The sequence below is a fragment of the Cupressus sempervirens genome, chromosome 5 (assembly GCF_028749045.1).
Source record: "Cupressus sempervirens isolate cs-2001-9-10 chromosome 5, ASM2874904v1, whole genome shotgun sequence".
Taxonomy (NCBI): domain Eukaryota; kingdom Viridiplantae; phylum Streptophyta; class Pinopsida; order Cupressales; family Cupressaceae; genus Cupressus; species Cupressus sempervirens.
Window position 1 is genome coordinate 850,579,272 of NC_143122.1, and position 72,089 is coordinate 850,651,360.

Sequence of the window (72,089 nt, forward strand, 5' to 3'; positions counted from 1 at the left end):
TAATTATAAAGATATCATAATAATTCCTTATTAAATTAAATCATTAATTAGTCTTTTTAATTAGACTTAATTAATAGAAAATACACCAAGGACTCATAAAGCAACATATGAAAACCCATCATAGAAAAATACATACCAAATCAAACACAAGGGTTATAATCACCAAATTACATCATTTGATGCATTCGGAGAGTACTTAACTCAGATACTTGTCCTAATTATCAATTAGGACAATTGGCTAAAGGGTTTAGGATTTGGACTTAAGAGTTTATCTCCCCTCTCTTACCATTGAGACAGTGCGATAGGGTACACTCATCCTGACAATTCAGGGAAGTCGATACCCAGTACCTGCAACCTGCATAAAATCCACGCATGTACAAACACAATATTCTAAGCTAAACAGGCAATGGCAGGAAGTGGTGCATCGTGTAGATCCCGACTAGCAGGTGACTACGACTCCCTTCCTTAACCATATCAGAAACACCATACATAAATAAAACAGCACGCACACCATACACATGCAGTATGGGGTAAGTATCCATAAGAGGCACATGAAATAATAAGCCATCTAACTAATCATCATCGATAACTAAAACCATTGAATAATCATCATACATGCATGAAATATAGAGTACCAAGTAATCTCATCATATAATAAACTGAGTGTAAACATCATCTGATAATCTCTAAAATAATAATACTACTTATCAAACATAAATTGGCCTAAAAGAGTTTTGCAATCATATCATAAATGTAGCTCGAAAAATGTAAACTAGGGGCAGGCACTGCAAAGGGTGGAATACTATCAAACCCTTATTGGGTCCTATTCAAAGAATGCAATTAGGCAAAAGGTGGTGTGGGAGAGGCTCCATCTGGTGGAATCTAAAAAAAGATGGTAAAACTTTGGCTCTTGTGCATGGATGTTCTATTAAGAAATGAGCACAAGTTGGCATTTGTAAGTTTTAGGATATCCTTTTGGATGGAAAGCTTATTCCTTGGGATGATCTTCAGAATAGATTTAACCTCCCTAAGCCCCATTAGAGGACCTATTTCTCTATTAAACTAGAAATTGGGAGATCTTTGGCCTCCTTCAACTATTGTTCCTCTTCTACACATTCTTATTAGCTGAGATGGATTGACCCTACCCCTCTCCTCCTAGTTAAGTCCAAACAGATTTACTCTTCCCTTACTACCAATCATTCCATCTTTGAGCATCTTAACTCCTGTTGGAACCTGTCTCTTGATCCCTTGAATTGGAAAACATACTTGAGAAACTTTGGCCTAACTTGATTAAACCTAAAACCTCTTATTTTATTTGGAAACTGTGGTTGCACAAACTACCTTTCAAGAAACTGGGAGGAGATCCTAACATATGTTTTGTTTGTCAGCAATATGAATTAGTCCTTCATGTTTTTTTTTTCCTTGTTTGGGATCTTTTTGGCTTCTCTTGTGATGGAAACTTCATCATTCATAATATACTTTCTGGGAAGATTTGTAACAATTAATTATTCAATTTACTTTGGTCTATTTTATCTTCTCATATCCTCTAGTTGATTTGGAAAATTAGGAATAATGATGTATTTTAGGGAAAAGCTAGATTTCTTATTGAGTCTCAAAAGAAACTCATAATTCTTGATATATTTTTTATAGATAACAACAATCTTCAAATTGAAAGAAGCTAATTTCCTAAAAATCCTACAAGAAGGTAACTTAGGGACTGTGGGAAAAAAAAGATTTGGCTTATGGTTATACTTCATTGAAAAAGGTTAAAGAAGTAAATATCCCCCTGGCACAATTAGTAAATAAGTTGGAAAATTCAAAGGTAATTGGAAACCATAGAATTTGACTTCATCTTTGCTTGGCTCACCTCTCATCCCTTCTCCAATCAGATATGCCACTATAGATTTCAGCAGTGAGGAGGAGGATTGAATTCTACTTTACTATTGTTTTGATATATAGTTATAAATGTAGTAACCGATACTTTTCAATATCATTGTATCTCTTGTAATAGGTTTTTTGAAACACTTTTTTGGGGGTTGGGGAATGGATCTATCATTCTCATATTTATTGGGCTGTTAGGAAATTGATACTATTTTTGTTGTACTATTGTCTTTCTAATATGCAATAATAATACAATATTATAATCTATTTTTTATTTAAAGAATTATTATTATACAAAATATGATACTATAATATGATATAATATAATACTATATCATATAATATATTATTGATGATATATAATTTTCCAAATAATATTCATGATGCATATTAATAATCGTAGGATATAACATTAAAAATTTTAATATAATACAATATTATTATCTATTTTTTATTTAAAGAATTATTATTATATAAAATATGATACTATAATATGATATAATATAATACCATATCATATAATGTATTAATGATGATATATAATTAAAACAATATAACACTAAACTACATTTAAGATTATTCAATAATACAAGTAAAATATTTTTAATTAAAATTAGAAATATAGTTTAAAGGATCAATAACTACTTTTTAGGATTAATATTAGATTTTTGCACTTAAAATTTTAGCTATCTACTATAATTTTTTAAAATATCATAATAATTAATCAATTAATATATTTAAGTCTTACATTAATATCCACCAAATGATAAATTTATATATATAATTAAAACTATAATTAATTACAACAAAAGGCAAATACTTAGCTACTATGTAGCACTTGTTATAATCATACGACTTCTCCAATCTAAGAAGTGTGTAGCTATCTACACGGAGGATGAATTCACGAGTTATAAAAATTTGACATATTTATGTTATGCTAGGACTACTTATAATTGGGAAGTATCATTATTTTAATGTCCTTATGTTAGTTCTCGTTATAATTAATCTTTCCTTTAATTAGGAAGTATCATTTTTTTAAGATTACAATTGTTGATTAATAAAGTGTGTTTTTAATTCATTTATATAGTAAGTCTTTACTTATATTTTTTTAAAGTTTTTTTAAAATTATATAGATATTAAAACTTTTAAATATAATTTTTAATAATTTTGTTTGAAAATGTTGCAAGGTGATTTAACATTTTTAAGGAAAGGGTATATGTTTTTCCTAATCAATTCGATTTATTTGAATCAATTTCATGCAAAGATTTGTGAAGAATGGGGGATAATATTTTTTAGCTCCTTAGTTCATGAAGTTTTTCCTTCATAACAAGTAACCATTTGACTTCATATGAGTTAGATATGATCTTGTTTTCTATGATTTTAATTTTGGGATTTCATACCATGATACTTTAGCTATATTTATTTGAGTATATATGGGTGCACATATATATGCTTAGACAAATATGCACACTATTGCAATTGTGATGATTACATGTGGGTATATTCTTATGTAAAATAAAGTTATTCATGTTCACCTTAATGGAGTTTCCTACCTGATATCCATATATTTTTATATTGCTCATTGCTCTTCCAAATATCACTATATTTTCCTTGAAATATTTTGGATTATGAGTTATCTTACACATTTGCCTTCAATTTTACTATGTTGTGTTCATGTGCACATAGTTGCAGTTTTATGCTTTTATAGCATCTATTTATGCCCATGATGGAACTTTATGGTTTATACCATTGATTTATATGAAGTTTATTCTATATTTTTTGTAAGTTGCATAGTGAGCCAATTTTTTTAAGGTTAACTATAGATGACCCCTTAGTTATAACTTGACTCATATAATGAAGGACCCATCATTTATAACTAAATCATAGTTGCCTTATCCAACCCATGGAGTATCCCTCCATCCTATAATGGTGTGTACTTACTTTCTATGGAGTTTCTCTCCATTTGGTTCTATTTGTTCCACTTTGAAAGGATGATATTTCTATGGAGTTTCCCTCCATTTGGTTCTATTTGTTCTATTTTGAAAGATGATATTTATATAGAGTTTCCATCCATTTTGATCTATTTGTTCTACCTTGAAAGGATGATATTTATATGGAATTCCCCTCCATTTGTTCTTGATGAAGAGGATGTTATTTATGGAGTTTCCATCCATTTTCAATTGATTTGACCCATCTTGAAGGCAAATGGTTGTTACTATTTCTAGCAAACATGTTGGCAAATCAGAATCTCAAGTTGATCTGGTGCTTGAGTCACATGTTTATTGAGTTATCTTTGTCTCTCATCATATTTCTTTAATAACTATACTAAATGGATATTGTTCCACATACTTCATTTCTTAGATCGTGAGTTGTGCAGGTTATGAATTGATCAACCATTAACTTGTAGTAGGATGATTCATTAGTGGATTGTCTATATCCAAATGATTAACACAATGTTGATGTTGGTGGCTTTAGTTGGCCTTGTTTGTGGTCATTTGTCTATTAGTATATTACCTTCATGGGAACATTTATAAACACTTTTCATATCTAGTATTTTTTGATAGTTTGAGTATATGAGAGTTACTAAGTTAACTCCATTTCTTTGTGTTGACAGGTTACATTTACATTTATTGCTCTATCTTGATTCTCTCCATGTTTTCTTATATTTATAAAATTTCAAAAGGATCAAAAACTTGAATATAAGATGAAATTCTCCTTCTGGATAGTTACCTTATTTCTTGTTTCTATTTTTTCAGATAATCCACTAAGGCACATATAAGATATCATTATTTTTTCCTTATGTATTTTTTCCTCTTGTCCATGTGTGAGGACAAGTCATTTTTTGTAATTCATTTACTAAGGGAAATATTTTAGTCCTCCTTAAGAGTATTATGCCACTAGGGATTTTTTTAGTGGCGATTAGTCACCAGTTGGCGAATATGTCCCGATTGGGCTATAGAAATTGGCGAAAAAAACACCGTATACTAGTTGACCGATTCACCCAAATTTTATAAAGTACTCATATAGTGTTCAGAACGTTTGCCACTATTATTACATAATTTTAATTTGGTAGTCGGGTTCTTCGCCCATATTTCTCTTTAATTTTTACTCTTATTCGCCACAAAATTAATTGAGTGTCTCTTTCGACGATCATCATTCGCCAAATTCCCATTTTCCTATGTGAAATTTTTATTTGTCCTAGGACCCAATTCGCTATGCATCACACAAAATGGGGTCCCAAATTCTTACCCTATTCGCCCACTCGATTACTTGAAATTATGTAGGCTTTGCCAAATATTAGTTCTTATCATATGTAACAGTCGGCCCATTCGCCAAAATGAAAACGATTTATTTGTAGTTGTCTATTTAAGACATGAGTTTCATTATTGAAACATGTCGAAAGAAGGAGCCTTCTTCATAGTATTGTGATCAGTAGAGAACCAGAACGACTACAACTATGAGTCCACAGTATTTTATTGCAACCTTAATTTGATGGAGATGTCATAGTCAAATTTAAATAGGAAGAGGAGTAGGACTAATGAAGGTGGATATGTCCAAGAGAGGCCAAAGAAATGCAAAAATATATCTTCATACTTTGGCGGGGGTAGATGCAACAATGTTGGTCAAAGTAAGGAAGGTACATCATCAGAGGAGCCTGTATAATCTCAACCTACACAAGAGTCCATTCAACAAATTGGGGAGCCTAATAAATCTGGTGACAGAGTTGCAAAACCTGATATCTCTAATGAAGATGACCTTGAAGAAGAATATCTAGTAAATAACTAGTACTAGGATGAATCAATCGACTTCGGTGATGATGATGGTGCAATTAATAGTAACAGTGACACTAAAGGGAGAGGAAAATCAAAAGAAAAAATTGATCATCAGTGGGAGATGGCCAAGAGATTTAAATTTGATTGGGTAGAAAAGTATCCATTCATTGAGCCTGTGGACAATCCAATTGTAGGTGAGCCACCAATAGAATGCAGATGTGAAATTTGTAGTTGGAAGTATAAAAAGGAAAAGCGGTTGTAGCTTAAACTAGACACCATAGATAAACATGTTGGTAAGATTTACGAAACCTCAACTGTAGATGGTAAGGAAATAAAAGTGGTAAGATATAAAACAGAGGAGCAATGCCAACATAAAAGGAATGCTGAAGAATATTATAAATTTATATGTTTCAAAAATTTTAGACAAAGCCTGGTGAAGTTCAAGGTTCTATTAATGTTATTTTTGCAAAAGCAAGTGAAGTAGAAGAACGTGGAAAAGCTGTTCAATTAAGTAATGTTTTCTATATTTTGAGCAGAGGGTGTCCAATGACAGACTATCCAGAAATGAGTGGTTTTTTACACTTTCTTAAAGTTCCTAACTATCCTGTCAGTAATTGGTCGATAAGCAGTAGATGGGAATGGGCAAGTTGTATTGCGAAGGTTGAAATAGAGGATGTACAAAGAAAAATAAAAGAGTCAACCTTTATTGCATTGTCCTTAGATGAAGTTATGGCAATAGATAATATGTCATGGGTATGCATGCATGTTTATACTGTACAAAATAATTTCCGCCAACCACATCTACTATTTCTTGCTAAATTGAGAGACAATGCGACAACAGAAACTTTATTTCAGTTAGTAAAGAGCAATTTAATTGAATATGGAGCTATGGATGAATTGACAATAGCGAAGAAGTTGATTTGTGTTAAAGAAGATGGAGCTTCAGTAATGCAAGGTCAAAGGAATGGTCTTTGCACAAAGATGCAGTCTTCTTGTTCACCATATGTTGTTGCCATTCACTGTATGGCCCATAGGATGAATCTTGCTTTTAGAGTTGTGAAGAAGTTTCTTTCAGTAAAAAAGGTTGAAGATTTAGTAAGAGAGTTGTATGCATATTTTTGTTGAAGTCCCAAGCGTTTTAGGGAATTTCAACACTTTGCTGATGGAATTACCAATGGAAACAAGCTTCTAAAAGATGTTGATACCAAATGGATCTCTTTGGATGGACCACCGCATCGAGTATTTTTTGAATATCAATCTTTGATTGGACTGATGTACGAAAATTAGGACAATGTAGAAAATCAGAGATGTGGTGACCTGCTTCGGAGGTTAAGCAATATAGAGACACTTTTGACTTTGGCATATCTTCTTCCCATGCTAGAAGAAATGAGGTTAATTATGAAAAAGGCCTAGCAAAGAGCCATGTATATTGCAGAATATGCTCAGTTGCGTAAAATTTCATGCCGAGCCCTCGATAGTCTCTATCGTACTGACCTAAATTTATTTGATGATAGATTTAATCACTGGCAGAAACTAACAGATTTGGATGATCTTGATAATTATTTAAAGATCGTTAAAAATGGAGATTTATGTGTTTGTGTAAGGGGATTTCAGATATCAATGTACTAAAGTGCCCCAAAGAAGCGAGCTACAAGAGTTACAAGGGAAGAGTTTACCAAGATTGTCGAGTCTATAGCATCTACTACAAGGGACATAGCCTATAGAGTTTCCTCTAAAATAATATCACAATTCCCATATGATCAAGTGCTTGAGACCATGGCAATTGTGTTTCCTCAATATTGGTCCTTCAACAATAAGAAAGATTATCGTAGAAGGCTATTGATTTTGATAAAGGAATTTTGCAAATCTATAGAATTCAATGGAGTGACTATCAATGGAATATTAGATGAGGGTCTTCTTAGACAGTAATCAGGCACCTTTGCAAGGACCATGAAGCATCAATATCAATTAATGTGTAACCCACATGAAGAGGGCTTGGCAACAAAGCTTTGGATAGAACTAAAACAGAGCACATTGTTGTGTGAAGAAATTTCAGAGTACTTCAAGCTTGCTGATCTATGTCAAACCATGATATTGGGTTCAATGGAGGATGAGAGAGTTTTCAATGCTTTGGGCTTCCTAAAATCAAAGCTAAGAAACAAACTAGACAAGAATTTGGAATCATGCTTGAGGGTATACACATCTAGGTATAATGTCAATACTTTTCCTTTTCAAAAAGCAATGGAAATCTGGAAGAAAAGATGCAAAAGAAGAAGGGTGGGACTGGGCAACACCATTAACCAATCTCCTACAACGTCTCTAAGTGGGACAAGTACAGTTGGCAGTGGCACTGGCCATGGGATTGGGAGTCATAGAAGCGGAGGTTAGAGTGAACTTGAAGTTGAACAAGATACACATGAAAATGAAGAGAACAATGAAGCAACTGGACTACCAGAATTGGATGATGATGATGACATATAGATGAATTGGAAAATTTAGGAAATTTCTACTAAATTAGCAGTGGCAACCAATAGGTATTTTTTGAACTTATTAACTACTATATGATATCCTATCATTCAATGTTCATTTTAGAAAAGCAAGAAATTAGAATGTATTATGTTTCATCATTAAAATTTGAGAACAAAGAGTATTATTACTGTAGAGTGTAGTTTATATCATGTCATCAATGATCATTCATATTTGAATTTGAAATTCCTGAATGAAATTTTGTTTTCTATTTTATTCATTTATTCAACATAAATTGAATTGGAAAACATGAAAATTAGATAGAATCATAGATTCAATTCCACAATTAATAATTATTAATGGTTTTCATTTGCAATATTCAGCTAATATGGTACAATTCTTGTAAGCCAATGACCCTGAATTCCCTTTTATAGAAACAAGGGAGCAACAACAGCTTCAAGTCGATTTTCCTAATGTGAAGTCTCAAAATCTAAATTAGTAAGACATCTATAAGTCTACAACATCCCTACAACTTTAGTTGTACATTTCTGCATTTGACAGGCCGGTTTAGTAAATTAGCAATTTTAGCATAGGCAATAGCATCTGCAAGACTGCAACATTGATCCTGTTCAAAAAAAAAAGTTCAAACTTGTTACTTTAAACTCAATTCTAGAGTCTAGACTGTAGTATGTAGGATAATATGAAAGATATTCATATATAGTAAAGATATAGAGATGATTGAAACTGAAAGTACTTTTACATACAGACTATAAGTTTCTGTAGTATGCTCCATTCTTCTTCGATTGGAAGGGAATTTTTTTTGATGTTATGGTAAATGACCTGCATTCTAGTCAACATTCCATACTTGGAAGAGCGAGTTTCAAGCAATATTTGTTCAAATATTCGTGCATGCAAATTTGTGAATGTTTTGATGCACTTTGCAATGCCTTCATGAGTTCTGTCCTGAGGAAGGTTGCCTAAATCAGAGGTTATTTGGTCCTCCAACTTTTGTTTGTAAACTTCTCTTCCAACGAAACCCGTTGTTGAGAAATCAAGTCCAAGACTCGATAAACCAAGAGATATCAATTTTGTTGTTTTATTGTTCATCTTGGTGAGCTTTGGCCCAAATAAAGCAAGAACTTCTTCTACTTTTGTTAGTTTTTGACATTTATGAAATACAGAGGTTGCCTTTATTATTGAACCAATGTGGTCCTGAATTCCCTTGCTTGCCAAATGCCTGTCAGCAGTGCTATTGATTTCTTCCATAATCCGCTTTGCAGTTTTCTGTCTCTGACCAAAACTTTTGTTTTCCTCAAGTTGCTCTTTCAGCTTCCCAAAAACATCTGTAAGAGCTTTGTAGAGTTCGAACCAATCACACAACCTATCAACAGAAGTCTTTATTTGCCCCCAGAAGTAATTTTTTATTTTCTTTACTATATTATTTACATGGTCATTCAAGTCGTTTTCATATTTTTTAATAGTATCATTTGCCTTCTTTAGGTCTTCTTTCATTTCTAAGTACTAGTGTTCACTATGTTTTCTTATTTGCTCTACTTTATTTTCCCACCCTTTTGCTTTCTCTTCCCACTCTTTTGTTTTTACCCTCTCATTTTCCAATTCTTTATTTAACTTATTGTTTACATTTGCAGCATTCTCCAAGTTTCTATATAACTTTGTTGAAGAGTCTTTTTCATCCTGGAGTTTTTTTCCCATTTTTTCCAAATTTTCACTCAGAGTTTTCAGTTCTGCGTCCATTTGTTCTTGCTGTTCAATTGCTTCTTTAGAGCCAGAGGATGAATTTTTTATCCTTTTCTCTAATTCTTTGCACCTGTTTACTGTTGCTTTCTCACTTGCCTTTACATTTTCCAGGTCTGCCTTTAACTTATCTATTGTGCCCTGAAGCTTTCCTTTCTCTCTCTCCAACTTCATCACTGAACTGTAGACCACTTGGTTGGTCATTTTGGACACATTTATCTTGTCCACATTTTTAATTTTGGATAAATCCATTTGGAGGGTGCTAACTTGAAATTCAGATGGATCTAACTGACTCTCTGGTGGATTGTTATCTCTAGCTGGGGGCATAACAACCATGAATTCCATCATATCTTTATCTAGGTCATATGTGGGAAATAACCTGTTGGTTGCAGGTTCTGCATCACGAGCTGCAACAATTGCTTCCATCTTCATTGTCTTACTATTTTATCTATTCTTGTTTTTTGATTTTTCATAGTTAGTTACAAATTCATTGTAACAAAAATCAGGATTTTGTGAGACAATTGAATGTTTGAATGGTGAAATAGAAATAGCACTTGCTCTGATGTACGAGCTTCCACCAATACCATGAGGATAACCAACACCTAGACCCATTAGTGGGGTTTGTGGACCATTCTGAGGGTTTTGTCCTGAAGGATGGGCAATTGTTGGACTCACAGTCACCATTGGCGTTGTTGTACTAGTAGTACTACTAATACTTGTCATAACCTTCTGCTTCTTTACACTTTCTTGATCTCCAAGACCAAATTTTTTAGCATCTATATACAATGTCCTTTTCGGACCACTAGTTGTAGTTGTACCCATGATATCTACAGCTGTGGGAGTGACAAATGATTCGGATTGAATTTGAGTGCTTGGAAGTGGAACTGTAAATGAAGCAGGAACAAATTTAATTAACTGAGATGAATCCAATGTGGGTGGAATTAACTGAGTTGATGATTGATCTCCATGCCCAAGGCTTGGTTTCTGACCATGTTTTGGTGCTACAGCTGGTGGTTGAGGTGGTAACCAAACCCCTTCTCCATTGGGACCCAGACCACCAGAACCTTGGTAGCCCATTTTTTCTACAATTTCTACCCCTTTTCTATATAGAAGTTTGGTGGATGCATCAACTCCTCTCTGAATTTGTGTACTAGATGAGGGATTCAAAGAATCCTGGTCATCGTAATCATCATCAGTATCACTGTGATGTGCTTCAGGTGGATGCTCCTTATTCCACAATTCGTCAAATATTGTATCCTCTTCAAACTCATCACGATCTAAAGAGGTCTTTGGCTCACCGATATTCTTCCTCATTTCCCAAAATTGAGAAATTTTGCTTCAACTCCATCCAGCATCTATACAATCATTCATTAGCTCTTTTGGAATAGGTTTTGTAGATGGTTTATTAGCTTTCTTGTAGAAATTGGATGATGTCATGCCCTGCACTTTTCCTTTCTGTTTGTGCAATGCCATTATTTGTGATGACAATTCCTGTATTGACATATTATTTTCAGCAGCGTATTTCTTCTTCTATTTTTTGACCTCCTCCCAGGAGTCCATGTTTTTAAATTTTTCAATCAAAGGCATACTTTCATGTTGATATTTGCTTGTAGAAGTCCCAATGCCCTTAAGCCTTGCTCCAATTATGTTCAGTGGATCATACTGCCAGTGACTGTCAACATCAAATCGAAAAATTGAAAAAAAGGCTTCTACCACTTTGAATCCTCTTCTCTCAAATACGAACCCTCCAAAGGAGAGTGGCAAGGAGGGAAATATCATTTTCTTTTGCTGACTATGAAAGAGTACATCTGTGCTCTCCATTTGTCGTACATATTCCAATGCAAATACCCTCTCTGTTACATGTATTGGAAGTTTTTAGGGTTCTACCCATGAACCGTAAAACCTTAACATAGTGTACTCTTCCATTAAGTACCAGTCAGCCAATTGTAGTTCACTTCCGAGTTGAATGCAATTTCTACAAGTAACAGGCAATCTAGGCATTAGAGTGCCTGTAATTTTATGGTACATTGGTGCCAAAAGGAAGTCTACAAAATTGTTGTAGTTCCTTCTATTATCAATCATCCTTATCTAAGGTGTCCACTCATATATTGGATTTTGGCCTTGAGTTTGACTGCAAAGCTTGTTTGCCTCAAATAATGCACGATGCTTTACTAGGAGAAGATAGCACAAGTAGGTTGTGAATCTAAATGTCTTCTCTGAACCTCTTTGAATCATTAGTAATTGATCTTGCATGCAACGAACAATGTGCTCAATAAAATGATATCTTACTTGTTCTTTTTTTAAAATGAATATGATAAAGCATTTCAAGAATGCTGGCATCCACTTATTTGTTACTATCCAATCCCAAACAGAATGCTAGCAAGGAAATACTATCCTGTGCCCATGGCACAAAAAATTCAAAATCATAAGGAGGCATGTGATTTGGACTCAAGCTACAACCACTTGTTATTCCTCTGATATAAGAATCTCTCTATTTTGCATCTAATTTTTCATAATCATCTGCCAGCTTTCCCATGTCAATATATACGTTTGACTATTTTTGTTGAAACCCTAGGTTCAACAGACTAGCAAATTCACTCTCAATTATGGACAAAATTTCCTCCTGAGTAATTTTATTCACAATTGCTTTTCTATTTTCATCATAATTTTTGGCGCAGAGCATAACAATTTCTGGGCAAGGGAATACTTGAGGTAACGCCATGTGTGTCGACCCAGCTAGCCACGGTGCAATTTTATTTGTAGTTGCATTTACACTAGGGTTAAATGAACAAAATTTTGAAGCCTTATTTGGATTGTTCCACTTGTTTTCAAGTACAAATATTATCTCCATTATACCCTTATTTCCATGAATAACAGGATCATGTATATCATGGAATAAATCACTGAAACCTGGTGTTTTAAGCATATTGTGGAATTTTGTTATTTTGCCCATGTTATTCTTGGTATTTGTTTTTCCCATCATGGTAAATATTTAAACATAGCTACAAGCCTACAGGGGTGATTCAAAATTAAAACCTTACAGACTAATTTTTTTTATATAATATAAACAGTAAAGTTGTAAAATTTAAAATGTGGGACATAAATTTTCAGGATTTTAGTAGTTACACTTACCCATTCACGTTCATGTTTCCCTTAGTTTCGATTTTTGCAGAGAGCTGAGAGACTGTAGTTTGTTGCTTTCCTCAGACCACAATCCTCAACCTAGAAATTAAGAATCCATAACTTTGTTGCGCTATAACTTTGTAAATTGTAATTTGTAACCCCTTTCTAATTTCTAAATCTACAGACAACGTATAACTGCAAAATTAAAGAAACTTAACGCGCCAAAATTGTAGAATCTATACTCTATAGTCTATAGTCATCACACTTGTCACACAGTACACTTTCAGTTTAAATGTAAGTGGAATCGTGGACCACTAGTGTTACCTAACCCGTCATAATGTATTAATGTCATTCATAATGTCACTGTTAACTGCAAGTGGAATGTGATTATGTCAATGTGTTAACTGAGCAATGACACGTGTCATGATTCTGGGATGCATTTGAAATGACAGGGTTTCTTTTTCCTTTCATCCCAAAACTCAACTTCGGTCATTGATCTATAAACATCCAATGGCACCGGTGAATGGTGTGGTGGCCCCGCGGGTTGTGGGTCCCACTCCCATTAACTAAGCTAGTCACGTATCAGGATGACTCACATCACGAGTCAAACGTGTTAGTGTCACGTCATCACCAAATTGAAACTACATTGTTATTTGTTGGTGGACCGAGGAGTTTAGTGACACGTGTCATGTTTTCAAGACACGTTTGAAATGACGTGGTTTCTTTTTCCTTTCATCCCAAAACTCAACTTCGATCATTGATCTATAAACATCCAATGGCACCGGTGAATGGTGTGGTGGCCTCGTGGGTCGTGGGTCCCACTCCCATTAACTAAGCTAGTCAGGTATCAGGATGACTCACATCATGAGTCAGAGGTGTCAGTGTCACGTCATCACCAAATTGAAATGACATTGTTATTTGTTTGTCGACTGAGGAGTTTAGTAACACGTGTCATGATTTCGAGATGCATTTGAAATTACAGGGTTTCTTTTTCTTTTCATCTCGAAACTCAACTTTGGTCATTGATCTATAAACATCCAATGACACCGGTGAATGGTGTGGTGGCCCCATGGGTCGTGGGTCCCACTTCCATTAAATTACGAGTATAGTTAGTATATTATTAAATTATATAACTGCAATGATGTATATTAATTAAAATAGTAAAAGAATATATAAATAAAAATTATAGCATCATGCTAAATTAAAATTAGATGACATCCTAAAGAACATTTATCATACCAAAGATATTTATCAACTAATTATACATGAGATATAGATAAAATTGTATAATTTTTTTAAAAAAGAGTTAAATTGATTAATTTCAATTATTAAATTGTTTGATATATCTTGTTCAAGTGATAAATTTATCCAATTGCAGAAGCTGGACAATATTCTTAAGGTTAAATATAATGCATAAAAAAAAAACATAAATTAATTTTAAAATAACATTTATGCTTTAAAAAAACCAAACACACTTATAATAAATAAAGTTGATAATATACCAAACTAAATAATTTGAACTTTATTAAAATTGATACAAAATTAATATTATGTATTTTAAAGTATAAATTAAAAATATCAATATAGTAAAAATTATATATGTTAAATAAATGTATAATCTAATAAAATTATATATATAAATAAAAAATAAAAGAAAATTTATTAAAAGCATTGGTTTAGATATGTAAAAATAAAAATAATTAAATTCTAATTTAAACTTATATACAAATTAAAATTAAAATAAATATGAAATTAAACTATATAAAAAATAATTTTTTAAAATTGACAATTTAAAAGAGTTAAAATGTCTATATTTGAATAACATTTTACAAATTACAAAGATAAACATCAATTAAAACTAATTGTCTTTTTTTAATAAAGTTTATCCACTTGTCACAAATGTGGAAAAGATCAAATTGAAATTAATGCATTCATTAATAGAGGTGTTAGAAAAATAATTATTTAAAAAAAATGTTTATCCACTTGTCAAAAGAAAATATAAGGTTGCAATTAATGCTTGCATTAATAGAGGCGTTGAAAAAAATAGTTGTATTTTTATGAAGAAAATTGAATTTTTTCATTGCCTTTTTCATCATGAACCAATGAAGTTTTAAAAAAATTGTATTTTTCAATTTTTAAAAAAATACAAATTAATAAACCTTTTGCAAACATTGGTATATCAATGAAATTTTTAGATTATAGAACTAATATGGAACTAGGTGATTCCATTAGTTTCCTGCCAAAGGCAGGAACTAATAATATTTTATATTCACATAGGCTTTTATAAACAATTCAATAGAAAATTCAAAAATGCAAAATATTGCAATGTTGCATAAGTAAGCATAAGAAGTTAAAACAATGAAATACAATTTTATATGGAACTAAAACTCCAAAAATTTCATTGATATTTCTTCAAATTTATAAATTTACAAAATCAAAGGAAAACCCTAGACTCTAAAACTACGGTACTATTCGTCATAGAAACCACCAGAATTGACCATGGTTGCGAATTCTTGTAGCTAGTTGTTGCCATCTTCCACTTCATCCAGGAAAAACCATTTTCGAAAAAAAATCAACCCAATTCTTGTGCATTTCCTATGGTGCTACAACTGCCCAGCAGTTAAGCCCATTAAAAAATGTTGCAGGACCACATTCTGGCCAGGTTCCAGAAGCTTGTGGACTTCACCCCCCCAAGGGATCCCCACTCCTAAAACTGCATGAGCGACAATTTCAATGTCATTGCCCAAATATACTACTTTAAAAGTCTTCCTCAGGAGCAGCAGAATTTCGGCCCTTGCTTTTTTGAGGTCAAGCAGGGAGGCTAGAAATTGTGACATAATGTCACTGTTGACAGGATACTGATTCTCATTCTTCAAAAACTCACATCCCAGAACCATTTTGACAGCAGCAATAACAAACTTCACACGAGAGCATGGAACAACCTCATTGCAAATTGACAAGAGGTTTTCCTCAGGAATGCAACCTAAAAATGCCTTTTGCTCCTCTTCTAAAGTGTATCTCAGGCAAATAGGGTTGTCCATCTTTACTGCAAAGTTCAAACTCTAAGTTCTAGCAGACTAACACCAAACAAACCAGACCTATCGACTACCAAAAATGAGATGAGCAATGATGAAAGAAGTAGCTCAATCGCCTACAAATAAGCTTGGTGGGCAGGGTGCTAGGGATTATTTGTTTTTTTCTGTTCGACTGCCAATTCAATTACATTAAATTAGCAAATATTCTCAAATCTTGAACATAATTGCAAGTACGTGTCGAAAAGGCTAATTCTAATTAAACACTAATATCGTCCATTTTCCTGTAATGGTGTGAAGCCACTTAACCGATGGAAAAGGCCAATTGTAAATTTGTAATTAAGACTAATAGTACTATTGCTAGTGGACCGTGGCATGTCCTATAATGTGTGCAAAGCCGCTTAGCCGATGGAAAAGGCCAATTGTAAATTGTAATTAATAGTGACAAGACATCAATATACTATCTCCTGCAACTTAAGTGATACACGCTGGATAGAAATGTGTTACCATTCCAGACACTTGAAAAAGGTCAAGGCTTCATTCTAGACATTTGGTAGTGTATTAGCGAGAGAATGTTGCTATCACTGACATGGCATTTAATTCTTTCTAGGTGCATTGTACTCCGCATACAACTTACCTTGATACGTGTCAACATTCCGATGACTACCTCGACAATTCTTCTTCCTTCAAGAAATGTTGGCCGAAATTAAACTTCAGCCATTGATCTTGGATCATTAGACAGTCTGAGTTCTCAAATAATACATTTAACATAATTACAGTGGTAGTGGCAAAGATTATGCTTCCATAATGTACGGTCAAACAACCACATCTTTAATGCTAGTTGCCAATAATTTATGTAAGTTGGTATGTTAGGTTAGGCTACTTATTTCCCATCTTTTGAAAATAGCCATACCAACTATAACTTTCTAAAAACCATTCGCTATAACAAATAAATTAATTCAATTATTTGGAAAATAATTTCACCACCTTTTTATAAAAAAGGTATCGATAATTAAAATATTCGCCAACCAATATCCATATTTCAAAACATAATTCGCTATCAATATTAATAATTTTATTAAAAACAAAAATTATTATTGCCATTATTTTATAAAAATTGTCTAAACTATTAAAAAAATCGCCACCAAATATCCATCCATTGAGGCATAATTCGCCAACACTATTAATTTTTTTTTCACCCAAATGACATGTGATTCGCCACAATTTTATAAATTTTGGGAGGGGGGGGTTCCTTAAAGTTATCCTTGTATGCCACTTGTTATGCACACACTTATGAATGTGGCAATCATTCACATGAGAGTTACTGAATAACTCCTCTTCTCATCTCTATATAAGAGATGCTCCTCTCTCATTCTAATCTACACACACTAACTATGTAGATTTTTGTAATGAGCCAATGGGTCAATCTCTCTTGTTCTCTCTCTTTAATTCTTTAGGCTTTTGCCTCATTCATATTATTCACAAGGGATTTTCTTTTCTTTCCCCTATCAAAATATTTATCTCCTCTTGTTGATTCATTGGTGGTTGTTCCTTCTTGTTGCTTATTCCATGCTCTCTTTGGATTTTAGGTTATGATAACTATTTTTACATCATGCTCTCTTGGATTTATTTCATTTTATTTTCGTCTTAATCTTCTTACAATATCAACAGTGCATATATGTCCCTCTTACAAGGATCATAATTCAGTTGAAGTGGAATTGGTGGAAAGAGAAAGATATGCATATATTTGAAGGAATAATATTATACATTTTGATTTTACTTCTCCTTAAAAAATTCCAAGCACATCTCAAATGATTGTACCTTAAAAAAAATGAGAATGTATGTTTGGATCCATAGTCATTGTAATTATATAGAGGTTTCTCTATACAACTATATTTTACTATGGTTGTTTTGTACTTAATAGTCCTAACCAATGCTACTCATTGAACATATATGGTAGCTTATTACAAAATTGAATATTGATTTTATATCTTTATTCAATTGGTTGTCATCTTTTGCATATAGTCATTTCTAATGAAATTTTCTATTTTTCACATTAACTTTAACTATTACAAGAGCTCTGGGAGAGCTTGAGTCCCTACCTTATGCCTTATGGTATAGGTGATTCATATGTAGAAATTAAGATAAAGTATCATAATTTTTTTTTCTTTCTGGTAGTTTAAGCATATGCTACTTTACCATTGTCCTAGAATTGAGGTGGTTGTTAGGAAAAATTATCCCACCTCTTACCTAAATTTTGAAACACTCCTAAACTAAGCTTATTTCTTATATATCAAATGTAGGGTGAATGTACCAAGTTGTGGTGCCAAAAAGAAGACACCCAACTTCAATTTTAAAAATTTCCTATAGCGCACATGCACTATACTGTGCATGCGCTATGGCCTGGGCTCCACAAACCTTAGGCTTGTGGAGCCTAGGCCATAGTGTGCACATGCTTTGTGTTTTCACATAGTGTGTGCACGCTATAGCATGTACACACTATGTGAGCTTTTACATAGTGTGTGTATACTATGTGAAATCATATTTATGGACTGCAACTTGCAACCCATTCCATTTTTTTATTTTTCTTTTGTTGGTTGCCTTCCCTACCCCCAACTATGTACATGCAGTTTTTAGAAGGTGAAATCTTTGCTCACTCTCCTCCTCAAAATGCCTCCTCGCCACCAAAGATCAAGATCGGGTTCATCAAATATGTTTTCTAACATTTTTTTGAATGTTTTAGCATTGTTTTGTATATTTTTTAAAGTTTTGCTTCAAGTTTGTTTAGTTTTTTAAAATGCAATTGGTTTCTTATCAGGAAATGTGAATAATCAACCACCAAATCCCTAGCTTGATCAAAAAAATCCTCCACAAAATCAAAATGAAAACCCTCCATAAGATCAAAATGAAACCCTCGCGAGGAGGAGCAAGAACCTTCTGAACCTCCACTAATTAACATACCTCCTCCTGACACCCAAGACAATATGATGAATGAAATAGAAAGAAGGAAAACTCAATTATAATGAATCATTGGTAGGTTAAAATATTGTAGGAAAACTAATCCTATGAGAGCACAATTGGCATCCTCCCTTGAGTCCATTATGAGCCAGGTAGCTTTTTTTAGTGGTTAGTTGGATATTTGGCATGTTAAGAGAGAAGAAAAAGAAGATATTATGCAAACAAATTGTCCTATGAAGATGTTTAAAAAAATGACATAATGAAAGGTAACATATGTGCACTATTTGAAAATCCAAGAGAACAAGAAACTTTTAAAACTACAACTAAAAGTTTCCCCATCCACTGGTGCATCCATGATGATATTAGAAATAACTTTTGAAATAGATGGTGGATGGTCTTTGATGCCCCTCCCTGCAATAATCATGAGGTTCCAATATATTTCTTAAGGAAATTGTATTGTGAATTTGTCCTCGAGGAGATCCCCAATTATTTTGACATGTTAGATTCTCAGGGAAGAGGTGGGGGTTCCTCATTTGAGAGGTCGGGTTACATCGTGACCCTAATGCAGTTAGGGCACCTTTTTTCAAGCTATATGATGAGCATGTCATTATTCCTTAAGTTGTGAAGGAACATGTAGAGACCAATACTTTAGGGACTACCAATGCTTTGACATAGACCCTCATTCATTGTGCCAATCTATTAGTTGGGGAGGATCCTTCTTTGTGCCGCAGTCACATGTGCACGTCATGTGGATCCTTATGCACATTTGACAGTCACGTTGGAGACATTATGGATGATGTGCTAATCACTGATGATTTCTTGAGTGAGACATTTGGCATTGACGTATAGATAAATTGCAATTATAATAAACTAATTTGATCACATTTCATATGTACAATGAATGACTAATAAATTAGCATGTCTTGACATTGTTTAAAATTCAGGGTAAGAGTGTTGATGGCCATAGTACAAATTCCTCGACCCCATTTTATGTCTCGTTAATGAGTCAACATGTATGTATAAATTTAATAATTTAAATTAATACATATATTTATTAAGTAATCATATGAAGGATTTACAATTTTTTTTAATCCATGTGCATTGGTTCTCTACTGGACCATCAACATTCACTAGGGACTCTGAGCTTAGGCATGATACGAGATTCGTAGAGGTACATTTGTTTCATGTTAATTTAATTCATTTGATTATATATTATATTCTATTAAAAAAATGTAAATTTTATTGTATGATCTACAATTGTTGATGTTAGAGACTCCTCATCTTTGCCTATCCATTGATCATGGAGTTGCTGCCACTTTGGCTAGTTCAGAGCCATTGACTGAGGTATGAAAGAGTTTTCATAGTTTTAGTTATTATTTATAATAGTTACTATTGAAATTTAAAATGGTATTTATAATTATGATCAAGTGATTATATTGATTGAATTGTTGTAGGGCCTTGTTATTCTCGAACATCTGCAAGCCTTTGAGGTGGATGCACAAAGTGACTATTTGATGGTGGTAAGAAAATAATTAATTTTGTGTGTACATATATTTGATTTCAATGTATAATAATTATTGATTAATATATACTTTGTTTGTATCAACTCTAGTTAGAGAGGAGCCTAAACAAGAGGACGAGCGAGCATGTGAGGAAGACCCCCACCATCCCCATCATCTCCCTCCATGCAATGAACGAAGACCTCTAGGAATTTGTTTCCTTCCTCTCATGAGGAGGAGAAGATATAGGGATGGACATACATATAAGCATTATTGGACATATATCTTGGATTTTATGTTAGTGGACATATTCAACATACATATACATGACATTATATATTTGATGTATGACATATATTTGATGCATGACATTATTACACTTTCAACTTTGATGCATCAATTTGTTCATGTATGACATTATTGGTTATCATAATATATATCTCATTTTTATTGTTTACGTTTTAAGTATTTCATGTATTTATTTTTAATGTAATTTGCATCCAAAATAAGGGTATGAGTAATTATAATAAGCTTTGATAGTATCTTTTGACATGTGAGTAAGGCTATGATATTAATTTGTATTTAGATTGTACAAGTTATGAGTACTTTTGATTGTGAGTAACTTATTTGGAATTTTTGTTAGGATGGGAATAGTAAAACTTGAATTCTTATTACTACTATACAATTAACATTAAAATTTGAATCTTGAGTTGGCTGCATTATGTAAATGTCTAAGCTTGAATCTTAGTGTCATCATAAACATATCAAGAGTTTATAGATGCTTTATCTTCACAACACGAGAAGACTTGAAATAAAGTTTTTAATTTATTCATGGAATTTGATATCAATATTGCTTGCTTATCCATCTTTTCAAGAACTTCATTCCTAGAAACACATTATATATGCTCTTCTTATGATTCCTATAGCTATAGTTGTCATTTTATCTTGCATATCTTTGACTGCAATACAAGTTTCAAAATCACTTGAGATGCAGTTGCAAAATCAAAAGGGAATCCAATCTCCAAAAAGAAAGAGAGGTTATTTTAAGTGTCGACAACATGATCCTACAACACCCAACATTGCATCCATACCTTGTACAAGCTCTGAGATACGCGCTGTCAAAGTTCACTGCCATGTGGCATTTAGTGACTCTTAGGGTCAATTCCATTCGGCATGCCTGAGAATGTTCAAGCAATCAATGAGACAGGATGAGCTTGGGAATAAGGTTTACCCAACCACTTGGAGCTAATGGAGCGGACACTTTGGTCCCACAATGAATGGTTAGAGAGATTCACCAGTTGGCGACTTTGTACTGGCCAACACTACAAGTTTCAAAATCACTTGAGATGGGGCCACAAAATCAAAATGGAATCCAATCTCCAAAAAGAGAGAGAGGTTATTGTATGTGTCAAAAACATGATCTTGTAGCACCCAAAATTTCATCCATACCTCACACAAGCTCCTAGATACGCTTAGTCAAAGTTTTCTGCCGTATGGCATTTAGTGACTCTTAGGGTCAATTATGTTTAGCGTGCCTAAAAATGTTCAAGCAGTCAATGGGATGGGAAGAGCTTGGGACTAGGGTTTACCTAGCCACTTAGATCTGAAAGTGTAGACAGTTTGGTCCCACAATGAATGGTTAGAGAGATTCACCAATTGTCAACTTTGTACTGGCCAACACTACAAGTTTCAGCATCGCCTAAGATGGGGCTGCAAAATTAAAATAGAATCCAATCTCCAAAAAGAGAGAGAGGTTATTGTAGGTGTCAACAACATGATTCTGTAGCACTTGGAATTGCATCCATACCTCACACGAGCTCTAAGATACGCAACATCAAAGTTCACTATCCGATGGCATTTAGTGATTCTCAAGGTCAATTTCGTTCGGCGTGCCCGAGAATGTTTGAGCAGTCAACAGGATAGGATGAGCTTGGGACTACGGTTTACCTAGTCACTCAGAGCTAACAAAAAAAACATTTTGGTCCCATGACAAATGGTTAGAGAGATTCACCAATTAGCTACTTTGTATTGGCCAACACTAAAAGTTTCAGCATCACTCAAGATGGGGCCACAAAATAAAAATAAAATCCAATCTCCAAAAAGAGAGAGAGGTTATTATAGTTTTGAAAACATGATCCTGTAGTACCCAACATTGCATCCATACCTCGCATGAGCTCCAAGATATGCCCCATCAAAGTCAGTTGCCCTTTGGCATTTAGTGACTCTTAGGGTCAATTCTATTTGGCGTGCCCAAGAATGTTCAAATGGTCAATGGGACAAGAAAAGTTTACTCGACCACTCAGAGCTAACAGAGTAGACAGTTTGGTCCCACAATGAATGGTTAGAGAGATTCACCAGTTGGCAACTTTGTATTGGCTAACACTACAAATTTCAACATCACCTGAGATGGGGCTGCAAAATCAAAATGAAATCCAATCTAAAAAAAGTGAGAGAGGTGATTGTAGGTGTTGACAACATGATTCTATAGCACCCAACATTGCATCCATACCTCACATGAGCTCTGAGATACGCCCCATCAAAATTTGCTGCCCTATGGCATTTAGTGACTCTTAGGATCAATTCTGTTTGGCGTGCTCAAGAATATTCAAGTGGTTAATGGGATGGGACAAGCTTAGGAATTGGGTTTACCTAACCACTCAGAGATAATAGAGCAGACAGTTTGGTCCCACAATGAATGGTTAAACACATTCACTAGTTGATGACTTTGAACTGGCCACCACTATAAGTTTCAACATCACCTAAGATGGGCCACAAAATCAAAATGGGGTCTAATATCCAAAAAGTGAGAGAGGTTATTACAGATATCGACAACATGTTTTAGTGCCACCCAACATTGGATCCATACCTCACACAAGCTTTGAGATACGTCCTGTCAAAGTTCACTGCCCTATGGCATTTAGTGACTCTCAGGGTCAATTTCGTTCGGCATGTTTGAGAATGTTCGAGTAGCCTACGAGATGGGATGAGCTTAGGACTAGGGTTTTCCCAACCACTCGGAGCTAATGGAGTAGCTAGTTCGGTCCCACGACGAACGGTTAGAGAGATTCATTAGTTGATGACTTTGTACTGGCCAACACCTTAAGTTTCAACATCACCCGAGATGGAGCTGTGAAATCAAAATGGAATCCAATCTCTAAAAAGAGAGAGAGATTATTATAGGTGTCAAAAATATGATCCTGTAGTACCTGGCATTGTATCCATACCTCACACGAGCTCTAAGATACGCCCCCTCAAAGTTCGTTGCCCTATGACATTTAGTGACTCTCAGGGTCAATTCCATTCGACATGCTCAAGAATGTTTGAGTAGCCAACAAGATGGGATGAGCTTGGGACTAGGGTTTACTTGACCACTTAGAGCTAATAAATTAGACAGTTTGGTCCCATGACGAATGGTTAGAGAGATTCACCATTTGATAACTTTGTACTAGCCAATACTACAAGTTTCAACATCAACCCAGAGTGGCCCGCAAAATCAAAATGGAATCCAATCTCAAAAAAGTGAGAGAGGTTATTATAGGTGTTAGCAACATAATGTTGTAGCACCTGACATTGCATCCATACCTTGCACGAGCTCTGAGATATGCCTCATCAAAGTTTGCTACCTTATGGCATTTTGTAACTATTAGGGTCAATTTCATTTGGTGTGTCCGAGAATGCTTGAGTAGTCAATGAGACAAGATGACCTTGGGAACAGGGTTTACCCAACCACTTGGAGCTAACGAAGTAGACAGTTTGGTCGCACGACGAATGGTTAGAGATATTCACTAGTTGGCGACTTTATACTGGCCAATACTACAAGTTTTAGTATCACCCGAGATGGGGCCACAAAATCAAAATAGAATCCAATCTCCAAAAAGTGAGAGAGATTATTATAGGTATTGACAAGATGATCCTATAGCACCCCACATTGCATCCATACCTCGCACGAGCTCTGAGATATGCCTTTTCAAAATTTTCTACCTCATGGCATTTAGTGACTCTCAAGGTCTTAATTATATAAATGTTACATCAAATAATTTTGTAATTATATTCAATCTAATGAACCAATTGGATCTACTCTATATTTTAACGTCTCAAGTATTGCTTTGTGGTCTGACTCGCAAACCTTCCAAAGAGTGTTATTGTGTGGGTTTCCTTGATATTTTATCAAGTGGACATTGACGTGACAACAAGATTTGAATAATGAAGAATCTTCCTCTCTATTTTCCAATCCTCGAATAACCACAAGTTAGGGTTCTTCAAAGAATATCATCTAAGCCATCTACCGGTTACAACCATCATACCTATATGGTACTCTAAACCTTCACCATCTATAACCAAGTGATCCAATTTTTTTTGGCCTGGACACAACGACACAAATAATAATTTGTCCCTTCTTCATTGTCTTTAGGTGCAATAACAACAAAAACATGGCTTGCAGTGATAAATGTACATAATACGATCATTAATTCAACAAATACTTAGGTAAAAGTTATAAAGTTACATATTGAATTCACAGAGATATATATTACTATGTTGTACTAGATTAGACAAGTGGTCAAAGTCAATAGATGAATCCATCTCTACCATTTCCAGTGCTTGTGGGGGATGATAGGTGTCAATTGGGTCTAAAACCCATATATCCCATTTGTCCACCCATTCAGTTGGCTCACACTCATCCAAATTTTCCTCTGCATGTGATGGACAAAAGCATGCCATTTTTTGTATGTGGATACTCCATGAACCTACATTAGAGCTTCTAAAAGAGTGCAACTCACTTGATCCTATTAGTGTGCAACAATCCTCATATGGTGCAATGTTAGTATTATCTATCAACCAAAAATATTTATGAACCATAATCTCACCTTCCTTACATGGATCCATTGTAGCATTACACCACTAGACAATGGATTTTGAATCTATCAATGTTGCTCCATATTTGTACTTTAATTCTTCACAAGCTAAGGCTCTTTTGATGCATGTGCCTACACCATCATGCTCTCCCTTTCCATGACCAAGCTCTATGAAATTTTACATATATTGAATTCTAGAAAACTTGTGCATCCTGCTCAACCAATAGAACATCCATGCATTCTTGAATTGAGATGCACAATTGTCTAACTAGATAATGTGTTGGCAATATGGTATACCCTTGTTAGCCAAATCTCCATAAAATAGTTGAAAACAACCATGTACAAACTCCACATAGAATATGATCGATCATCACTCATGTAAAAATGGTACTCCCTCAATATCTTCCTGTCATCCTCTATACTTCTAGGTGAATGCATGAATGTTATGTGAACAAATATGGAAACATGTTGAGAAGTATAATACTTTTCTTGTACCTCATTTTTTGGTTGTAGTGTGTAGTTCTTTGCGAAGTCTACAACCAAAACAATGGTATCCAGTGGAAATATATACGTGCACAACTTGAATTGCAAATCTAACCATCGAGCTCTATGTGAATGCCTTGCATACTCATAAATAATATTTTCACAAAAAATATTCACGAACTCATATGCTAGAATCTTTTCAATGACTAAATCACATCTTTTACCTTGTTTCCCATTTTTAGGGCATATGTCATTGTCTTATATTTTTTGTAATCTACTATTTGATTTCTAATTGCATGTGTACTATCCATATGTTCACAAGTTGATAAAAGCTATGAAGAACCACAAAATAAGCATGTACCATCCAAGCATGATATCTTATAAAATTGTTGACTGTCCCCAATTTCACATAAAATTTTGGATATGAATTCTCTTGAAGATCTAGGTGGCTCATTCATGTCACAATCCTCTAAAACAAACTTAGAATGCAAAGACACACACATATGCCTAAAAACATCAAAATGGTTATAAAATTCAATATGTATCCTACAACAACAAGTTGTGCATGTGTGATTTATCTTCACATAAAAAGGTTTACCCAACTCCAAAAATCTTTAACTTATTCAAATTTGAGGATACATACCAATAAATTTTGCAAAATTATTGTGTTCGAGTTGAGTCCAAAAAATGTTTCACATGTGGATCATGATTTTGGCTACCAATCCTCCTTCTTATAATATCTCTTTGATTATGGGAAATATGCATGTTATTTGTCCAAAAATCTTCAATCAACGATTTCAAAGCTTCACTAATTCCTTTATCCTTTCACAGTAGCCTACCGTTAAATGTCCATAACTCTTTTTTTTTTGTATCTTCCACTCTCTCATGCCTTACCATGGCTCTCCTTAGAGTACCTCTATTGATTTTCAATTTCTTTTGTCTTTCTCATGAGTTGAGCTTTTTTCATTTGGGTACTTACTATTGTTGTTGTAAGTACGTGTCTTGTGATATTACTATCTCTGGTGTGTGATTTAGAACCCACTTTGTCATATGCACTCATTAGTTTCTTTACAATGCTTTTTTCATTTGAGTCATCCATTGTTCTTAGCCCAAGAATCTTCATGATGGGCCCAATCTTCAAATTCCTCATCATTTCAACAAATAATAGGCATTGACTTGTCAATATTAATTCTTCAAAGAATATTCTTCACATACTATTAATTTTTTTTTGACAAGTACGCTTGCTAATCTTGTCAAGCATTGATTTCAAAATGTTAGTATCAATATCAATCAAATATTTTGGTCTTCTAAAATGAATTTTAGAAGGTACAACTACATTGGATTCCCTTAACATTTTGAACATCAACATAAGGTTGAGTGATTTGCGTACCTTGAACCAAAGGTGATGTGCCTTGGAAATAAGATGCAAAAGATGGAATACCACCTACCTGATATGTTGATGTTGTGCCTTCAACATGACATAATGGAGTGTGTGTATCATCTGATGTAGAAATTAGAGTCTCTTCAACATGAGATGATGATATAACTCCAACATTGGAAGATGGTGTAGCTTCACAATTCAATTGTCTTCTTGAGCATAAGAGTCTCATTCATTCTCTTTGTCTTTCCAATTCTTCCTCTTTGTTTGTTTGTATTGGTGGTTCGTGTTCCTCTTTGAAAGACAATTTTTCATTATTGCATTGCAATTTTCTTTTTTTACATAGTTGTTTCATTTTATCTCTTTTAATTGCCAAATCTCTCTCCCTCTCTTCCATTTTTTGAGTTTTTGGTTTCTTCCTTGGCATGATGATGATTTCTATATGTCAAATTATTCAAACATCCAAATTATTTACAATTTGTAAATAAAAAATCATTCAAATACATACACAAATTATAATTATTTCAATGAATACACAATATATATTAAAAAACTTGTAAAATTATAATGAATTATTCATACATTAAAATTTCTAACCATTTCCAAATAACAATTCATCAAACATACAAATTTCAATGAATTCACTATATATTAAAAAACTTATCAAATTATAATGGAATTTGTCTCTATAGTAAAAAGAATATTTAAAAAGGATTGCAATAACCTTTTGTATACAGAGAATGTTCAAAAACCCTTCAAATAGTGTATTCAATGATTGAATTTGGTGTTTGCTAGCTTCCAATACCATGAAACTTGTGTTTTTTGTCAGAACAACACAATAGACAATAGACAAAAAGGAGAATATGGGTCAGTAGGGACCCAAACTTTCCTTATAACCATTTTTTGGTGTTTTCACATAGTGTGTACACACTATGTGAAATCTCTCTCTCTCTCTCTCTCTCTCTCTCTCTCTCTCTCTCTCTCTCTCTCTCACTCTCCCCCTCCCGCCCACCCTCTCTCTCACTCTCCCCCTCCCGCCCACCCTCTCTCTCTCTCTCTCTCTCTCTCTCTCTCTCCCACTCCCTCTCCCACCCTCTCCCATCCCCCCCCCCCCCCTCTCTCTCTCTCTCTCTCTCTCTCTCTCTCTCTCCCTCCCTATCGCACCTTCTCCCATCCCTCCCTCTCTCTCTCTCTCTCTCTCTCCCTATCCCACCATCTCCCATCCCCTACTTTCTCCTCATCCTCTACTCTCTCTCTCACTCACTCTCTACCCTCTCTCCCTATCCATCCTCTCTCTATTGAAATACAAGGCTTAAAAAGTGTGTGTGCACAAGAAAAATCAATCATTTTTGTATGCTTGCACTATAGTGCCTATGCACTTTAAAAAAAAAGAAGTTTTGATTTTGGATTAGTTTTCAATCATTTCTAGGGGAAGCACACATATATTTCACATTTTTGGGATGTATCCAAATACAAAATTCATAAAAAAAATAAACATTAAATAAAATTACCCAAAAAATCTAGGATAAACTACATGGTGTTAGGTAACTTTTGGCCAAAGTGATTAAAGAATTTTAAAAAAAGGGTTAAAATTTTATGGGGGCTACACTTTGCACTATGTTATGCTTTTTTTGAAGAAATAATACCACTTTCTATGACCCTCTTTTTTGAGGACCTAAAACTAAACCACTTTAAAAAAAAATTGTAGTTTAGAAACTAGATTCAAAGTACTACTACTTTTGTTTTTGTCATATCTTAAGATTTTGAGTGAAACTATCTTGAAATTCTAATCAAAGTTCATAAATTGTTGATTTTAGAAAAAAAAAAAAGTGGCCACGTATACCCCCCTTTTGGCACCACAACTTGGTGCACTTACCTTGCACTAAAGTTCAACAAATTAGATTTTACATTTATAAAATTTTCATTTGATTTGTATGGCATTGTTGTATTCATACATCACAGCTAAAATTATGGTTTACACAAAATGTGAAAGTTTAGAGTCTTGTCTTCATCCTTAGACCCTACGATGCAACATGAAATCATATTGTATTATGAAAAAAGTCTAACATATTCTAAAACTATTTACACCAAGCTTGCCAAACTTGTGGGACTCTATGTGAACAATGTGCTCCTCAAAATAAAATATTGAAATTATTTAAAATATTAATATTTAATTTTCTCTAAAAGAAAATTAATATTTATAATATTATAATGATTTAAAAATATGCACTTCAAATTAATATAAAATTAGAACATCAAATCAAATTGGAAAAGGTTAAAAGATTAATGTGAGTTCATTCTTGCATTTATAAAAATGAATCCATTTTTAAATCTAACAACTATTTAAGAGGTTTGAGAAGGTTACTTTTTGTGATATTTATTAACATATTGTTGTTACTCTTCACCAGTCGTGTTGTAATCTAATTTCTCAGATGTAAATTGTTCATTTTATTCAATAAAAAAACTATTGTAATAAGTCAAATCAAATTTGAAAAATTAGAAACAAAATATGTTTGTTAATTTTGACTATATAAATTTTCTATTTTCTTAAAATTTCATGTTTTTAATGTAAACAATTAAATTTTAATGTAAATAATTACTAAAATTGTTAATCATTAAAATAATTTAAACAATATTACACTAATAAAAATTTAAATGTTATTAAAATAATTTACTAGAAACTAATTATTATCAAACATTGAAGCATTTAATTTTTTTACTTTTAGAAAAAAATTAATATAGATTTTTTTTCGTAAACATAGTACCAGGAAATAAATTATTGTTAGAAAAAATATTAACATGTTCTAATAAAAAAATACAATCTATCATTTATATGATCTTTTTATTTTAGAAAGATTAAATTTTAAAAATATTGAATTATAATTTTTTAATTTAAAATTAATAGATGTAAATAAATTGTCTAATCATATGCATTTTGACCCTTGCATAGGCATTGCTCATCATCCATCTTCACATAACAAAGGAAATAGAAAATTAAAAACCAACTTACATTTATCTAAATAATAGATCACCCTTTATCTAAGTAGTAAATCATAGAATATAATTAATGAAAATAAAAGACTTAATAGTTGAAATTTATTCAAACTAGCATGAACTCTCCTAAATTTCGTTTCTTCAATAACTCATAATTAGAAATCACTTATAAGAATCATCTTAATTCACTTAATGAGTAATTTGGGGAACCAAGTTTTGGGAAAAAAAATTTGTTCAGCAAGATCTTTAGATTTGTTGCTTATAACATATGATGCATTATTTTTATTATTTTAAAATATCATCAAAATACTAATCAACTGATTTTCTCATCTTTGGACTTTTTTAAAGAATAATATTTGGTGTTTAGTATATTCATCTAGGTGTGGATATTGTTGAATTTTAAAAGTATAGATTATATTCAATAGATTGTGAAAAATTAATATTAAATAATTTTTGTTTAAAAGCACTAAACTGAAATGAGATATGAGCTAATTGGACATGTCAAATGAATAAGTTTGTGTGTGTGCTTGAATGCTGGAAGGAGTAGAGATTCTGTTTGATTTGTGAACATTTACCCACAAGGATATGTGTTGTGCTTTAGGATATGATTCGATTGATTGATTTCTCATCAGACTATTGATCACAAAATAAGGGACCCTGCTCCCAAGAACAGAACACATCCGAAGAGGTGATAAATCCTTCTATTTGCCTATACATTTCATCCTTGATAGAGGGTTTGCCCCTTTTTGAACATCGCTATATACAGTGAAAAAAATGAAGAATTGAGAATTTCTTGGAAGAATCAATCAAGCTTCACTATATATAGTGAAAAAAATGAAATGGAGAATTGAGAATTTCTCAGAAGAATCAATCAAGCACTCTTTTTTCTAGGTGTTGTATGCTAGGGTAGATGAGATGTTTTTGTTGCAGTCTCTTTTGGAAAATAGGCCTACAAATTTTCTCTTCTAACAGGAAGGAGCTTCAAAGCATAGTGTAGATTTATGTTCTACACTAGATTTGCCTTTGGAAAATGGCAAGTACAGAACAATCGGTTGCTTCACGATTCACCAATGCTTGTTGAAAACAACTAGTAGGACAAATGAAGTTTCCAACTTCTAAATGACTTTTTGACACTGCAATAAATTTATACTTATCTTGTACCTTTTTTTTCTATATTTAAAAATTAAAATAACCCCTAGCAAAAATGCTTTTGACCAATAAGAAAAAAAGAATAATGTTTCAAAAATTGATTTAAAAATAAATTATTTTTGAACTTTAGCTAAAGGATGCTTTTGTTTGTAAAATTTAATCATGAACCACCACACTAGAAACATTAGTTCATGCCTTACACAGACTAATAAATCCCATACATCAAAATTTTCACTCTAAATTATTTACTAAATTTTATATTATCTTAGACATTTAAATAAATAAGATAACATACATTGTATGTAACGTACACATTACACACCAAGTGCAATAGCTACTATTTATCCCAAAGATTTATTGAAAAGACAAAAGACAATGATCGCTTAGAATATACTGTGGAAATGGTGACATTTTCTCGGTAGACTTTGTCAAAACCTCATTGATTTATCGTGGACTTTACCGTGTACGCGCTGTTATTGTACAAATCTTGACATAATCATCATAAGATAATAATAATAATATATTTATTCTGAAGTCATTTGAAACTACAGGATTCTGTGTGCGTTGCCATAGATACTTAGAAGGGGGAAATTTTCAAAAGCTTACTTTGAATAGTGTCTTTGACCATCTAGCTTGGCTATAATTACATATAATAGAGTGGTATACGCTGATCAAAATAGTGATTGCTGCCAAGAATCCTGCCATGGCCAATCGTTCCCTCTAGACGTTCTTTCTCTTCTTCTCCTTGATCGACACTCTATTTTATTCTGTTGAATGCGCAGGAAACATTAGCTTTGCCTTCCCTCTCCAAAGAAATCTCACGCTCTATAATGATTCTTCCATTCAAGGAGATACAATACAACTTACTTGCGGCTACACATATATTGTAGGCTGGGCCACTTTAACGGAACCAGTTCCTCTATGGGACAAGTCCTCCAGGGCTCTGGCCACTTTTACATCGCATTTTCAGTTCGTTTTCAAAAACATAACCCCAGATTCAGCGGACGGGCTCACTTTCTTCATTGCTCCGTTCGACTCTGAACCGCAGATAGACTCTCGGGGTGAATGGTTGGGCCTCTGTAACCGAACCAGAGATAAAGAACCTTCAAATCGTCTAGTGGTTGTGGAGTTCGACACATTTATGAACCCCAATCACGGTGACATTGATAATAGCCATGTTGGAATAGACGTCAATTCAGTCAGTTCCCAGGCTCAATATGCGCTCAGCTCTGAAGGTCGATTCGGAAGCAACACTCTCCGCAATGGGAGAGCCTGGGACGCGTGGGTGGATTACGATGGGAGTACAATGGAACTCAAGGTATTTCTTTTATACAACCCTTCTGCCAATCTCAGCAATATCTCTAAACCCAAAAGCCCGATTTTGAATTACGCAATAAATCTGCGTGACTATATTCCAGAGGCGGTCAGGGTCGGCCTCTCCACAGCAACTAGATCGGTCGTTCAAAATCATACTGTTTTGGCTTGGAACTTTCATGCTTCCCCGCCATCAAGACATCAAAATGGTAGCAATAAAATTATATTGATCTCTGTTTTAGTCTGCTTCTGGGTATCTGCTGTTTTTCATTTATTGCCGGCTGGTGGTATTTGAAACATGGTCGAGCAAGCAGGCGGGAGGATGAGAAATAGGAGAGCGAAAGAGAGTTGGATGAGCAATTCGCTCAAGGCCCCAGCAAGTTCTCTTATGCTCAACTCAGTGCGGCTACCAGAAAGTTTAGCAACGATGAAATAATACTGGGAAAAGTAGGCTTCGGAGCCGTCTACAGAGGCATCTTGCCTGCCACCAACGAGACCGTGGCTATCAAGAGAATATCCCATGGATCGAGGCAGAGGAAAAAAGAGTACATTTCAGAGGTTACCATAATCAGTAAGCTGAGACACCGTAATCTTGTTCGACTCTTGGGCTGGTGCCATGAAAAGGGTGAGTTGCTTCTTGTTTACGAGTTCCTCCCAAATGAAAGCCTTGATCAATATATATTCGACGACAGTAAGAATTGTTTGAATTGGGGTGCAAGGTACAAAGTTGCTTGTGGGATAGCCTCTGCTCTTATTTATCTTCACGAGGAGTGGGATCAACGCGTTGTGCACAGAGACGTGAAGGCGAGCAATGTTTTGTTGGACTCGAGTTTCGATGCAAAACTGGGAGATTTCGGTCTGGCAAGAATGATAGAATCTGATCACACCGCATCCCGCACAACAATGGTTGCAGGGACACGTGGGCACATGGCACCGGAGTATATCGAAACTGGAAAGGCGAGCGCCCAATCGGATGTGTACAGTTTTGGAGCTGTTGCGTTGGAAATTGCTTGCGGAAGGCGATCCATTGACTACACCCTGGATGAAGCCGATTTCAGAGTGGTGGCCTGGGTTTGGACTTGCATAGACAGGGGGATCTTCTGGGCGCGGCAGACAAGAAGCTAGAGGGATATTTCAACAGTTTAGAAATGAAGTTGTTGCTTGTGGGGTGGTTGTGTTCTCATCCAGATCCAAAAGCGAGACCGACGATGAGAGAGATATTAAAGATATTGAAGTTTGATGCTCAAATGCCGTTTGTTCCCCTGACTATGCCGGTAGCTGTGTATGCCGACCAAACTGGGTCATCCTCACCCAACCTGCCTTGTGCTAAAATTTCCTGTTCTCTCATGTCTGACCCAGAGGCCCGTTAAGCCCCTTCCTCGGGTCAAACTTAGTTTTATGAGACCAACAAACACAATTGGCACGAGTGTCTTGTGTCGTCATATCATATGCGTAGGTCAACTCAAGTGTGTAGTTTGAATGTGGAGGGTTTAAATAGGCGCTGGCTAATTTCCATAAAATATACCAAAAGACAAAACAAACAAGTCAAATATGATTATTTTTTAGATTTACGAAAATAGAATGAAATTTTTTCAAAATTTTTGTTATTTTCGATCACAAAAATTCATTGTGTTTTCGTTATTCTGAAATTTAGTTAATGGTGCAATTTGTAGGGAGGATAGCCGCGTGTGTTTAAATATCCTCCATTAAGGATCTATTCATAAAAAAAATATTACACATTAAGACTTGATTTCTAATTTTTAAAGGAATAGAAAGGGATCTAAAAAACAATTTCACACATTAAGACTTGATTTCTAATATTTAAATTAATAGAAAGGGACCTATTCATAAAAAATAAAAAATCACATTAAGACTTAGTTTCTAACATTTAAATTAATAGAAAGGGACCTATTCATAAAAAAAAAATATCACACATTAAGACTTGATTTCTAATATTTAAATTACTTGGAAAGTACCTATTCATTAAAAAAAATATATATCAAACACTAAGACTTGATTTCTAATATTTAAATTAATAGAAAGAGACCTATTTATTAAAAAGAAAAATCACATTAAGACTTGATTTCTAACATTTAAATTAATAGAAAGGGACATATTCATCAAAAAAAAAAAAAAAAAAAATCAAACATCAAGACTTGATTTCTAATATTTAAATTAATAGAAAGGGACCTATTCATCAAAAAAATAAAATATCACACATTAAGACTTGGTTTCTAATATTTAAATTAATAGAAAGGGACCTATTCACCAAAAAAATCACACATTAAGACTTAATTTCTAAGCTAAAAGTGTTCAATAGTGACTGTTAAAAAATAATTATATACTTATTGTGTTCCTTTCTAAAATAGATGATATTGTGTTACTTTAGGTGTATGTGGAACTTTTTAAATCATGTCCAATCATTAGAAAAAATAATAAATATATATAGATTACGTTCAAATTAATGTTAATAAATTTATATTTAAGTTTGTTAGAAAAAGTGATTGAAATGATAAAATATAATAAAATGAAATAACATGAAATAATAGATTTAATCCAAGAGAGCAAGAAGAGTTTTACCATACAAATGATACAAGATCAATGGAGCAATACCAAAGATAAGCAACACAAGAGACAAGGATTTGATAAGGGGAAAGAAAAGAAAACCCTTTGTGAGTATTATGAATGAGGCAAAAGCCTAAGAATGAGAAAGAGAGAGAAGAAATGCAACAACATAGCTCATTTACAATAGCATCAAAAACTTGATGTGAATAATGGAGACTAGATAAAAATGAGAGAGAGAAGCACCTCTTTTAAAGAGATGAGAAAGGAGTTGCATGTCTTTGCATGTGTAACTCTCATTTCTATGAATGCCACATTTATAAAAGGTGTGTGCAAAGTGTCAAGTTCCTCTTAAGGAGGAATATCTATTTTCCTTATTAAAGGAAATACAAAAAATGAGTTGTTCTCACAAGTGGACAATAGGACAAGAATGACATGTCCTTTACATGTGGACTAGAGGACAAATAAATAATACATAAGGGATACCTTGGTTTATCCCAATAAATAAATAAATACAACCAAGGAAAGATTATTAATTCTAACACCCCCTTTTAATCTTTACTTGGAGAGATGTTGTCAAAATCAAATTGTAATATGGTTTTTTAAAATATCTTCATTGTGCAAGAGGTCTCTTATTATCATGGGTACATCATTGGAGAGCCAAGAGAAGTTGATAATTCTTCAAGTGGATTCATGTGGCATAGGATCTGTACAACAAATAATGATATCTTATATGTGTCTTGATGGATTACCTGAAACATAGAAACAAAGGCAACTATCCACAAGGATAATTTCATCTTATATTCAAGTTAGAAACTTTTTATGTATAAGTAAATTCTTATAAAGTAAATATAAGTGTAACTTGGTACCGCAAATAAATCAAGATAAATCATATTTTGCAAAGAACAAATATATTATCAAAACTTTCAAGAAAAGACCATAGAAAAGGCTAGCTAATGAATCCAACATCAACAATGCTTCAATCACGTGGATATAGACAGTCCACTAATAAGTCATTGTACTGCAAGTTAATGGGTGATCAATCCATAACCTGCATGACTCATGATTTAAGCAAAGAAGTATACATAACATTATATGGCATGTTTTCAAAGATATCAAAGGGGAGGAGTATGAGTATTAACAATTGATTGCCTTCAAATAAGAGTAAAATGCCTTCAAGAGGGGTCAAATTAACTAAAATTGGAGGGAAACTCCAATAATAAATGGTATTAACCATAAAGTGCCAATATGGCAATAGAATGATGCTAAAAAAGCATAAACTGCACTAATGTGCCAATCAATAGAACAAAATAAATGTTGAAGGCAATAGTGTATAATAACTCATAATCCTAACGAATAAGAAAAATAAATAAAATAAATTTACTTATGTGAAATAAAGAATGCACTCATATTTGACAAGTCACAAGAGACACAATAATTTGTATATTTATCAGGATATATATGTGGGCCCCCATATATACACATGAATAAATATACCTAAACTATCATGGTATGAAACATGCAAATAGAATTAAGATCATATATAGAATATAATTTCTAGGCAACATACTAAAGAGAAATGCCAAAGATGATGAAAGAGAATTATTAACATCAAACAATATTTGCAGTAATTAATCCTCCTAGGTTGAAGTCCACCCATTCTAAAAATTGATCTCTTTTACTAAGTACTTTTTGAAACCATTTATTTTTTCTCTTAACAAATTTATCACTAGAGGAAGAGTCATGATGTATGAATGCATCATTTGTTTCAACATTAGCATTATTACCATTATCAATATTAACATTATTACCATGATCTATAAACGCATCATTACCATTACCATTGTAAGAAAGAATAGAAGGAATAAAGCTAGATATATGAGGAGTAGGGTTTAGAGAAGGAGGTTGGTCCTCCACTAACACAATTCTGCTTTCATGAACTTGTTCATTTTGAGCATTAGAAGAATCATGCACACCATTTCCTGCAAGACAAACATTTCGTGCTATGTGCACTTTGTTAGTAATAGGATTATAAGCTTGATAACCTTTGGTATTTTGCATGTTTTCACTCATGCACTTTGTACATGCCATCTTAGATGAAGCAATAGGAGGTAAATTTTCAACTGTATTAGATGAGATATGCTCATTTTTCAAATGAGCAAGCCTTTCATGCTCCATATTAAAAGTAATATCTTTGTGCAAAGAGTGTCTAGAAGAGGTGAACCCAGAAAATTTAAATAAGTTATCATGGCCTAACTTAGCATTAGCAACAACTTCATTAGTGTTAGGATCAATAACAGAGCACATGTCCCTATGAAACTCAACTTTGTAAATTTGACATAATTTTATAACAGAAAGAAGATTGTATTTCAACTCAGGAACATAAAGGACATCATGTAATTTTTCATTTAGAATACTAACATTACCAAATCCTTCAACTTTGCAACTATGATTATCAGCTAATTGAATTGGAATATTAGAAGGATCGGGTTTTAAATAATCAAACACTTCTTTATGAAAAGTAACATGTTGAGATGCACCAGTATCAATAATCCATTCTAAATTTTTAGAAACATTGTAACTAACAGTAAAAGCATGATGAGATGGATGAGAGTTTTGATTATTGTTATTGATAGGTTGCTTATCTTTTTATTTTTTAAAACAATTATTAGTTACATGACCATCTTTCCCACGATAAGTACAGTGGAGTTTTTTATTAGATTGATGAGTATTATTACGATGAGTGTTTGGATGATTATTGTGATTATTATTATTATAAGTATTGGGAGAATCATTATTAAAAAATTTGAAATTCTGATTTTAACTTTTAGACACAAAGGCATGTTCATTAGATCTAAGAGTACCAAATTGTAACAACTTAGCTTCCTCTTGACATAAATTTTTTTTAAAAATACTATAAATTAATTGAGTAGACAAAGTAGGAATAGCAAGTTGAGAATGAACATTAGTATTAAATTGTTGAAATTGTCTAGGAAGACATTTCTTTAAAATAATGGTAATTAATCTAATATCAGTGAGAGTAACACCTAATCCAATTAGTTGACTTTTAATATAATCAAATTTAAGTAAAAATTCATCCATAGATTTGAAATCAATATACCTTAAGTCTTCCAAATTGTCTTGCAATTGAATCTTGTGTGATTCAGATGGCCTGTCATACGTTTGCTTTAAAATATCTCAAGCTTCATGGGCATTAGTGCAATGAGAAATTAGAACATATAAATCTGGGTTAAGAGATATACCAATGAGGCCAAGGGTTTACTCATTTTTAGTATTCCATGCATTTTTTTCATCTTGTGTAGCTGAGGTACCAGGAACTATAGAAGGGTCAGTAGCAACATCAAAAATATGCTTAAAACAAAATATAAATGAAAAATGAGTTTTCCAAGCATGATAGTTTGAGTTATTTAACTTGATTTCTGGAATTAAAGTCAACATGATTTAAAAATTACATTTAAAATTTAAATAATAGATTTGCAATAAAAAAGTGATACTTATTAGCCACAAGAATGTTAAATAATTATTAAGAGATTTAGAGAGTCAAAATTAAAAACTAAAATGTTCCCTGCAAAACCACTGGTCAAATTGAAGAAACAGGAAAAATAAAAATTTGAAAAATTGGAAAAATGTGTTACACACAGAGAGCGATAACTTTTTTAATTTAACTCTATTTTCAATAAAATTTAAATTTTTTTTTCATTTTTATGTTTTCTAAATGCTGTTCAAATTTCAGCCAAACCTAGATCACGGATTGAGAGATATCATAAAAATACAAATTGTTGTCTTAAAACTTGAAAAACAAATAATACTGCACATATAGTACAATAAATTTTGCAATACTATTCTGATACAAATAAAATTTAAAGGATTTTTTCATTTTTATGTTTTTTAAATGCTGTTAAAATTTTAACCAAACCCATATCATAGATTATGAGATATAATAAAAATACAAACTGCTGTAATTTCCTTTCTAAAACAAAAACAGAAAAAAAAACTTGAATTTCAAAAACTTAAAATGCCTGCAACAGAAATAGGGTTAGATATAATAAAAAAATTTAAAAATAAAGAATCCTTTGGCAGCAAGCCTTCCAAAGGAGGTTAGAAAAAATAAAAAATAAAGAACTCTTTGGCGGTAAACCTTCCAAAGAGGGTTAGAAAAAAAATTTGAAGATTGAATAAAAAACCTACAAAAAAAATATGAATGAATTTTTCTTTTCTTCACTTCTCCTCTCAACAAAGTTCTCCAATATGGTAACCTTCACAAAAGCTCAAAACAAGTATTAGAAAGCTCTGATACCATGTTAGAAAAAGTGATTGAAATGATAAAATATAATAAAATGAAATAGCATGAAATAATAGATTTAATCCAAGAGAGCAAGAAGAGTTTTACCATACAAATGATACAAGATCAATGGAGCAATACCAAAGATAAGCAACACAAAAGACAAGGATTTGATAAGGGGAAAGCAAAGAAAACCCCTTGTGAGTATTATGAATGAGGGAAAAGCCTAAGAATGAGAAAGAGAGAGAGAAGAAATGCAACAAACTAGCTCATTTACAATAGCATCAAAAACTTGATGTGAATAATGGAGACTAGATAAAAATGAGAGAGAGAAGCACCTCTTTTAAAGAGATGAGAAAGGAGTTGCATGTCTTTGCATGTGTAACTCCTATTTCTATGAATGCCACATTCATAAAAGGTATGTGCAAAGTGTCAAGTTCCTCTTAAGGAGGAATATCTATTTTCTTTATTAAAAGAAATACAAAAAATGAGTTATCTTCACAAGTGGACAATAGGACAAAAATGACATGTCTTTTACATGTGGGCTAGAGGATAAATAAATAATACATAAGGGATACTTTGGTTTATCTCAATAAATAAATAAATACAACCAAGGAAAGATTATTAATTCTAACAAAGTTTGATATATAAATTGATTATTTCATTGTCAATTTTTTATTAAGTCTTATTTAGTTGATAGGCTTATTCCTATCGGACTTGTCATCAGAATGTTATGACTCCCCAACATTGTTGGATGCTGTGAGTTTCATTATCGATGTCAAAAATATCATCCGAGCATATTCAAACTTAAAACAACTTTTGGTTTTTGTGTCAACTTTCCCCGTGTTGGTGTTTGAAACTACTGAACAACAAAATGCTCAATATCACAGCGAAAATACTCACACAATCTAAGGATTTGCCAATTCCTAGTAGCAATTACATGAATAAACAACTTTTACCCAACTTTAACAAAATCAAAAATGGTTTTCTACTCTTTAGGCTCTGCTAAACCAAGGCGGGTATACCTAGGGATGATTCTAATGCAAACTATGGTATGAAATTATCTTAGTTTCATTCTGATTCTCATCTTTTACCCTTAGGCACATACACAGTTTACCAATTTCCTCTAAAAGTTTCTCAAATCTATATGCATCTCCTATAAGCACATCTGGTTATAAATCTCCTGTAGTTTACAAGTATTCCATGAATTAGTGGCTATCTAAGACTCATAAAACTATATGCAAATGAGTGGTAACCAACATTTGTGACTTTAAGCAAAATGGAATGAAATATTCCTGATTTTTTTAAAAAATGATTTGATATGCAGCAGTAGAATTCACCTTTGCTTACTTCTGATTTACGTGACCAGTGCCTTATCCATTGGGCAAAAAATTGACTATTGGTGGGAGATCTAATTCAAATAACTTGTAAATGAATTAATCAATTATAATCACCCATTTCCATTCTTATGAAATATCCTTTCTATAAACTCATAAACCTTACTAATTCATTGAAGCATTTCTATAATTCCTTGAATTAAAAGCAACAGTGATATCATCATACAACCCATCCAAATTGCATTTAGCCAAGTTAAACCTTATTTAAATGACTTCAAAGTAGACGAATCCATAAAATGGAGACATAAATTGATGACACAAACATAGTGTAAATACCCCTTTTTATTATCCTTTCAGATGACTAATACAATGACCAATAGAAATCAATTGAAAGCCCATAATAGATTGCTTTTTCTGTCATTTCAATATGTTATCAGAGAGTATAATTGGAAGCAAACTTAAAACACCTGCATACTATTGGACCGACTGAATGTACTTTTCTTGAGAAGCACAAAAATTCTACAAGTTTCGGATAATCACAATGCCTTAAAAACTCATTTATATAACATGAGTTGCAACAAGCAAAGGGCAATTGTGATTTGACAAGTTTCCAAGAAACAAAACACCATACAAGGGATAAAAATGAGCACAACAGAATGCCAAGCGCATCAAATATTCTTTAGGTACGCCTATTTCTGTTACTGCTGCAAATCATCAACTTTTGATTTGTCCCTCACTATTTCGAATCTTCAGAATACGTGGCTACCAAATAGGCCAACGAAGGGTTATTCTGTGGTGCTTCCAAATCAGTTTTTTCCTGCAATTTTTCACTGCTTTCACCTTGAGCAGGCAATATTACTTTTTCACCTTCTTCTTTTTTCAGATCTAGTGTTGATGTGTCAATGATCTGCACCTCACCCTTTTGTTCCTCATCATCATCTGAATCACCTTCTTCTAACTGCTCATCTGAAGGAATATCTGCCATACAGGTGTTAAACTGTGCATCATCAGGCCAACTGAATTGCAGGATATCATCTTTCTTCTTTAATATATAGTTAGCCTCTTTTTCAAGACCAACAAGCTCTTGTTTCAAAGAATCAAAAAATAACTAGACTTTAACCAATTCTTCTATCATGATGGCCCACTAGGCATGTCCCTTTTCATTTACAACTTTATTTATCCTTATGCAGAAAAGGTCATCCAATTCTTTACTCCATTCATCCTTATTTTTCAATTTATTCTTTCTATCCAAGGCACAAGGAACATATCAAATTTTTGATTCTTGTACTTGCTCAAATAAGAAACAATTTTCAGTTGCAGAGCAACTCTCCTGTTATCATAATCTAGCAGGTCATTAGTAACATCATACATTTTTTCAATATGGTCATGAGAAGACCTTATAACTGAATAACATAAAAGGGTGATATCTTTCTCCCTCTTTCCCCACTTATTAACAGTAGGCTTGAGGTTTTCATCATGGGTTTTCAGTTCCTCCCATATACTTATTACTCTTGCCAACTGATCATAGAATAAGGGCCATTCAATTTTATCTACTAAATACATTAGAGCCTTTCTAAGCTTATCCTCATACTGCATATTTAACTCTACATGTAAGGCCCATAGCTTATTTTTCTCTTCTTCAAAATCCTCAGCTGTGTAATATTCTAGCCTTTTGAGGTGTGTCTAGTATTTCTACAAGGGGGGTAGATTTAAAAGGTTCCACTAGAGGATAGGGATATGTTATTCTTAGCTTAGTGGACTTCCCCATTAACTTGTCTTCAAGCTCAACTCTCCTTTTTACCTCCTTATTATAAGCCTCAAGAATTGTTTCATATTTATTCTGTAACTCAATCATAGCCTGTTCCTCCTTCTTAGTAGTGGCCAAAAGAAACTTGGAAGAATCCACATTCTATTGTGTTGCCTACACATGTGAGGTATCAACAACTCTTCTCACAATTATGCTTCCCATCAATCTAGACTCATCTGGCTGTGATGATGTGGCTCTGGATCCTCTTCTCAATGACCAGCTGACCAATGCAGCTTGATCTTCAATGAATGCAGTGCCTTGAAAGTCCCCTTTATTTTGATCTTGCAAAGTCAGTTTATTTGAAATAGAATTGAAAACTAAGGCATCAACAATATCCGAATTTGGTAACAATAAAATGTTAGATGCCTTCACCATTTGTCTTCCATCCTTAGGGCTTATATTCTGAAATTCTTTTATCATTTCTTCTTTTGTTTGGTTCTAGATGGAAGCTTCATCCATTTTTGGATGCTTTGTTTTCAACCTTTTACATTTCTCCTAAAAATAATGCATGTTTTCCCTCCATGCAAACTGCTGAAAAGCCCTAGATTTCACAAAACTATCATCAGCCAAAAATTGATGACTTGCCTGTTCTAACACAGGGTCCAATTCCCTGCCTCTATAGTCTGCTATAGTTAGATCCAAACTTGGGAGGGGAGGTTCTAGAGGGTTACCTTCATCCAATTCTGCTTGAGTAATAAAGATGCCTCCCTGTGATCCCATTTGCTCAATTTTCTCACCTGTGAGTTGTTCTTCTCCAATTCTCAAAGGGGATTGAGTGGGTGAATATTCCTCAACTTGAGGCATCTTTTCTTTCATTACCTTCTGCCGCTTGGGACTAGGCTCATCAGGTCTCTCCTCTTGTGCTGTACTGGTGGATCCTATTATTTGCTTGCCCTTATCTACATGAGCCCTTTTATTTTGAATTATAGTGTAACTAGGCTTCTTTTGTACAATTATTTGACCAGCTCCTATATTAGGAGTGAAAGCCAACCTCCTCATGACTTCTCTGGCCTTATCAGGATAAGAATCAATAAAAAATTGTTTCTTCTCATTCATAGCTTCCATTATTTCAGGGAAGTTACTCATGAGCTTATTTATTCTGTTAGCCTCTGTATTAGGATTATCTAAAGGACTATATTTTTGATCAAAACAATGAATAAATTCTAGGACCTGGGAGTAAACTCTCCATTTTTCTTTTTTAGTCTCCTACTCCTGCAATGAGAATTCATTCCTTATAATGTCCTCTGGATAATATGAATCATGTTTGACCTGTCCCAGCTTAATTCTATGCCTCAAGGTCTAATTAAAAAATCCCTTAGAATCATAAAAATGGGGATGGGAGACAGCCATCAGATACTGATCCAAAATTTTATGCAAAAAGAGCCAACCCCCTTTGGTAATTACAAATTGATGGGCCACTGTGCAGGTAGGGAAAATTGACCCAGTTGCCTCTTCAACAAAAACATTTCTTCTACTCCTCCTAATTTCCACAAAAACTTCAGCCATTCCTACCTTCAAAGGTACTTGGTAAGGCAAGACATGTGGACTCCCTTTAAAACCATAGATTCTGAAAATCGTAGAAACAGGGTAAGGAAGGATATCTACCCAATTGTGTGAAACTTTCAAGTTATGGGGTTTTTCCATAGGTCTAAGGAGGTCCATTAATACCTTAGGGATTCTAGGATTGTCTCTTAATATGAGGAATCTCAATTTAGAAGCAAAATACCTATCAAATCTGACAAAACTGGCATTATTTCCATCCCAGGTCATATCTACACTCCACAATTGGACTGGCAGTGCTTCCCCATTCTCCTCTCTATTAAATTCCATCTCATTACCAAAATATGTCACCCCCTTGAACAAAAACATATGCATTAATAGAGAATAGTAGCCAAAAGTTTTCTCCACTTTGCCCTTCGCAATTCCAACTAAACCAATGTGAATTTCTTCAGCCAAAAAGGAGGCAAAATCAAAGATAACATCTACACTGAAAGAAGAAATTTGAACCATCATATACATAAGGCCAATGGGCATGAAATCCTGCTCATCTTCGCCAAAAAATGGCACAGGGTCCTGTATATCTCTACAGCCCTAGAAGTGAAAAGACTCTTCTTAAAAGGTTCTCTAGAGGCTGCAATAATTATTGGCAGAGTTCCTATTATACCAATGTGTGCCCTCAGTTCACCTCCCCTAATTACATCCTTCTTTGCTTTTTATTCATTCTCTAATTTTGGCAAATTGATTGGCACATGGTAATCTAACAATGGTTCTAGATAAAAACCTCTCTAATTTCTCTAGGACTAATTGAGATAAGAGGAATGCCATCATTTCTTCTCACCACCCTAATAGCTTGGTCATAATTCTTGGCAATGGCTTCAAGTAAATCATAATCCATGAAAACACTTGGAACTACTAGCTCTCCCAAATCAAAATTCGAGACACTAGCATGTGGGGCAAACAAATTACTTTCTGAAAACCACTTTTTAAACAAGACAAGACTAGTTTGTGTAGTTGTCCCATCCCTAACCCAATTCCCCTTGTCATATAGGCCATCAACAATCTTAAGCCTAGGGTTTAAGGAAATTAACTTTTTAACTTGTGTAGGCTCTGTAGTGGATTCTGGGAGTATTTCTAACAAATCATCGTGGACATTCCTATCCATTTAATTAACTTGCCCAGAAAATGCTTTCTTAGGAGGCATCTTGATAGTAATGAAAGGAGTTGGAATGCTACAGAGGTTGTAATATGAGTACTTACTTGATTTTTTGAACCTGTTCTTCTTTGAACCTTTGCAATTGCTCTCAAACAGATGCAGAGTTAGTTCATGTTTGTACCAAGCTAAACACAATATGATCAACAGGCTCTTGTGCTGAGAAAATGTGAAATCTTTATTTGTGTGGGACTAGAACTAATGAAAATCTCCTATATTATACTCTGTTTCTCCCACATGCGAAGCTTTCATTCATCATAAATGCGCAGAATAGAAAAATAGAGTGGCATTGCACTTCCTTTTAAATTTGCCCCATTGATCCTTGAAAAATCCTACGATCCAGGAATGAAAACAAGGTTGACTCACTTTTCTTTGTAGCACGCTAGCAGTCAAACCAATAAACTACCTCTATCTATATCTTTCCTTCAATGCTGGCATTTCATCCTGGGCCCATTGATGATTGGGGATACGTGTCATCAAGTCGCTACCTCGCTATGCGTAACTTTCGAGCATCTTGCCATAGCGAGTATGCGACAATCACTGATTTTACTTTGATTGTGTGGCAGATATTTGAAATAGCTTTTAAGAGAACAATGGTGGGTCCCTCGTTTGCTAACTCACTATACATAACCTTTGCACATCTTTTCATAGCGAGTTAATGAGTATCGTTGATCCATGCTTAATCTGACGATCAGAATTCTTTATATGTTTTATACATGGGGAGTGGGTCTAGGTACTGCTATTGCTGAGCTGGCTTAACATGCTGGCACACACATATATATGATTTAATCTCTTAATGACATCATATGTTGTTGGCCTTGTTGCGTTTGTTACTTTCAAGTAGGTCGCTACATCGATACCGACAAAATTACTAAGTATCTGTCTAGTGATATAGCGAGTTTCAACGAATCTAGAATTTTTGGCTTATAGATGCTCAGTAAGATGCCACTGTGTCATTTAATCTGCACAACTCAACTTTATCAAGTCACTAATTCGGGGCCCACCTTTGAGGATTTTCTATTACATACCAACCTTTTGACCAGTCACTACATCGCTACCAGCGAAATTACCAACTATCCAGCTAGCGATATAGTGACCTCCCGGTACCCATCAAAACTAGCACTAGGAAATAAAAGTATGAGTGACACAACTTGCACAAAAATAAAAGCAAAGCTTGCACAATATTTTCCTCAGGATCCTCAAAATCATTCCTTATTATAAAAGAACGTTGTCTTTTGCAATGATCGGGCCCTCGCTATATCGCTACCAAAAAATTGGTATTATTCTGGCTAGCGATATAGTGAACTTCAATGAATTCTCAATTCTGGTGACAAAAAACAAAAACACACTGATTGCAAACTTACCAATTAATACTAGTGTCAGATAAGGTAGTTGTGCACATTTATAAGACTGCATGGGAATTTTCGTGGTCACGTCAACCTTTAAAAGAACACTTCCTTTTTCAAAATTCGGGCACTCACTACATCGCCACTGATAATTTCGATAGTGACTTAGCGAATTGCCGGAGAAACTTGAACTCTGGTGACACCATGTGCAAGTTTTTTCACGTGCATTTCTTCTTAAAACTGACAAGCCTGGGACATAGCACGTGGTCATAATATCTTCATGTTGACACATTTCTCGGTGCTGGACTTCACTTTTTAGTATCACACATTAGTTCTCCAATGGTCACTGCCTCGCTAGGTGTATTATTTGAGCATCTTGTTATAGCAAGTATGCAACAACCGTAGATTCAAAAAAAGATCCAACAGTAGGATAAAACCCTTTTCAAAAGGACTCAACAAAGACCTCAAATCAGGTGGGAAGAATATTCACTTATCCCCCTTTTTTAAAAACTTTTGCGCCAGGATAAAATTTAAAAGGCATGACCTAGGGTTTTATAGATTTTGAAAAAATATCAAAATACGAGACCAAAACCTAAAACCCTAGGACCTAACAAAACAACACAAATTTGATTTTTTCACCATGATTTTTTTAAAAAGAAGCTAGTTATGTAAAAATCAGACCAACGCCCCACATCCATCCCACCTGTGCCAAAATAAGGGCTCTGTAATGCGAAATGGACATATATCAAAATATCAAAGACTTAACAGTTGGAAGGACTCTATTATGAAAGACCAAATAGGGTTTTTGAACTATTGACCCCATAGAAACATGGTCTCCCAAGATGTAAGAATAGGATATGCTATGCACAAGACAAACTATGTAGATGTGCTTTTAAAACATTGAACTAAAATACACTATGGAACATGTCCTGGCTTTATATTCTTTGATTTGTGTTTTCTCCCCCTATACCAAAATAAGGGCTTTGAAATGAAAAATGGACATATATCAAAATATCAAAGATTTAACAGTTGGAAGGACTCTATTATGGAAGACGAAATAGGTTTTTTGAACTGTTGGCCCCATAGAAATGTTCTCTCCCAAGATGCAAGAGGATACACTATGTGCAAGATGAACTATGTACATGTGCTCTTAAAATTATTGAACTAAAAGACACTATGGAATATGTCCTGGCTTTATATTCTTTGATTTGTGTTTTGTGTGCATGTAGCAATTGTAGGTTTCAGTAACCCTTATTCAACTATGCCATGGCCAAGGAAGAATAGTCACACATTTATTTTTTTGCAATGAGAAGTATAGGTCACATTTTGTGATGATAGTGGGTGATTTTAATGAAATAAATGATTGCATATTGGTGTTTATATTTTGCAATACATTTGTATGGGGTTCCTTCACAAAACTTGGAATAGATTTGGTGTCATGCCAACAACCATGCAAATAATGAGGAGGAGGAGGAGTTGGGTAGCTCCAATAATTTGCATTGGCAACATTAAGCCACTAAGCTTTTAAAGGGTTACGATTGATGAAGAATATAGATAGTTGACACCTTCAAAAGACTGGCCAAATTCAAATCAATAAACTCCATTTTCTTCTCAAAGAAGAAGGAAGCCTACTCTATGATGTCGAGATGCATTTGTAAAGTTAAATTCAAATTACCATAGAAGTCTTGCAAATTGTTCTTCATGTTCAATATAAAATATTATATTTGGGATTTTGAATCAATCATATTGTTAGTTTTTTAATGATTGTTATGGCCAATAATTTATTTAATTTTTTTGACAATTATTCCATAGTCATTACATGTACAGTTTAAGTAGGTCTAGCATTAAATTATTATTTTTCGTAGATAATGAGAGAATTCTTACATTTGAGTTATGTGTCATTTAGTATTTGTGAAGGAAAGGTGAAGTTGGAAATATATTTAATATGCTAGGTGGAAGCTTACTATTATGTATATGCTCAATTATAGGGTGTTTTTTAACCATACCATAACATGTGACCCTCCTTTCCATGGAGATAGAAAGTATGTTTTTGTGGTAATTGGTATATTTCTTACTTTATTTGGTGGATTTTTTTTTGGTAGGTAACATTGTTGGTGTTATATTAATATTAAAGAGAGATTACAATATTGAGGTATGGCCATGTACCATACTGCCTTAAATCTACCCATTCCCAGGCCATACATATGACAATACACAAAAAAAAGAGTATGAACACTCTATCAAAAGCCAAGACCACCCAACCCATATACAAAAAAGAACCACAAATAAAAAAGACCAGGGTATCTACATGCAAACGTCAAAGTCACCACCATCTTCTATTGCTACTCTTTAAACCAGCATGCTTCTTCCTCGTGTGTGAATGTTGGTGTTGCGTGATCATCCAACACTGAAATTCCTTGCCTACCCCGACAACACTTGCCACTATCATCCTCCTCTACTTCAATCAATGAGGCATCCACCCATGCTCCCTTTGATGTATAAGCACCCCCCTCTTGTTGGTTCTTCTTCGCTAGTTGGTGGCGCAATTATTTCCTTGGAGCTAGCGTACTCTTCTTAGTGTAGCCTTCATGAAGTCTCGTTTGCTCTCCACTGACACCCAAATTCGCTCAATCGAGAACTCCACAATCTTTCTCTAACCCTCCTCTGCTTTAGGGAGATGCACACCTTGTGGATTTGCGAAGGACCACACAACCAGTGGCTAAACTGATGAATCCCCACCACCAATTAGCCTCCAAGGCTCTACTCCCATCTCAATACCCACACCCAGGATAGCTCATTCAATTATGTCTTCTAGCCCCAAAAGCCATTGCATATCCACACTATCTACAACAACACGATGAATCTCCTCCTTCATTTCCCTCACCATCAATGCAAGTGCTAAAAATAGAGACACCATGTCCAAGTTTGATCTTCGCCTCCAAAATGCATCTGGGTACTCTGGCCCAAACATCTATAGCACTCCCTCCAAAAAAGATGGATCATCAAAAACAAATATGTTCTTGAGATGCCACGTAGTAATCTAGCCCTCATAAGCTTGCATCTAGTTATTAGAGCCCAAAGTGAAATTTGCCTCCATAACTGACACCTTTTGAAATAAATGAGTATGACTTGCCTTCTGTGTGAATTTAACCACCTTGGGATTCTCTAGAAACAAGCAACACTGGAGTACCGAGGAATGAATACACACAAACTGGCATGCATGAAGGATTGGGTATCTCTGCATTCTGTAAAATGATTAATGTCATCAGAGGTAGGAGTCATGATGCCTTCCCCATGAAATGGCTAAGTTGAAAAGTTTTTTTTTTTTTTTTTTAAATGATTAAAATGGAGAAAACAAATAATTCTCTCTTTAATCTAATACAAGGTGTCGTAGGTCCTCAAAATTTTCATTTTGAGTACCCATTGCTGCATTAGCACCCATGTTGGCTAACATGTCTGCCACCATGTTCACTTCTCAGAATGAATGAGAGACCCTAAAGTCATCAAAATCTAGAAGCAACTCTTTGGTCCGTTGAATATATTTATCAAGGTGTCAGGCTTTTATCCTCCCTTTCTTTATGCCATTTATGATTATCTCTGAATCCCCTTCCAAATGGACTCTTCTAATGCCAATTTTGGCTCCTAATACCAGAGCCTCTTTGGTTGCATGACATTCGACAATATTATTTGTGCCATCCTGTAGCTGTTTGGCAACAAATATGAGAGTATTGCCCATATGATCTCTTGCAACACAACCACACCCTGAGATCCTCGGGTTTCCCCTAGCTGCCCCATCAAAATTAATCTTGACCCATCCTTCCTTTGGTGGTGTCCAACACACCTTTGGCCTATCTTTAATAGAATTAACCCTACCAAGCCCATAATTAGGTCATTATTTGGTGGATTTTTATTATGTAATAATCTATTAATAAGAGTAGTTATTGAGTTTTATATATATTTATTAATATTGAGTTAAATATATATTTATTAGTATTTAAGTTATCTATATTTACATACAATCATTGTTAGTGTATTTTCTTTTGATCTTTTTTACATTCATTTCTAGGTTCATTATTATTTTTCTTCTATTTTACATTTCTGTACCAACCTTTTCTTAACTCCAAATATTACACCATCATGAAATGATATTGTTATGAGGATTAAAACTCAACTATTGTCATATAACTTGTTTGTGAAAGTGATCATAATGATTGACTTTGTATTGTTCAACATTTTCCAAAATAAAATTAGAGGGGTGTATACACTTAAAAGTTGTCAAGTTAATTAATTAAATATTTTAATATTTAATTAATAAAACCTAATAAATTATTCAATTTGTCAATTCACTTTTTCCTTAATTAATTAAATATTATATATTTAATTAATACTTTTTCTTGTATTAGCTTTTATAAATTATTCAATTTATTAAGTTAGTTCACTTGCTAATAATTAATTAAATATTTCTATATTTAATTAATATTATTCATCTATTAGTATTAATATATTTTTTAATTTATTAAACTGATGGGGACACAACCCAAGAACATAATGGACACAACAGAAAAGGGGAAATTATATTAACTGAGAAAATAAGCTAGTACAATAGTACAAGGAAAATAAACTTCAAAACATGCCCTAAGGGCTTACAATAGCATAAATCTAGAGATGATTTCTCCTTTCAGTACCTCCTCTCAAACTCCACTCCGAACTGCCTTTTACAATGCCAAAAATCTCCTTAAATAGACCCCGGAGGGTTAAGGACTAGGAGTACATTCTAGAAAGTTCTAGTAGGCATCCACCGACGAAATAGAAGGTTCCAGAAGCTGCGGTAGAAGTCGGCACAAATCTAGAAGAATCCAAAAACGGTAACCAAACTTTCGGGAGGCATAACTTTTGAACCGTAGCTCTGATTGACAAACCGTTTACATTTCTGGAAAGTCTCGAAGTGCTCTATAGCCCTGTGGATGAGCTTTTCTCATCTCCCATTTTTCGGCCCTTTTTGAGGTCATTTAATGCCCCTAACCTGACTTTGAAGCATTCTTAGGAGGTCTCCAAAACCCGAAAAACTGCAATAACTTTCAAACCGTGGGGCCTATTGACCTGATTCTTTTTCTGAAATGCTCTAAATCACGATTACATTCATATGGCCAATTCACACCTTCTAGTTTACCAAAATGATGGCCCAATTACATGCTCCTATTTTTTCAAGATTTTCTAACACACTGATAGTGGAACTGTGAGAGTTGGAACCTTTATTTGACCCAAATGGGTATCCAAAAATGAAAACACATGAAACAGAAACTAAGTCTAAGTACAATTTTTTTTGGGTGACACAGGATTGCCCTTATACCTCTGGATGCTCCTGCATCATAAACTAATTCACCTAAGTCAATCATATTATTCTAAGTCTCTCAAATGATTTTATCAAGTAATTTATTTAAATTACTTAATTATCTACTCACGCAAATGACTAAGTCTTTCAGTCCACTTAACCAGTCAAAGTCATGTGCCACTTCATAGTTGCACCAATAATTAATTTTAATTAATGATTAAAAATCCTATTTATCCTCACCCATGTGTCCTATTTTATGGGATTAAAAGAGGAGATGTGGCCTTGATTAACTCAACCTCTAAGACACATCTCTCTGGGAGACTAAGTTCTCTTCCTCTTCCTCTACTAACTTGGAGTCAATCAATCCACCTCATGTAATCAACAAGGGCTTATGAGACACTTGTCCTTGGAGTTTTCTCTAGAGCTAGAGTCCTCTAAAAAGGTCTTGATGAGATGACTGCCAAATGTCTTTCTTTTCCCTAATTTTCCTCTCATAACTCAACTAAATCCTTGATTTCCTCCATCTCTTCAATCAAGTCAATCTCATCTGTTTATGTGTCCTTAATTACCTCTTCACCATAAGATGTTGCCACCTAGGCTAGGGTTTGTCCAAAGTCTATAAAAGGAACCTTTATCTCCTCATTTCAACATCTAGATTCATACTCAATTTTAGCATTTCAAATTAGCATTAGAAGCATTCTCAAGCAATATATCATCCATTTTCATAGTTCATTTGCATCATCATCCATCTTCATCACTTATTTATTTTATGATCATTCCATTTGATCTTGTATTGAAGTTCATAAATCTCCAACATCTTGAAGCAATCATGTAGAAGGGAGCTGATCAAATTCTGAGGGCTCACAAATCAAGAAGACTCAAGACTAGGAGGACAATGGAGGCATGTTGCATATGGTAAGGAAAGGTAAAGATTTCATTTTGATTTGCAATCCTTCATTGTATGTGTGTTTATTAGCCTAGATTTGATATTCAAGCATTGACACATAAATTTGCATACATCTTTTGCACCCACCATGGGGCCCTACCCCATTTTAACCAATATTTATTTTTCTCTTTTTAACAAGTTTCCATTTTTTGGAAAGTTTCTATTTTTAGTAGGTTTTCATTTTTGGAAAGTTTCTATTTTTAGCAAGTTTCCATTTCAAGAAAGTTTCTATTTTTAGTAGCTTTCCATTTTTGGAAAGTTTCTATTTTAGTAGGTTTCCATTTCGATAAAGTTTCCATTTTTAGCAAGTTTCTATTTCAAGAAAGTTTCTATTTTGAGAAAGTTTATGTTTTGAGAAAGTTTCCATTTTTAACAAGTTTCCATTCTTGGAAAGTTTCCATTTTAAGCAAGTTTCCATGTTTGGAAAGTTTTGATTTTTAGCAAGTTTCTATTTTGGGAAGGTTTCTATTTTTAGCAAGTTTCTATTTTCAGTAAGTTTCCATTTCAGGAATGTTTCCATTTATAGCAAGTTTTCCGTTTAGAGAAATTTTTCATTTTTAGTAGGTTTCCATTTCGGGAAAGTTTTTCCAAAGTTTTTTTTAGATTTCTAACATTTTAACTAGTTGTTGTTTGTTCTTGTAGCTTTCTAGGTTTGTTTTGCAGGACATTGTGTCAAAGGCCCCTCAAAAACATATTTGATTGACCCTTTGTTTGCAGGTTGCTATAACAGGTTGTTAAATGAAAACCATAACCTTCATTTGGGCTTAAAATACAACATGCTTTTCATTTTTTGTGTATCTTCTTTAAATTAGATCATTGTGTCAATTGTGTCTTATGGGCTCGCCACGTTCTATGTTTACCCAATTTTAGTACGAAGAAGTATCCTCTCCCCTTTTCATTCATGGATCCTGGGTGTAAGAGAAAATTTGGACTAATCTTTAGAGGGCATGCCTCCTGAGAATGGCTTTAGCATAGCTAGTGAGAGGGAATGACCCAAGTGGTAATGGGCTAATGCCAAGCTCTTCTGATCCACTATAAATAAAAATCCAATAGGATGAAAGTTTCATGGAGTGGTTGTAATATTGTTATGTCAGGATGTGATTCTCTCTTAGTACTTACGTGGTGTGTTAAAATCTAGGGAGCATAACCTCCATGATAGACTAGGGATCCCCTTAACGAGTATAAGTTGTTGAATGCATAACCTTCCAAATAGATGCACTTACTAAATACTGTGTTATAGATTGCCAAAAATTCTTCTATCTGCTAGCACTAAGGGTTCCTAAAGACATCCCACACCTCTTGTGGTGTTGTGGAGTAGTGGTTCCTTGGGATTTCATCACCCTTGGAATTTGTAGCTTGGTGTGCTTGAGAAGTGAGTGCACTGTAAGGGGGAGCCTATGCCTCCAAGCTACCATTCTATTCACACTGAGTTAGCATGTCTAGACCTATTCCAAGTGGGAATTCAATAGATACAGTCCTGACCAACCTAGGATTGTGGTGTGTTTATGCATTATATTTTAGAAAAACTTTTAGGAATTCATCCTATTTTACGTGTGCATATCTTTCTTGCCAAAAATTAAAAAAACCAGAAAATCAGAAAAACAACAAAAAAAAACTAGAAAATAAAAAAAATAGAAAAACAACAAGAAAGAAAAAAGAAAAATAGAAAAGCAACCAAAAAAATCAGAAAAAAAAAAAATAGAGAGCATTCTGGGGTATACCCATTTGAGTTGTCCTTCCAATTTGATAATTTTTTTTTACAGCTTTTAGATAACAAAAAACAATTTGAGCCTCATTTTAATACTTCTAGTCTGCCATCCCAAAAATATGCATCCCTAAATTCCTAGTGTTGAACAAATTTTATCTTAGTGAGTTTCCTTATCAAGATTTATCATCCTTAATCTAGAAACTTACCTAGGTTTGACATTTTGAGACCTCTTTGTCTACATCATAGCAAGTTTCTATCTACTATAGACTTAGATTATCATTGTCTACATCTAAATTTTCAACATTTGAACAAAATCTTCAACCAACAATTTCCTCTTTTGCCATTATATGGTAGTTCAAACAAGAGCTCAAAAATTGAAAGCCCAACAACAACAAACCAACAAGGAAGAAACAAATACTTATGAGAATCCTTGGCCCACCAAAACTGTTAGGTCCTCTAGACAATCAAGGGATGATGAACCAACTAAAGTAGAGATTAAGAAAGCCATGAAAAGACCCTAGGTTTTAGAAAATAATGGAAATGATAATAAACCTGGATAAAGAGTGATATTTCATGGTACTTGCAAAACAAGGTGTCAAGCTTTCTACTGATTTTGACCTCAATCAACATAAGGACACATCTAGTGATCAAGAACTTCCTCAACAAGGATTAACCCCACAACATATTTTTCAACAAGGTTCAACCTCACAAGGTTATTTTCCATAAAGTGATCTTTTGCAACAAAATATTGCGCCTTCTCGAGGACTCATTCAACAAAGTTCCTCTTCTCAAAGTCCTTTATTAGGTGCAACATTGCAAGGGTTAATCTAGCCAAATAGTCCTCAACAAGATTTACCATTACAAGGACCTCCTCAACAAGGTTATACCCAACAAGGTCCTAGTCCTTGGCATTATTACTGTGCTAGGATAATTGGCATTATTCAATCTAAGAGGAGATGGTCATAAAATGTTATTCTATTTTAGCTTTCTCATTTTTAATGTCTAGTTTAATAAATGTATCAGGGAGAATTGACTATGCAAAAGGGATTGCAATATTTCTTCTGAAACCCTATATAAAACCTCCAATTTGTTGGAATTTATGGGACTCGGGGAATGGGAAAATCCATCTTAATGCTACAGGTATCATGTAATTCAAATTTTGACATATTTCAAAGAATATTAATCATGGTAAATTACTTAATCTAACCTCCTCTTATTGGGATTTCAAACAATTCAGACAGAAAGCATTCTGCTTAAAACAATAACTCAAATGCCATTGTTACCATACTCAAAATTATCAAGTTCAACTTCATAATTGCCTGAGATCACAAGCTCGAAATTATCCAAATTAGGGAAAAGAAAATATGAGAAAATCAAAAGATATGTGGACTTTGAACAAAATGGAAATAGACCTTTATTTTCTACCATAATGGATAAATTTTGGAGCTAGCTAAAGAAAAATGGTAATATGCATGTTTACCAACTAGTGGACTCTGACAAGGTCAATAATGAGAATTTTAAAACTAGTTAGTACTCAATTAATGAGTTATATATCTTTTCCAAATCATATAGATAAATTGGGTTCTCAAGAAATGATAATAGTAGATATCACTTTTTTGAAAGATGAAATTGGCAAAAAGCCTTGCATGGTTTTTAAGCCTCCTCTTGGGTATTTACTATGATTTCTAAAAAGGCTTACAACAAGGCTTGCAACAAGTATGATTCATTTGATCCTAGTAGTTGCAATAGCAAGAGAAGAGTTGATTTAATCCTCCTATTAGTAGTCTTATTATTTCTTCTCTACCTATGAGTGTTCTGCCTTCTTCGTTTCCTATCTCACAACCTTCATATAATAGTGTTACTTACACTTATCCTAATCCTCCTACTATGGTTCCTAATGTTCCACCTATAGAACTTTTTTATTCCAGCTAATTTTTACACTTTTCCTAGTGTGTCAAATGTGTCATTTCCACCTATTTCCTCTATTGATTCCACTATCATTAGTATTGCTCAATTTTTTTTCTTCCTTGCAACAATAGCTTGCTTCCTTTACTCAATCCAAGTTTAATGTGCCTACATGTGATATGGGTAGTCCTGCACAAAAATAATGCATACCAGGAAAGATGGGCAGAGTTTGCAATAAATTGCTCTCTGTACCACCTTTTTGCTGCCTCATAGGTTAACCTAAAAAAATGATCCGCCCTCAGGAGATGGAATACTCTCTCAATGTTATCAAGTTGTAGATTGAGAATGATCTCTCCTATAACACTCTTCACCACCCTTTCCTCTAGAACAAAGTGTTGTACAAGTGTCATTATGAGCTTTGAAGATTGTACTGAGATTGGGTGTGAAGCTATGTTTACCAACCTTGATCGGATTAATGTAGAAACCATAAGAGATCTCTCAGTGGGTTTGTTACATATCTTCAAGAATTCCCTCAAATCTGTGTGTCCTAACTTTGTATCTCTGATTTCAAAGTAATCATCATGAAACCTTGATTTCGCTAGAGGAACACCTTGGAACTTGAAGACAACAAGTTTTGGTGTCATTTTCTTGCCTGATGAAGTTGCAATTATATCTACACAAAAGGGCACCCATTAGTTTAGAATTGGAAAAAAAATGAATTAACTAAGACCTAAAATTAACATGGAAATTTTTTAGACAATTAGATGCTCTAAAAATACCTAAATTTTTTTTAACCCCTAGAACACCATAATTAGCACACCTGGTGCACCTGATAGATGTGCCAGATGCACATATTTCTACAACAAAACTTTAATTCAAAGGTGCACACTAGTGCACCGAGTTAGGTATGCTAGTGCACACCAATACTTTGTGCTTTGTATTTGTTGAGAGTCTAGGTGCGCACTAGCACACTTAATTAGGTGCACTAATGTGCACCTACTTTTTTTTCATTGTTGTTTATAAGGTCTTGCAGGGTATAGGGGTGTACACTGGTGCACCATGTTAGGTGCGCTAGTGCGCACCCGATTCTAGGGTTCTTGGTTTTTTTTTTTTATTTGTTGTTTTTTCTTTGTGGAGGTAGAAAATTTGGTGCGCACTAGCGCACCATGTTAGGTGTGCAAGTGCGCACTAATGACAATATTTTTTTTAAAGTTTTCTTTGTAAGGAGCAAGTGTGGATGGAACAAAATGAAACCCACACCTCACTGGATGTGCAAGTGTGAAGAGGAGTCTAAGAGTGGAGTTAGAGATGTGGCGGATGCAAAGTGTAGAGATTGACTTGCTATGGATGCGAAGTGCAAGGAGAGAAGGTAAGAATGAAGGGGGGGTGAGGGGGAGTTTTATAGGCCAGGGTATTTGTATCTATTTATCATATTACCCCTTTTAGATCTTTTAGAATCCTTCAATCTTAACACCGTTCTTTTCTTTTTTTCCCCTTTTTAAAAATTTTCTTCTGTATCCTGACTACACTTTGACTGTGTAGCTAGGACATTGATGTCATTTCTTGGATTCAATCTTTGGTGAACATCCCTTGTTTCTATTTTAGAACTTTTTAGAAACTCTCATGCCAAACAAGGATCTTAGCAATCCTTCAAGAAGACCCCTCTATTTGAACCAATAGGAGTTTGGATCATCCCTTGCTACTTTCAACCTTTCTTTGACAACACTTGAGACAATCGATCTTTAAATTTGCAAAGTGTTGAGAACTTGTTGGTCTAGAATCCTGAATTCAAGATGGGAAGTCCCCTTATTACTAAAAGTAATAATGGTTCCTCGGTATAGGACACACAATCATCAAATATTTTGACAAAGAAATACCTCTTTCTAAAATTAGGACCAAAAGAGTAGTTAGTAAGATATGTCAAGATAAAATCTCGAGTGCACCTTACCCCTGGACTGACACAACTTTGAAAACAAACATGTGACTGAAAGAAAACACACAACTAAAAGCAAAAACACTTGCCAAAAAATAAAAACACTTGCAAAAATAAAATCTAACTTTTTTTTTGGGTTCTTTTAGGCTTTAAAATAATGTTTCAAAAATTTCCCATTGACTGGCAATAGAACTAATTCCCCCTGACAAAAACATCACAACAGATATTTTTAGAAAGAAACAAGCCATAACCTAGTTAAATTGTTCTAGTTTCTGATTAGCTGGGTTGATTACAAATTCCTATAGAACTGTCATCAGATTAGGTACAATAAAACGAACAATCAGTTGTTCCTAGCTAGCAAGATCAGATACAGTTTTCAAGGTGATAAAATTGCATATGCAAATGCATCACTTGCATGCCAGGCATGAGGCGCATTCCCCAATTTATAACAAATGGTTGGATATAAAGGCTCCATACGTTGGCCCAACAATGGAAGCCAAGGATGTAACCATGTGTATATTCGCACAGTCTCTTTGTGAGGATCCCAAATATCTAGTGTTGCTATTAATTTGGGCATCACTATATGATCCAGAATGTTATGAAGTACTAAATCTAGTAGTAACTTCTCCCATGTCTCCAGAAAATGTAGCATAGGTTCAGGGTCCCTTGGCTCCCAAGAATTTGTAATAGCTATTCTCATTGTTGGAATAATAAATTGAGTGAAGAGTTGAGTGTAAGGAGTTGAAGAAGCAAAATTTGCTTCTGTGTAAATGTAATAATCATGAGGCTCATTCCCTTGTAGAAGCCTATGCCACAATGACATTACCTCTAACCATGCAAAGGATGTTAAAGTGGTTCCAAACCTTGAAACACTCTTATAAGCAATGGCAAAGAAAATGTAGATGCAAGACATATATTACGATTATTTGTGTATATGTATGTATCTATGTATAAACATACATACATACTATACATATACATATGTGTGTGTGTGTGTGTACATACATATACACACACGTGTGTGCCTATGTATGTATATATATAGAGAGATCTTGGCACAATAGACAAACTGATCCAACTGCATATAGATTCCAAAATCCAAATAATAAAACAATAAAAATCACTCAACCCATGCCAAGTGACTTACCTCATGATCCTACACAAAAATAATGCAGACCAGGAAAAATGGGTAGAGTTCACAAGAAATTTTAGAAAAGCATATCATAGCAGGACCAAATACAATTTTCCAAGGTGATAAAATTGCACATGTAGATGTCTATCTGTCTATTTGTATGTATGTATGTATGTATGCATGCATGCATGTGTATATGTATGTATGTATGTATGTATATATATGTGTGTTTGTATATATGTATGTATATATATATGTGTATAAACATACACACACACACATATATGTATATATACATACACACACACACATGTGTGTGTGTGTTTATGTATGTATGTAGAGAGATCTTGTGGATTGTGGAGATCTATGATTTTTTTGTTGTGCCCTTGTGATCTCTTTATATGTATATGTATATGTATATATAAACACACACACACACACACAAACACATATGCATATGTCTATGTATGTATGTATGTATATAAACAGAGAGATCTTGGCACAACGAAAAATAATAAAATTCACTCAACAAGTAGCATAGCCACAGATGTGATGACAACACCTATTGGTATGTAGATTCCTCTTTTTCTCTCTCATTTTTCATGTGTTTATTTCACTTAAACTATTATTTCTTAGTTGAAATTTTGTAATATTGGATACATTTTATGCAAGACGCAATGAGGACATTCTTGGATGTACTTGTGTTAGATGTATGAGAATCACTAAAGAATTGTGATGAATTGCTCGTGAGCAATGAAGATGGACTTCTCCTGAGAGTAGTAGGAGGCGATGAGGACATTCTGAGTACTTTAAAGATTGATCCATTCTTAAAGATTTTATATGATAATAGGGAATTTAGATGTTTGGGCGCGAGAGGGGGGGGGGGGTCAAATGATCTTCCACCTTCACGTGGTTGGCCCTAATTAGTAGAGAATATTAAACTATTCTCAAAACCAAGTGAAACTCAACATTAACCTATGATTGCATGAAAACTAATTGTGTGAATCTCTTGGTTTCAGGAAGTGCAGAAGGATGCCATTGTTCAATATGAAATCTCATTTCATATGCATACAACATCAGGAGGAGCTGAAAAATGCAATAGGTTTGCATTTTTGTTAGAGGTCTTTAATTAGGTATTTTAAGTTATAGACCATCACGAAAATTGTTCATGATGGTCTATAATTTTAAAAACTTAATAGTCCTATTAAAAAAATGTAATTGTGTTGCATTTTTTCAGCTCTGCCTATTGTCCATGCATATAGAACACAATTGTATGTGCATTCTTGATTTAGAGTGGCAGAATCTTACTTTGGATGCAACGGAAAAATGACATGCACCAGAAGATGGGAAAATGATGTCACTTTTGCAGGTCTGGAACCATTTTTGTACTTTAAAGATTGATCCTTTCTTAAAGATTTTAGATTTTAACATGGAATTTAGATGTTTGGGGGGGAGGGGGAGGGGTGAGCGGTGGGGGGTGGGGGGTGGGGCCAAATGATCTTCCACCTTCACGTGGTTGGCCTTGATTAGTATAGAATATTAAACTATTCTCAAAACCAAGTGAAGCTCAACATTAACTTATGATTGCATGACAACTAACTGTGTGAATCTCTTGATTTTAGGCAATGCAGAAGGATGCCATAGTTCAATATGCGATCTCAATTCATATGCATACAACATCAGGTGGAGCTGAAAAAATCCAACAAGTTTGCATTTTTGTTACAGGTTTGCATAGACCTATTAAATAAATGTAAACATATTGGGTTTTTTCAACTCTACCTATTGTCCATGCATATAGAACACAGTTGTATTTGCATTCTCGATTTAGAGTGGCATTCACAAATTTATCAAATCAATGGTATGATGTACACGAGGAATTTATTAATGGAATGAATGAATTTTAAATGTTAAAGGGGAATTTAGATTTTTTATTTTTTTTTTTTGGGGGGGGGGGGGGGGGGGGGGTGGAAATGAGCTTCCACCTTCATGTGGTTGGCCCTGATTAGTAGAGAATATTAAACTATTCTCAAAACCAAGTGAATCTCAATATTAACCTATGATTCCTTGACAACTAACTATGTAAATCTATTGGTTTTAAGCAATGCAGAAGGACGCCATAGTTTTATATGCTATTGTAATTCAAATAGCTTTAAAGTTTTGAGAATAGAACCCTATACACAATTATATGTGAATGATAACCAAAATAGATTGATTTGATAATAAAAACATGTATCGACATACATGCCATAGATATAAGGGATACACTAATATCAATTAACACTTGTATGACAAATGATTACAAATAGCCATTTACAAACATTTGTCAGATGTGTCAAATCTATGTCCCTTGTATTAGATTAGTTTTTAATAGTTATGAAACCATTCTAAACTAAGATACTCCAGGAGTGTTAGCTTCTTAAAAGAATATGGAAATTCATCCAACTTCACCTCGATAACCTGCTTTGGAGACCAAAGGCAGTATGGTGCCTATCCATTTGAAATGTCCCTCCGCATGTCCCTCAAGTCATCGTGCATTTTTATCAGTTCATCTTCGTCCTCCTCAACAAGACATCTATTAAAAAGAGTTCCCCAACCATGTGTTCCATAAAACTCAGTGTCCCATGCTGCAATGGTCTCACTTCTTCTTTCTCCAATGAAGAAATATGTTGCATACAAGAAAATCTCCTTCTCTTGCTTCCCTAGAGTATCATAGCTGAATTTGAGCATCTTTGTGATGCCCTCATGGGGAATCTAGCAATACTTATTCAACGTTTGCTGCTAAAATTATTTTTAATAATTCAACAATTTGTCGCAATTGCAGCTGCTTGTTCTGACAGATAGCCATCGCTTCCACAACATTCATGTCACATACTTGTTGCACTTGCGATGGCTCACTTTGACGGCTAGTTGTTGGGCCTATGGTAGATTGAAATATTTTTAGCTATCACAATTGCGATGGTCCACTGTCACAATTGGGACGACATGAAGATGAACTCTTGCCCTTGCCTTGTTCCAAGTTATGGCAACTTTATCCATCGTAATTGCGACGGACACCCTTGCTATCATAATTTGTGATAGAAAAAGTCTAATGCTCGTCCGACATGAGCCAATTCGTGGTACTGTCACTTGGGCGATGGGTGGTCATCACAGTTGCGATGACCTATCATCGCAATTCAGGCCCAAATATAGTAGTGATTCATGTGCATCATTTAATGGGCCATGTATCCCAAATATACAATTTTAATATCTCAAATACACTTGCACTCCATGTCTCATATCATGATAAAATCACTACAATAGTTTGTACTTCATTAATTATAATGTCAATGCTAATCTAGCACCCATTCTTTTGGAGGGGGACAATTAAAGCACACACCATTTTTACCAAGAGCCTATAAAGTTCATTGTGGATGGAAGGGGTGCAAAGGTACTAGAAAAAGTTGTGAATAAGACAAATAATTATAAAAGACATGGTGAATCTCGATGAAGGATAAGTCTAATAAGGTGTTTTCTATGGGTACTAAGGAAGAGAAAATAATAAAGATAAAAAAAATATCTTACCAATATTTTACTGTGTACACAAAATGTTATGAACAAACTTTTCATGTCAGCACAACAATGATAACATTTGATATATATATATAGCATAACCCTTGCACCCTTCAAAGGTACAAGTGCTATTGTATTAGACACAAACTAAAAATCAACAAAGAAAGAATATCTATTGCACTAAATTGTTTAACATTTAGCACAATTAATTAGTCTAACAATATATGTAAACTATAGATCAATAGAGAAAGAACAATGTGTTTTGTATTGATTTCAACATTATGGACATGATGAATTAAATGACATGCTAAAAGTCAATTACAACTCTATTATGAGATAGCAAGCACTACTTGAATAATCATGGATAATTGAATTAACTATTCTAATTTTCTAGATAAAATCACTATTGAGATCATAGCTAATATTTTTCAAACAAGATAAATTTATTTTCCTCCAACAATCTACTTATTTAATATAAGATGGTCTATTTATAGGCATGATAAATTCATTTGCCTCCAACAAATAGCCTATTTTAAAATAGGGTATGCTTATTAAGCTAGGATTGAATTACTTTGTTTCCTCCAACCTCATTTAAGCATGCTTTTTCTCTATTTGCAATTATTGAATAAAGAAACATCTAATATATATACCTTGAGATGATGCAAACTATTAGGAAAATGTGAATTCCATGTGTAATGATCATGCATTATGAATCTTGTACACATTCCATGCTTTGTACATAATAATATTAGTACATGTTTATAATGAAAATATGAACTCTATTTCAAGTGAAGTATATAGACAGATAATGGTAAAAAAATTAAATTATGGTTAATGGAAAATTAGTTAGAAATATAATTAATTTTTGTACACAAAAATTTGCATTATTGATTGTGACCTTTTGACATAAACATAATAACAATTGCATTTTTCAAATATGAATAAATAATATATAAGATGTATAAAGATGCAAGAATCGGTATTAAAAAGATATGCACAAATATTTATAAATTGAATAAATTAAAATATTATGAACAAAATACTAAATTACATATTCTAAATACAAATAAAATAAATCTAAAACTAAAAGTTAAAAGTACAAAATCCTTTTTTTTAATTCCTTTAAACATTATGATGACTAATTTTTAACAAAGGTAGAAGAAATTAGATTTTGGTAATATAATTTTTATTGTTTAATAAAATATTTTATTAAACAATAAGCTGCAGAGAGGCAAACAAAATGGTTGTGAGCATTTGTATGGCTAAATGACAACTATTAATGTGGAATCCACTTCAAATTTTAATGGTAATTAAGAAAGCATGCAATTTTCTTTTCCATTCAAGAATGAGTGTTAACTTCTACAATTGCATGTTGAATTTAGGGAGAGTTCGAAAGCTACTTCTAGGTTGTAATTTTATGAAGAATGTAAAATATTTGCAGTAGATTTTACCCTTTCAATAAAACACTACTAACTTATATCGATCCATCATCCATTAGTTTTTTTTTTGATAGGTAATATTTGTATTATATTGATAAAGAGAGATACATTGTTATGGTATGGCTAGAAGCCTTTCAGTCTATACTACTCTTAACCTGCCCATACACTTTCCTTTAAAAAAACAAAAATTCAAAGTACGAACACTCTAACAAAGATAAACCACCCAACCCAACCATTAAACCAGTTGAACACACAAAAAGGAGCCACCAACGTCTCCACTATCTGCTATTCCTTGAACCATCGTGTTGCTTCCTCACAAGTAAAGGTTGAAGCTGAGTGGTCATCCATCACTGAAATCCCCTACCTCCCCTGACAATGCTTTCCACTACCCTCCCCCTCTTCGACTATCAAAGATGCATCAACCCAAACACCTTGTGTTGTGGCCGCAGCCCCCTTAAGGTGACATTTCTTTGCAATCTAGTGATGAATTTGTTGTCTAGGTGTAAGTGTGCACTTCCTCGGTGTGGCCTTCATAAGCCTCTTTCCTACTCCTTCAACACCCAAATGTGTTCAGTTAGGAATTCCACTATTAATTTCCACCCCTATTCTGCTTTGGGGATGTGAACGCCTTGCAGAGTAGAGGAAAGCCACACCACCAGTGGTTGAATAGAAGACTCCCCTCAACCAATTAACCACCAAGGCTCAAAACCTATCTCAATTCCAACACTTAGAACCACTCTCTCAATTATATCCTCCAGCCCCAGAAGCCATTGCCTTTCTACACATACAACCACCACCCGACAAACCTCTTATTTCGATTCCCCCATCATTAATGTGAGCGCAACAAATAGTGATGCCACATCCAAATTAGATCTCCTCTTCCAGAATGCCTCCAAATATTTTGGCCCTAGCATCTACTAAACGCCCTTCAAAAAGATCGGGTCATCAAAAACAAAAATATGTTTAAGACGTCGTGTGGAAATTTGGCCTTCATAGGTCTGAATCTGAGAGTCCGAGCCGAGAGTAAAGTTTGCCTCCATTTTTGTCTCTGTAAAAAAATAAATGAGCTTGCCCTACCTTCAACATGAATATATCTACCTCAGAACTCTCTAGAACGAAGTACCAAAGTGAGCCAACACTCCATTTGACACACGCGAGGGATACATTGGTAGCAAGGAAATCTCTACTTACCATGAAATGATTAATATCATCGAAATTCAGACTCATAATGCCTTTCCCTTAAAACCTCTACTTTTAATTATCATGAGTGAAATTTGTGTCTAAAGGCCGAAAAATAGTACTCCCTTTATTCAAATCCAAGGTGACGAAAGTGCTCAAAGATTTCATTTTGTGGACCCAATGTTGAATTGACACCTAAATTGGCTAGCAAATCCGCTACTCTGTTCGCTTCTCAAAATGAATGTGAAACCTTAAAATCATCAAAAACTAAAAGCAATTCCTTTATTTGTTGTATACTTTGATCCAAGTGCCATGCCTCCATCTTTCCTCTCTTTATGCCATTTATAATGATCTTTGAATCACCTTCCAGATTTATTTGTTTATAGCCAATTCTTTCTCATAAGCCCAGAGCCTCCCTAGCTGTCGAACATTCTGCAATATTATTTGTTCCATCCTGCAAATGTTTGGCTAAAAATGCGAGTATGTTGCCCTTATGGTCTCTTGCCACGCATCTACACCCTGAAACACATGGGTTTCCCTTGGCCACCCCGTCAAAGTTAATTTTAATCCAACCGTCCTCTAGAGGTGTCCATAACGCCTTCTCCCTCTTAGAAGTTGGATTAATCCCAGCAAGCTCATGAACAAAAATCATATACTAGTTTTACCTAAAGCGCCATCATCAGTAAAACAGACTTAAGTCTCTATCAACAGGAGTTTCTTCTTGACAATTACCCATTCACATGACAACTTCATGTTTTATCAATAAGTTAGTTTTCAAACGGACTCCTGCTTTCGATGTAACCCTTTCTCATTTAATAGAAATCATTTACTCCATCCAAACTCGTATTTTTATACAGCTCATTTTTCTTGGTGTAACTTGGTTTGTCAATCAATCCTTTTTCTGCTCAACCAATGGCTTGATTTTCAGGACAAATATTGAGATGATGAAAGTGGATTTTGTTTTACCGAAATGTCAACGACTTTTTGTTTTTTACTTTTATCTTTGATTTATTTAAATAGACTACAAAAATCTTCTTATAAATTTTATTTGAATTTAAACTTTGGCACCAACTATATATAAAATGAATTATATTGTGAACTTAAGATATGTAAGTCTGCAATTTATAAAAACTTGGTGATGATTTATGAGGGAAGGTTATTTTTGAAATATTTTTTGATTTTTTGATTTCCAAATGCATAGGATTTGTTTATTAACTTAATTTTATTTAGTTTAATTAATTGTTTTTACATTTATTTAGTTTAATTGGTTATTATCAACTACTTAAAAATGATATTTTAATGTCGTATGAATAGTTTTTTCTTTTTTCTCCTATTTATTTAACCAAATGGACAATTATAAGTTCCTTTAATCTAACTTATTTAATTGTCATAGATAACTTTTAAATGGTGTTTAAATATCTTATAAACTAATATTTCATTCTATCAATATTTTATTTTTTGGACATTTTTTAATATATTTTTAGATTTTAGATATTTAAAATATATATTTTTGAGTGAATTTTAATAATAATATTTTTATTGAGTATAATTTGTATTATTTTTTATAGGCAAGAGACTACAACATGTGAGTCTCTTATTTGGGAGTTGAGTATAATAATATTAATTTTTTCATATTTCTCATATACAAAAACATGCTACTCCTAATTAAATTTCCAATTTAAAACTCTTCACACATAAAGTACTCATCTAATCCACCTATTATTGTACTTGTCGTAGGCTAGTACTATTGCATAAAGTTCTCCACTTTTACCAAATAAGTTTATAATCTATCAATCAATCATAATTAACTATTTTTTTGTTAATGAAATAATTCGAAAGTTTTTATATGAATTCATTAATATAATTTATTATTATAACTATTTCTCTCAACAATAATTGGTTCATTTAATTTAGTCTTATAGGACCCTTTTTTTTCGGATGCTTCTCCATATTGATTTTTTTTCAATGATATTTTCGACTAGTTATTATGTCTTATTATTATTATTTAATATTTTTATCCTAAAATGAAATCATTTATAAATGCACGTGCTGGCATGTTTCCTTTTTGTCTGAATTCTAGGACTGTCTAGGCCATTCCCCTTCCAAGACTTCTTTTCTTCAGGTTGCTTGGACTATCGGCCCTTCTTTTATTTTATGGCATGTTTGGCTTGAGAGGAATAGGAGGATCTTTCATGATTTGCAGCTTGAAATCAGACACATGTGGGGGGAAATTGTAAATTCTCTTCAAGAAACACTCCTAGCTAAATGTGACATCGATGGGGGTTTGGATCCTACTGATGTTGGTATTTACTCTCACCTCTCCTTTCCTCTTCAGGGTTGCACTCCCTCGGTCCCTCATACCCCGCTCTGGGAATGGAGCTAAGCAACACTCTCAGCGTGTTAATCATCAAGGACATTGGTCTCCTCCTGAGGTGGGCACTCTTAAAATCAACACTGATGGTTCTTCTCAGGGAAATCCTGGTCCAGCTAGTATTGGGGGAGTTGGGCATGATAGTTCTGGTGATATTCAATTTCTGTTTTCTATATACAAGGGTTACCAAACTAATAACCTCATGGAAGCCCTGGCTATCTTGGTTGCAGTGGAACAATGTTGTCAACGTGGCTGGAAAAGAATCATCTGTGAGACTGACTCGCAGGTAGTTGTGAACTTATTGCATAATAGGAACCTTGTACATGTGGATTGGCATTTGGCTCTGGTTATTCAACAGATCATTCAATTAAGTAATTCTCTGGATTCTATGTCTTTTATGCATATCCCTCGTGAGTGGAACAGTGTGGTTGATTCTCTGGCTAAATGGGCCTCTGAGCAGGGGCCGACTTGGAATATTCTTGATCATAGGATGCTTTCCCTTGATTTATCTCAGATGTTGGTTCAACTTGTGAACCAGTATAAAGCTATGTAGTTCTCTTTGTTTCTTGTGTTGCTCAGCTCTCTTTGATATTCAATAAAAATTTTACCCCTCTTTTAATTAATTTATACTTCCACTTTTTTCAATGTACATTACTATTTCAAATCTGATTTTTTAAACTTTCAATACATAATAAAAGAATCCATTTCATAAAATACACCTTTCATTTAAAAATAAATAAATCAACATATAGATTTCACTTATACTAAAATATCAAAAACTTTTAGTATGTTATTTTATAAGATATTTTATAATACTAAATTATTATATAATACATAATTAACAAAATAATAACTTTATTATAAGTCTATATTTTAATCTTTCATTTACTATATTTATTAATTATTATAATATTCAATAACTATTTCTATTACTTTATATTTTACCACAAGTACATACCTACTACGTGACACTTGTTACAGATGTAAAGAAGAAAAATCTCACAAATCAACTTATTAGCAAAACTGCAAAACGTCTCATCTAATAGTGGAAAATCCAACATATATTATAGACCAAGTGGCACTTTAGAACTTCATTCTGACAATTTTCTTCACTCCTTTATTTTCATCTCTGAATCTATGCATGAAGAATAAGAAGAAAGGTATAGGTCAAATTCAGCAAATCGAAGAACCAGTATTATCAATTTCAGCCTTGTTATCATAAGATTGTTCAATAAATAACATGAATGCTTCAATATGGCATGAAAGTTTATTTCTGTCAGCTAATGACTGCTTTGTACTTATGATCAGACAATGTATAAGTCCTTCAGCTACCTCCCATTATTTCTAACCAGTTATGATTCAATAAACAACCAAAGAAAGAAACAAATCCCAACAATATATCAAATCAAAAGATCTGATAGCCAAGCAAGAACATGAACACACATCAGAGGAATTTATCAGGAAAGCACTTAAACCAAAAGTTGCGTCTACCAGACAAATTGAACCACCATATGATTGTGAATAAACTGAATACTAAATAGATATAAAGCATAAAAACCCTTTTCCTAAGCTTTCTGCTTCCAACCCTCATTAGCCATGAATTCGAACAGAGGAGAGCTGGAACTCCACCCTGGGGATTGGAGTTGAACATTGCTGTATATTTGCCACCAAATCATGAAGCTACTCTGCTCCAAAAATACCTCAGTGGAAATACTCTTATCTTTGATCATACTCCCAACATATTTCTCGAACTCCTCTTGTTGAAGACTTATCAAGGCTTTACAAGCGTCTTCTAAACGAGCCCAAAATACTGTGTCCTCAGTTAAGGATGCAAAACTTGTGCGGCCCTTTTTTCGTCCACCAGTACGAGTCTTCTCTTTTTCTTTCATCCATTTCTCAAGAACTGTGTAACGATGAGGCCGGACCCCATCTGAAAGGTAACTTTTGTTTCCCTTATCCGTACGGTAGTGGTATGCAATGTCCAAGGGCTCTACAAGTCTTCTATATGCAGTGCCAGCATTGATCCATTTGTTTCTTGTTCGGAAGTCACTGGGCAACACATGCTTCTCTTCCATCTCAACTATCTCATCCCAGAATTCTTCCAACCTTTTTCTGGCCAAATTTACATAAAAATCTTTCTTGTCAACACTCTGTTTGAAAGCATCATAATAGCCAGGGCCGTCGTCCTTGCAACGCATTTTGTACCATTCCAACTGTGCCATATAACTTTGGTTCTTGCTCAACTCCATATTGAGTTTCTCAATGTTTGTATCTTGCTCATTTTTCTCTTCTCCAGCTTTTCTGAGTGCAAGAAGTGCATGATTGTTCTGCTCAAAGAATACACAAAACTAAGAAGCTAACACAGCTATAGAAACCGAAGGTAAAATCAAATTAATAAATATATTTACAGAGGATATTGTTTAAAACCCTTTTTCTAATACTATTATATGTGCTCTTCGCCAAAACTTAAAAGAAGGCAACTCAACAGAGGTTGGGAAGATACCCCAAGCCCAGTTAATTGTATTTATACTCTGTTCATCTCTGTGGAAACATTTTGCTTTATTAGTTTGGGAAGTCATTGACGTTAAACACAACCCACGCTTATTTTTTCGGCATTAAAATCACAGGAGTCTGCTGGTAAGTTCAAGATTGCACTAAATTACAGAGGAAGGACCCCTTCTAATTTGAGATAAAATATCAATAGAATATCTTCTGAGACTTAAGGGAATATAGACTCTGCCAAACCTCTTCATGGTACCTTATCTCTCTCCAATCTCAATCTAAATCTCAATATGCAGGTATTCGATTTTCCTTTTTCTTATTCTATATTCTTTTACCTACTTTTTCTAACTTGACAAATTGAATTTCAAGAGTTCCATGTTATAGGAATTCAGACTAGGCCAAATTCTACCTACGATAATATAATAAATAAACTCAATTTTGTCGATATTGTAAAATTGTGTCCATGTTCTGTTGATTATGAATAGTTCAACTATTATAGCAACAAAAGATAGGAATGAGTAATGAGAGCACCTGAGTTTCAAGACCCATTGCTTCCAATTCCAGGGCTATTCCCATGTCAAAGGAGGAATTTGCAACGAAGTTTGCAATCTGACTTGTTTTTAACAGCTCTTGAGAGATAATTTTCAACGTGCTACCATAATCTGTGTGCTCTGAAATACAGATATGTGCAATTTGATCATCTGGGATTGCTTCTTGGCTTCGGATAGTCAAATGTAGCATCTTGAGTACAGCTTCAGAATCCTCAATACAAGCTGCGCCATGGGATGAACAGAACATATAAGTGCCGAAGGGCACAAACGGGCTTCGAAAACCAGATTGTCCGGGATAATTCTGCGCTATTGTAGATGTGTAGTTCAGGACATTTTCAAGAAGAATCCTGCAAGCGTCCAGATAAGGAAGATCACTTCCTGATACATCAAGATGGTCATGACCCATTTTACTCCTCCAGTAAGGTGAAATTGCATCTAAAGGCTCGGTATTTGATTCAAGCGGTGCAAGGTGCATCCTTGGGACAATATCATATTTGGAGACAACATGACAAAATCTGCCCAACCAATCCTCACGCCCAATTGCCTCCTCAACTGCAGCATTTCCAATCAAAGGGGAACCAAATGTAATGCAGAAAGAAGATGAGTTTCTGAACCGCTTTCCTAAAAACCAGAGAGTGGCCAAGGCTGCAACTGCACCGCCTACAGAGTGTCCCACGAATACAACGGTTTGTTCCCTTAGACCTTCAATCTGATAGTACAAACAGAAAAAAGAATATTAGATTTTATTTATAAACTATGATCTCTACAAAATGAAGTAAAATATGCTCTTTCAATGAAAACCCTTAAACATTGATGAAT

At 34.0% G+C, this 72,089-nt stretch overlaps 1 protein-coding gene and 1 pseudogene across 1 annotated transcript in view; one reads left to right on the top strand and one right to left on the bottom strand.

Moving 5' to 3' along the window:
- Positions 1-32,047: 32,047 nt before the first annotated feature.
- LOC149558581 (L-type lectin-domain containing receptor kinase IX.1-like) lies at positions 32,048-34,250 on the top strand (annotated as a pseudogene).
- Positions 34,251-69,670: 35,420 nt separating this feature from the next.
- LOC149558582 (lipase-like PAD4) overlaps positions 69,671-72,089 on the bottom strand; it is a 4,428-nt gene continuing 2,009 nt past the window's right edge. Inside the window, exons 3-4 of the mRNA XM_089832750.1 lie at positions 71,251-71,979; positions 69,671-70,544 (exon numbers count right to left, since the gene is read on the bottom strand). Coding sequence (XP_089688876.1) covers positions 69,783-70,544; positions 71,251-71,979 — 1,491 coding nt within the window. The 3' untranslated portion in view covers positions 69,671-69,782. The remainder of the gene's footprint in view (positions 70,545-71,250; positions 71,980-72,089) is intronic.